We start from the raw sequence: 72,089 nt of genomic DNA, 5'->3' as shown, positions 1-72,089 counted from the left end.
TATCATTGTAATCAGTATAACGGCGCTGACCTGACAGTGTCTGTAGGTTACTGAGCACAATCCTGCTGACAGGTTCCCTTTAAGACATCTCAGCTCTGCACTATTATACACAGTTCTCTATAAATGTGTAATATTTCTTCTTGAAACTCATCTGACAGAAAATATTGGACCTGACGATAGTTTAGATTGTGACGTCACCGAGCCCCATACTCTAATTACCCCAGAGAGGTTTCACCACTAGCTGCTCATTTATTACTGATGGAGACTGTGGAGTTTGATCATTTCAGTAGATGTTATTGTCTATAGTCACAGTGTTTGATTACAGTAGTGTCCAAAATCCTCTGATTTAACCTCTTCCCGCAGCCAGTTTTTTTTAATATCTGACGTGTGTCACTTTATGTGGTGATAAATTCTTCACAAAGGATAATAGGAAACAAATGGATCTTACAAATTATTCTCCAGCTTCGCACTATACCCTACATATGATTGTACACTACTGTCTGGGCACATGGCAGTGTTCAGAAGGGAAGGAGCGCCATTTAGCTATTTGAATGCAGATCTAGCTGGAATATTTTGCAGACACAATGTATTGGGAGCACTGTTCATGGTCACCTGGCAGCTCAAAAGATGTCCACCATGAACATGCTTGGCTCTATCTTCTCTGCTTTCCATATCCCAAGGATTGCCTTGCTCATCGCCCTTTAACACCCTCACATGGAATCTGGACTTACACAGGGACCCCTAGGCTTGGACCATGGTGTTACCTGCTATTCTGTGGTGTTAGATGGCAAGAAGAATAGTCAGGTAGCTGGGTTAGAACCAGAAGGACAGAATACAGAATCAGAAGACACAAGAGTAGTCAGTAAACGGGCCATGGTCACGGCAGGAAACAAATACACAAGCCGCAAGCTGAGCTCAGAGGACTGAACCAGAGGAGAACAGCGCTGTATCTGGCAGATTCCGGCCATGTGCTTTGCGCTTTAGTAGGGTGTGGTACTCTCCAATTGGCTTAAGTAGGGAGAAGATTACTCCAGCTGGACAGCAGGAACAGATCCCAGATGAGATTGGACACACCATATGCAGAAGCCCTAATATAACTAAATGACACAAAACCAAAATAGTCGAAATCCCCATAAAGTGATTCCATTTTATAAATTATTTCACTGAGGGTTATAATCTATACACACGTGGTCAAAATTGTTGTTACCCCTTCTACAGATTTTTTTTTTTTTTTAAATAAAACTCATGAAATAGGCCTGGACAGAAATGATGGAACCCCTGAAAATAATGTGATAAAAGGGACATGTGAAATCACGGTGTGTCCACTAATTAGCATCACAGGTGTCTACAATCTTGGAATCAGTGAGTGGCCTGTATAGAGGCTACAGATACTCACTGTGCTGTTGGTGACATGGTGTGTATCACACTCAACATGGACCAGAGGAAGCGAAGGAAAGAGTTGTCTCAGGAGATGAGAAAGAAAATTATAGACACCTGTTAAAGGTAAAAGTTATAAGACCATCTCCAAGCAGCTCGATGTTCTTGTCAGTACAGTTGCACATATTATTCAGGAATGTAAGCTCCATGGGACTGTAGCCAACCTCCCTGGACGTGGCCGCAGGAGGAAAACTGATGACAAATCCAAGAGACGGATAATACGAATGGTAACAAAAGAGCCCAGAAAACTTCTAAACAGATTATAGGTGAACTTCAAGCTCCAGAAAGATCAGTGTCAGATCGCACCATCCGTCGTTGTATGAGCCAAAGTAAACTTTATGGGAGACGACCAAGGAGGACACCATTATTGAAAATAATCATAAAAAACCAGACTGGAATTTGACAAACTATATGTTGACAAGCCACAAAGCTTCTGGGAGAATGTCCTATGGACAGATGAGACAAAAATGGAACTTTCTGGCAAGGCACATCAGCTCTATGTTCTCAGATGGAAAAATGAAGTATATCACGAAAAGAACACTGTCCCTAATGTGAAACATGGAGGAGGTTCTGTTATGTTCCGTGAATACTTTGCTGCATCTGGCACAGGGTGTCTAGAATGTGTGCAGGGAACAATGAAATCTCAAGACTATCAAGGGATTCTAGAGAGAAATGTGCTGGCCAGTATCAGAAAGCTTGGTCTCAGTCGCAGGTCATGGGTCTTGCAACAGGATAACAACACAAAATACACAGCTAAAAACACGCAAGAATGGCCAAGAGGAAATCATTGGACTATTCTGAAGTGGTCTTCTGTGAGCCCAGACCTAAATCCTATTGAGCATCTTTGGAAAGAGATGAAACATGCCGTCTGGAAAATGCAACCTTCAAACACGAGACAACTGGAGCAGTTGCTCTTGAAGAGTGGTCCAAAATACCTGTCGAGAGGTGCAGAAGTCTCCTTGACAGTTGCAGAAATCATTTGATTGCAGTGATTGCCTCAAAAGGTTGTACAGCAAAATATTTCAGTTAAGGAACCATCATTTCTGTCCAGGCCTATTTCATGAGTTTTATTTTTTTTAAATTCTGTGGAAGCATGGCTGAAAATGTCTGACTTTCATTTGTTAATTTTCATAGATTTTTTATTTATTACTTTTGACAGATTCAAGCTATTTCTGTGACCATTGTAGGTTTTTTGTCATCAAACGACAAGTACCAACAACTTTGACCACATGTGTAGGAGGAGTGAATATTTTGACTCCACAGCCACTTACCGGAAATTAACACGCAGTGGATGTTGGAAAGTGAAAATTACTCATTTGCCATTTTATTACCCAGCACATAGTGCCCAGATTGTGCTCCAGGAGACACACACCACAAATTAAGTGGGTTCTTCTCACTATAATATTGCTAAATACAGGGATCCTAAATGTTGTTTGAGCAAACTGCAAGACTCCGAAGTGAGAGCGGATTTTGCTGGATTGGTTTATAGAAACCTTGTTGCTTTTCAACAGCCTTTGAGCCACTAATAGTGTGGGAACCTCTGTTTTTCCATTGATAGATGATGGACCTGAGTGGGGACTTGGTTTTTTGTAAGATGAGAATTGGTATTATTTTCGCCTACATAACACTGATTGTTCATTCTGCCTCCCAAATATTGAATAAAAAGAAACCAAACAGTTGAACACCACACACTACTGGTTCATCCAACAAGGTTTTCTATTAGACGGTGAACTGTCATTGTCTTGATAAATAAAGTTTTTTACATAGCTTGCCATTTTTATGGACAGTTTAAGTAGAAATGTTCAAAAATATAAAATTTGGATATTTTATTAAAAATAATTGTTTTTTATCTTAGCAGATGACAGTACCAGGAGATCAGAGGGACAGCTGACATCTTCAATTTTTAAATCAGATGATCTTGAGATCCTACATGATACAACTGAAGTGAATGCCATTACTCCAGATATATCATCATCCATTCACAGCAAAGATCTGTCATCTGATCCTATGAAACAGGTCCCATCTTCTGATTCATTACCGACTACTAAGGAAAATCAAAGTCACAAAAGAGGCAATAAAAAACAAACTGCTCCTAAAGGAAAGAAGCCATTTTCATGTTCAGAATGTGGGAAATATTTTACATGGAAATCACATTTTGTTACTCACCAGAGAACTCACACAGGGGAGAAGCCTTTTTCCTGTTCAGAATGTGGGAAATGTTTTGCACGTAAATCACATTTTGTTACTCACCATAAAACTCACACAGGGGAGAAGCCTTTTTCCTGTTCAGAATGTGGGAAATATTTTGCACGTAAATCAAATTTTGTTACTCACCAGAGAACTCACACAGGTGAGAAGCCTTTTTCATGTTCAGAATGTGGGAAATGTTTTAACCAGAGATCACATTTTGTTACTCATCAGAGAACTCACACAGGGGAGAAGCCTTTTTCCTGTTCAGAATGTGGGAAATGTTTTGCACGTAAATCAAATTTTGTTACTCACCAGAGAACTCACACAGGGGAGAAGCCTTTTTCATGTTCAGAATGTGGGAAATGTTTTAATCAGAAATCAGAACTTGTTACTCACCAGAGAACTCACACAGGGGAGAAGCCTTTTTCTTGTTCAGAATGTGGAAAATGTTTTGCACAGAAAACAAGTTTTGTTTCCCACCGGAGAACTCATACAGGGGAGAAGCCTTTTTCCTGTTCAGAATGTGGGAAATGTTTTGCACATAAATCACATTGTGTTAAGCACCAGAGAATTCACACAGGAGTGAAACTTTTTTCCTGCTCAGAATGTGGGAAACGTTTTGCAAGTAAATCACATTTTGTTACTCACCATAGAACTCACACAGGGGAGAAGCCTTTTTCCTGATCATAATGTGGGAAATGTTTTAACCAGAAATGGAATCTTAATAATAATAATAATAATAAGCTTTCTTTCTATATAGTGATAACATATTCCGCAGCCGTTTACAGTTTGCACACATTATCATCGCTGTTCCCAATGAGGCTCACAATGTTAATTCCCTGTCAGTATGTCTTTGCAATGTGGGAGGAAACCCACGTAAACACGAGGAGAACATACAAACTCCTTGCAGATGTTTTCCTTGGTGGGAATTAAACTCAGAACTACAGTGCTGCAAGGCTGCAGTGCTAACCATTGAGCCACCTCACCAGAGAACTCACACAAGAGAGAAGCCTTTTTCCTGTTCAAAATGTGGGAAATATTTTAACCAGAAAGTGCTTCTTGTTAGACATCAGAGCAGTCACACAGGGGAGAAGCCTTTTTCATTTTTTTTATGTGGGAAATGTTTTACTTGGAAATCAACTGTTAATAAACATCATAGATGTCACATAGGGGAGAAGCCCTTTTTTTGTTCATAATGTTGGCATAGTTTTAACCAAAATTGAATCTTCTTAAATGGGTTGTCTCTTGTCATTCCTCATGTTTGCTGACAAAAGGATAAAACTAAACTTTATCAATTCCAAATATACACTATACCCATAATTCACCCCCTGAAGGTTAGTCAGAAGGTGACTAATAGAAAAAACATGTACCCCACATCTCAGTATATAGGGTGAGGTGACATATACACACTCACTCTCCAAGCTTCTCATTTCTACGGGTTTCTTTGTCCTCACCAAAGGTGACTTATCAGGAGACATTTAATATTGATCTATATTCAAGCGAGACTAGACAAAAAAACTTAAATCATGTATCATGTTATCCAAATCAGAAAACTAGCTACATATAGGCAGATCCCAGACATCAAACTATATACTTCGTATAGTTTTTACATTATGAGGGACACAGATCTATCATTCTACAGGAAACAACCTAGGGGTTTTCAGCCTTGGAAGAATAGAGATCTGCTCCATTCACCATCGCTGAACCATGGATATGTTTGGAGATGCCAGGTTGTGATCTTCGGATCAACTGGCCTTTTACCTTGTATGGATTGTCATCTTCCTACACTTGTCGTTACCTCCTCTCTGTGCGTGCCACAGGTAGGGTAGCGACAATGGGAGTGAATCATCGGAAGGATGAGACTCTGTAATGTGCACTCTGTTGGGTATTTTGCTGTGACTGTTCTATGTGTTATCTGCCTATCATGTGCGAGAAAAGATGTAGGCTCAGCGTCGGGGCCCACATCAAAAGGAGGGTGTCCGACATCAGTGTACATTTACACCCGATGTCAGAAAGGGGTTAAAGGGGATTGTTTTTACAGAGACAGAAGTGGTAATCAATCATGTATACGTACAAATAATTACAAAAATACACAGCTTCTAATGTTAAATAGTAAAGAGTTAAGACAAGAAAATATAATTTGTGTAAATCATGTGTAGATATAAAAATTCAGTCAAATGTTCAAAAACACAGCAAAGAGGCAGAGATGCTTACCTGCCCAGGCCTCCAAACAAATGCACTATCGGGGAGAGTGGGCCCATATAGTTAAGATGGCGGCAACACAGGTGCAAGAATACCGATGAGACAACTGCTCACAACCTACCAATGTGTGGAGGGGGCGGTAGCTTGGTATATTAATGCACAATGAAGACTTGTATGCGGCGCTGCTCATACAATGGGAATGCACAGCATCCAGGCTAACAGCCTATTAGTTACGCCCATACTATTAGATCAGGCGGGCTGCCTAGCGCCATCCAAATGCATCCAATGTGAACAGACACCACAGTTTATAAGACTGAATGGGCCCAACTGCACCCTGAAAAATAAAGTGCAAGAAACACATAAAAAATATGAGAGGTATAGTTAATATTTTGGGTAAAATACGTAAGCAAGTAACCCACGTCATGCGTTGGCCTAAAAAAGTGTCAAAGGACTCACAGAAATTGCTTCTTCTACTTCCACCGCTGCTGCTGCTAATGTTTTGGCGTTGAAGAATTGACGGTCCGGAGGTTGGAAGTCTACAGCTGCGATGTGAATAGTGTGATTCACTGCTGTCTTGGGGAAAAGCTCTCCTAAGGTTGTGTAAAAGCGTGTTTCGATACTCCAGCATTCACTGTTCCCTTTCTAGGGCAGGAATCATCTGGCAAAATTTGTTTTTGTAATGTGAATCTAATAAAGTGGCAACCCAGCAGTCAGCACTATTCCTAATCATAACTATACGGGGATCATGTTGCAGATAGTGCAGCAAGAAGGCACTCATGTCGGGCTCTACCATGAGGTCCAATCCCATGCTGTGTTGGTGGCTGGGTAACAATGAGGCTCGTTTCCTCCATCCCATCCCGCCAACCACGAATAACAGAGAGGGGAGGATTATCCTCTTCATCTGACAGTTGCTCGCCCATCACCTCTTTCTCCTCCATTTGTTCCTTGGATCTTGCCCCTTCAATAACAGCTTGTCTGTTATCACCAGCCTTCGTCGATCACAGTACTCCACCCTCCCTTGGCACCCACCTGTGTGGCGACAGTCTTGAACTTAAAGACAATATTATCCCTTCTGCATCCTCCACTGCTTCCTCCTCTTCTTCTGGGACCACCATCTCTTCCCACAGGCTATTCAAAGTCTTCTCCAGCATATAGATGACCAGAATAGTGATGCTGATGATGGTGGCATCAGTGATAACCATCTCAGTAGCCATTTCAAAACTGTGCGGAAGGGTGCAGAGGTCCTTAATCTGTGTGCACCCTGTAAATGTGACATGCGCCATGTCCATACTGTGTTGGCCCAGGCTATACGACATGACATACTGCATCAGGGCTTGTTGCTGCTGCCACAGTCGCCGCAACATGTGCAGGGTGGAATTCCACCGTGTATCAATGCAAGTCGATGAGGAGAGGGGTGCGAATGGCGGAAATGAGCACACAACTTGCGTGCTTTCTGGAGCAGCTCACCCAGGCCAGGATAGTGGCTGAGAAAACACTGTACCACCAGGTTGAGGACATGAGCCATGCAAGGCACATGTGTGGACTTGCCTTGCCGTAGGGCCGCCACCAGGTTTGCACCGTTATCACCTTCCCAGCATGCAGGGTCAGCGGAGACAGCAATTGATCAAACAGCCTGGAGAACTGTCCACAGCTCTTCAGCTGTATGACTGCAAACTCCAAGACATCAATTTTAAGACTGCCTGATTGCAGAGAGCCCTGACTGAGCTGTACAGAGGTGGTGGGGGTTTTCTCCACATTTGGAATGCATGTCTCGTTAAGGCAGAGGTTGAGGGCACAGGTGGAGGCCCTAGAGGAGATAGAGGAGGCAGAAGCAGTGGAGGAAGTGTTAAATGTAGAGGTTTGTCCTGCAAGCCTTGGGGATTCCAAGACTTGTGGAGCAGCACCTGTCCCCACAGCCACCAGAGTCACCCAGTGCCCAGTCAGCGAGATGTAACCCCCTTGGCCATGCTTACTCGTCCAAGTGTCTGTGGTGAAATGCATTCTGGCAGGCAGCGATTTTGTCATGGAATGGGTGATGTCTGACAAATGCTGGTGTAGCACAGGCACAGCTTTCTTAGAAAAGTAATAGCAACTGGGTAATTGGTACTGGGGGACTGCAACGGCTATCAGCTTTCAGAAAATGTCTATCAATCAGGCAGAAAGGTAGCATTTCCGTGGCCAACAAATTGGAGATAGTGGAGTTCATCCTCTTTGTTTCCTCCTATGCATGACAAAGCTATCTTTTACGTGACCACAACTGCGGAACCATGGGCTGGCTGCAGTGCTGAGAGAGGGTGAAGTACGTTGAACCGGACAAACTGCTGGACCGTGAGAGAGTTGCAGGTGGAGATGTTACTGTGGATTGAGAAACTTGTGGTGTGATCGTTCTCTCTGATCAGTCAAAAAAAGCAGGCTTGTCCGGTTCCTTTACAGCTGAAGACAGCATCTCGGTCACCTTGACTGGAGCAGGCAAAGTATACAAAGAAAGGTTGCACTCTATCATGCTAAAGCATGTCAATGTGGAATATGTCAATTTTCACATATTCCACATTGACATGTTATAGCATGCTAGAGTGCAACCTTTCTTTGTATATTGTATATGAGGGTAGCTCCTCTTGGTGTGCACCTATTCACATTGGTCTGGATGTGCCAGTCAGTTTTTTTGTCTTTTGTATGTTGGCTTACTGACCGAGCACTCCGCCCTCCACCAGGTGGTGTTTTTAATTACAGCAGGTCACTACTTACCCATAAATGCAGGCATTTCTGACAGAGGTGTCCACAATCACCCAGGAATTCAGACATCAGCCTTAGAGAGGTATTCACACAGGTCAGGGATAGGGATTAGTGAGTAGCTCCTAATACTCAGGTACTCGTAGCGAGTCCAATGTAAGTCTGATGGGCAGAGAATGTGTGTGATGGAGGTGGTCTGTGGGGCTGTATCTGTGTGCAGTGGTCTGTGGGGCTGTATCTGTGTGCAGTGGTCTGTGGGGCTGTATCTGTGTGTGGCGGTCTGTGGGGCTGTATCTGTGTGCAGTGGTCTGTGGGGATGTATCTGTGTGCAGTGGTCTGTGGGGCTGTATCTGTGTGCAGTGGTCTGTGGGGCTGTATCTGTGTGCAGTGGTCTGTGGGGCTGTATCTGTGTGCAGTGGTCTGTGGGGCTGTATCTGTGTGCAGTGGTCTGTGGGGCTGTATCTGTGTGCAGTGGTCTGTGGGGCTGTATCTGTGTGCAGTGGTCTGTGGGGATGTATCTGTGTGCAGTGGTCTGTGGGGCTGTATCTGTGTGCAGTGGTCTGTGGGGCTGTATCTGTGTGCAGTGGTCTGTGGGGCTGTATCTGTGTGCAGTGGTCTGTGGGGCTGTGTGTATGTGTGCAGTGGTCTGTGGGGCTGTATCTGTGTGCGGCGGTCTGTGGGGCTGTATCTGTGTGCAGTGGTCTGTGGGGCTGTATCTGTGTGCGGTGGTCTGTGGGGCTGTATCTGTGTGCGGTGGTCTGTGGGGCTGTATCTGTGTGCGGTGGTCTGTGGGGCTGTATCTGTGTGTGGCGGTCTGTGGGGCTGTATCTGTGTGCAGTGGTCTGTGGGACTGTGTGTATGTGTGCGGGGCTGTCAAACTTTGCAATTAAAAATCTTTTTTTATATGTGCCGTAGGTTTTTTATCACCACAGCACTGAATGACAAGGTGGGATACCGCAGGCTGTTTAATATTTTGTCACTAGCTACATGTGAATTAGAATACAATACTCGTGCATGGAGCACAATAGAAGCCGTGAACGGCTGGTTTTGTCTGTGGACCTCAGTAATGTCCAAAAAAGAAATGCGGGAAGGTAAATGTAACAGCCGCACTGGACAGTAGCTACCTGCAGTATCTGACTGATATACAACCACCTCGCTACCTAGCTACAATGTGGATACAGCAGGCTTTGTCACATTTAGCTACTGATATAATCTTATTTAGAATGCTATAGTTGTGCATGGAGCACTATAGAAGCAGCGCACAACACACTTGTAGGACATGTGCCTGCTGGCTTTGTCTGTGGACCTTAGTAATGGCCCCCAAAATATAAAATATTCCGTAGTGTAAATTTTACAGCCGCACTGGACACTAGCTACACGATCTGTCTGATATATAACGGCCTAACTAAATAGCTGAAATCTTGCTGTAAACAGTGGCAGCGTCAGGAGCAGCCTCTCTGCGCTGTTACAATGCACAAATGGCGCTAAAACAAGATGTCTGCTATTTATATGGAGAGCGACATGTGATTTCAGCAGCCAATGACACAAGCCGTAGTGTCAGGACGTTGTGTTTCCTGCACCCTGATTGGCTGACTGTTGTGCTTACAAGAACGCCGCGCCTCTGAGCTCTGCACACCCCTCCCCTCATCAAACATGTGCCAAACGCTCATGATACACAACCATTATCGTTACTAAAGTGCTCAAAATATTTTTTTGGCAACGCAAATATTTTCCTGCACTTTGTACCGAATGTTACCGATTTTTCTTGATTTTTTTTTTTAATTTTTCTTGGGTTTCCGATCACAAATCCGAATGCACCATATTTGTGCCGAATTTCTGTTTGGCAATCATTTTTCAAACAAATTTACTCATCACTAGTTGTTACCCACAGATTTTTAGACCGGCTTCACATCTATGTTGCATAGAGTAAACCAACTTCTGGCCCCTGTCAGCTGTTATTCCAGCCCAGGATGCTCGGACTACATCCCACACAATTTTTTGGCATTTGCTGGCTTTGCCTCAGAAACAGCATTTTTGATGTCGCCCCACAAGTGTTCTATCGGACTGAGGTCCGGGGATCGGACTGGCCTCTCCATAACCTCAATTTTGTTGGACGTGATCCGAGATTTTGCTTGTTTACTGGTGTGTTTAGGGTCGTTGTCTTGGTGAAACACTCATTTCAAGGACATATCCTCTTCAGCGTTAGGCAACGTGACCTCTTCAAGTATTGTAATATATACAAACTGGTCCATGATCCCTGGTGTGCGGTAAATAGGTCCGGCACCATAGTAAGAGACACATGCCCATATCATGATGCCGGCACCACCTTGCGTCACTGTCTTCAGAGTGTACCGAGGCTAGAATGCAGAGTTTGGAGATGTCTGATGAACTGTCTGCGGCCCTTGGATCCAAAAAGAACAATTCCACTTTCATCAGCCCATGAAATGTTTCTCCATTTCTCTTTAGGCCAGTTGATGTTTTCTTTCGCAAATTGTGTCCGCTTCCGTACATGTGTTTTATTAACAGTGGAATTTTGAGGGGACTTCTTGGTAAGAGATTAGCTTCACACAGGCGTCTTCTGTCACAGTCCTCAAAGGTAGCGTGAGACTGTCTGTGATCATCCTGGAGCTGATCATTGGCTGAGCCTTTGCCATTCTGGCTATTCTTCCATCCATTTGAATGGTCATCTTCTGTTTTCTTCCATGTCGCTCTATTTTGGCTTTCCATGGTAAAGCATTGGAGATCATTTTAGCTGAACAGCCGATCATTGTCTGCACTTCTTCATAAGTTTTACCATCTCCAATCAACTTTTTAATCAAAGTACTCTGTTCTTCTGAACAATGTCTCGAGCGACCCATATTTCTCAGGCTTTCAAGGAGAAATGCATGTACAACATGTCCTGGCCTCACCCTTAGATAAGGGCCACCGGATTCCCACCTGTCTCTTCACAGAATGATTGCCCTCACTGAGTGACCTCCACACAGCTATTATTGTGATCACCGCCTTTCAATTATTCTAATACACAGACTCAAAAACCTGCAGATCATGAATGCGGAGTCTGGTGGTTTTCTTAGAATCTACTGCACCAACTGGTAAATTGTGTGACATGTGATAATATAGTTTATGCCAAAAAGAGGGATTAATCGGGTTAGTCATACTGGACTGCTGTTATACTGAACCCTACTGTAGCTAGTGTAACACAAGAGAAGGTCGCCAGCGTCTGAGCAAACTGAACATTGGCAAATCCCCCGGCCCAGATGGCATTCACCCATGGATATTGAGGGAATTGAGCTCAGTAACTGACAGATCTACTGTATCTCATCTTCATACACTCACTTGTACTTTTCACTTTTTACTTTATTCTTATTTTTTATTCATTTTCGTTTTTTCACATATTTTATTTTTTTCTGCTCATTATTTCTCCCTTTGTCCTGACACCCTTTCACACAGTGTCAGTATTCGTTCATTTACATATTATTTGCTAATATTTCCACAAGTCCTTACCATAATGTATGTGCACATTAATAACTTTTATTCACTGACTCTGGCACTCAGCACTTTGTACAATTTTATTTGCATATAATCCTTTTGATTGGCGCCTGGTAACAGCTTTCATTCTGTTCCCTCCCCATTCCTTCAAGTCTGTTTTTTTCTTACGATGTGATTCCATGCCTTTTATGCCAGAACAATGTCCTTATACATGGCTGTTTCCAGCTGAATTCTTAAATATGGCCGCCTATGTGCGCATGCACGCTGTGCTCCTATGCCTTTCTGCACTGTCAGGTCATCTGTTATGTGATTCATGCGTGTCTATGGTGTCACTGGGTTTGATTTACCCGACATGCATGCCGCTATGATGTTGGTGGGTAGAAGCAAATCATAATGACGTGGGCAACAGTAACCATGCTCCACTGTAATTGGCAGATGAGATTAAATAGCTAATGGGACAGGACTCCAATGGCAATTCCTCTTGAGAAAGCTGATATGCTAAACGTGCGTCGGGGGAGCGTGGTAGGTTCATCTTATCCTCCCTTACTATGGGTAAGCATTGCAACAGTATTGAACTGGACATGTCCACATTGGTTATGACTAGTGATGGGCGAGCACTAAAATGCTCGGGTGGTCATTGCTCGGGTCGAGCAAATTGGAATACTCGGGTACTCGGACAGAACAATGAGCCCAATGTAAGTCTATAGGAGACCCGAGCATTTTTACCGCGATCCCCCGGGGGTCCTTTTAAGGTCTAAAAACATCTGAAAATGATTGAAACACTGCTCAAATGACACGGGAATATCATGGGGAAGAACCCTGGAAGCATTCCTGACTCCTAGGTCACAGTTGTAAACAATGTTGTCAGAGTTTCTTGCCATTTTTACCGGTGCAACAAAAAACATACAAAAACGAATTCAAAGTGGATTTTGCTGGGAAATGTTAAGGTGCATCCTTTCCAGGTTAATGACTTTTATATAAGGCAAAATAATTAACCCCAGACCAAAATCTTCCTCCGCCACTTGGGCTATGTTCAGACGCAGCGTTTTTGATGCGTTTTTCAACTTTAACATTGCTTTCAACCAATACAAATGCATTCACTGGGAAATGTCATTGGAACATTTACCAACCCTAGCTGGCCATGGGGGGTAGTACCGGATGTATTATTAGGAATGTTACTGGCCCGGCCCATCTCCCTACAATGGCATACAGTAGATTCCAACGCCATGGAGACGTCACAGTGGGATGATGTATGAAACCTGCTCTATATGTTATTTCTCACTCTAGGAGGACTGTTGTTTCTGTTGTAGAGTGTTCTCTTTGGTGGTGGCACGGCTCTCCTGGTATATTCCCGGCGAGCTCCCACCACCGATTTGTAAAGTTAACTATGTTTATTTTTTTATTGTTCTCTGTTACCTCCTTTAATACCTGTTCATGCCTGCGGCTTCCTGGGACCGAAAGGGATGGACACACCGTACTACTACACACCGTGCTGACCTCACCCTAGGACCCAGGATAAGTATACCCCACACATCAGATTCTGACACCATTTACACCTCACCGCACTTATGATTCTTGCCGTGGAACGTTGCAGGCCTTAACACCACCCTTAAATGCAGTTCTAATACATATAAAATGATTCCGACCAGATGTGATTTTTCTTCAGGAGACGCACTATTGCCACAATCTTATCGCCAACTCTCACTCCTCAACCACGACTATAAACTCTTGGTGAGGATCCTGGTGAACTGACTGCAGATGCTGCTACCTGGCCTCCTATGTGAGGCTCAAACAGGATTTAGCCAGGGACAGAGCAGTGTGGCAAATATTCGCATGGCGGTCGCAGCCACGGTCCTGGCTCAAGATGAATTGAGGCCACCTGCAATGCTGATGAGTCTCGATGCCAAAAAGGCCTTTGACAAAGTGTCATGGCCTCTTCTATACAGAGTCCTGGATAGGGAAAATCTCAGCCCGATGTTCTTACAATATAATCTTTAATAAATAATCTTTATTTTTATATAGCGCTAACATATTCCGCAGCACTTTACAGTATGCACACATTTTCATCACTGTCCCCGATGAGGCTCACAATCTAAATTCCCTATCAGTATGTCTTTAGAGTGTGGGAGGAAACCGGAGTACCCGGAGGAAACCCACGCAAACACGGGGAGAACATACAAACTCCTTGCAGATGTTGTCCTTGGTGGGATTCGAACCCAGGACCCCAGCTAACCACTGAGCCACCGTGCTGCCCTATGCCACAATATGTTCACTACCTCCATGCAAACCTTATACTCAGGTGTCAGTCAATGGATACGATGCGCCATCAATTGATCTTTTTTGGGGAGTTAAATAAGGATAAAATTTTGGAAAATTGATGTCATATCTTGGAATATTTTGAAGTATTCGCTCGTTAGATCGTCGGGGCCGGGGGACTTATTATTTTTCATTCCTCTAATTGTTTGCTGCATTTCTGTTTGGGATATTGGTTGATTCAACATGTGTAATAAGTCTTCCGGTATTTAATAAGTTTTACGCTCTTTAAGAACTCATTTATTAGTTGGGGGGTGGGTTGTGGTATTGCGGTATTTTCCTGCAGATTACAGAGGGAGGAATAGTATTCTGAGAAGATTTTAGCAATTTAGGGTTATATATTATATTTTTTTGGTCGCCCTGTACGTGGGACAATCTTTGGTCATTTTGGCTGTGATTTTGTTGGCTAAAATTTTGCCCGTTTGTTTCCCTGCCAGTAATATTTGGCTTTACTTTTCCATAGATTGTGCTCGTATTTGTGTTGGAGCAGTTGGTATAGTTCATACCTTAGTTTCTGTAATGTTTGGAGGATTGTGTTTGTGGGGCTACGTTTGTGTGCCTCTTCTAGCGCGCTATGTTTTGATTAATTTCCTCTATTTGGCGTAGTGTCGCTTTTTTATTCTGGGATGCTATTTTACCCCGGATGTTGGCCTTGTGGGCGCACCATACTGTAGATACGGACACATCAGGTGTGTTATTAATTGTGAAATATTCTGATAATGCTTCCTGAAATTGGGGCCTAATTTTATGGGATGTGATTAGGTAGTTATTTACTCTCCATGGGGAATATGTCGGATAGTTGTGTCCCTCTGTAATTTGACCGGAGACATGGTCCGACCAGGTTATGTTCCCTATCGTGGCCTTTTGGACGTCCTGTAATAACCATTTATCTGTCACCATTAGGTCAATTCTGGAGTCGCCTCTATGGGAGTGTGAGTAGATGGTGTAATCCTGCTCGGAGGCGTGTAGAACCCACCAGACATCATAGAGTTCTTCCGCTAGGAGGGTCTGAGAGAGTGATTGGGTATTTTCTTTCTTTTGAGGGGGTAGCGATTTATCAATGTTAGGACATCGGGTGATGGTAAAGTCCCTGCAGACTAACAGGGCGCCTTTTTTAACCTTTGCTACTACCGCCAGGGTGTCTTTAAGAAATGAAATCTGCTTGGCGTTAGGGGCGTAAATAGAGACAATTGTGTAGGTCTTGTTATTTATGGTGCAGACTAGGATGACGTATTTGCCCTCGTCGTCCACTACGCTGGTGATTAGCAGGAAGGTGACGGTGTTCTTTATCGCGATTACTACTCCTCTTTTTAGTCAATTGCATGGGAATGAAAGACATTTGGAAAATTTCTATTCTGCAGTCTGGGGGCGTCAGTGCTATATAGGTGGGTGTCCTGAACGCACAATACATCTGCTTTTAGGGATTTGGCCTCTTTCCATAGAAGGGATCTTCTCAATGGACTATTCAGTCCCTCTACATTAATGCTAGAAATGTGAAGAACCATGTACAGATTACAGATACAATCTATGTGTCACCACTAGACAATTAGGAAAAAATGGGGGAATAACAAACATATTTTTTTAATTTTGTGAAAAAACTGTAACAGTTTCAAAAATAGAGTTTGGTTCTAAGTGAATCTCCTGGATATGCTCCTCTATCCAGTATATAGTGGGGGTATTGGGGGCTGATATGCTCCTCTATCCAGTATATAGTGGGGGCATTGGGGGCTGATATGCTCCTCTATCCAGTATATAGTGGGGGTATTGGGGGCTGATATGCTCCTCTATCCAGTATATAGTGGGGGCATTGGGGGCTGATATGCTCCTCTATCCAGTATATAGTGGGGGTATTGGGGGCTGATATGCTCCTCTATCCAGTATATAGTGGGGGCTTTGGGGGCTGATATGCTCCTCTATCCAGTATATAGTGGGGGCATTGGGGGCTGATATTCTCCTCTATCCAGTATATAGTGGGGGCTTTGGGGGCTGATATGCTCCTCTATCCAGTATATAGTGGGGGTATTGGGGGCTGATATGCTCCTCTATCCAGTATATAGTGGGGGCTTTGGGGGCTGATATGCTCCTCTATCCAGTATATAGTGGGGGCATTGGGGGCTGATATTCTCCTCTATCCAGTATATAGTGGGGGTATTGGGGGCTGATATGCTCCTCTATCCAGTATATAGTGGGGGGTATTGGGGGCTGATATGCTCCTCTATCCAGTATATAGTGGGGGTATTGGGGGCTGATATTCTCCTCTATCCAGTATATAGTGGGGGCTTTGGGGGCTGATATGCTCCTCTATCCAGTATATAGTGGGGGCATTGGGGGCTGATATTCTCCTCTATCCAGTATATAGTGGGGGTATTGGGGGCTGATATGCTCCGCTATCCAGTATATAGTGGGGGCATTGGGGGCTGATATGCTCCTCTGTCCAGTATATAGTGGGGGCATTGGGGGCTGATATGCTCCTCTATCCAGTATATAGTGGGGGCATTGGGGGCTGATATGTTCCTCTATCCGGTATATAGTGGGGGGTATTGGGGGCTGATATGCTCCTCTATCCAGTATATAGTGGGGGCATTGGGGGCTGATATGCTCCTCTATCCAGTATATAGTGGGGGGGTATTGGGGGCTGATATGTTCCTCTATCCGGTATATAGTGGGGGGTATTGGGGGCTGATATGCTCCTCTATCCAGTATATAGTGGGGGCATTGGGGGCTGATATGCTCCTCTATCCAGTATATAGAGGGGGTATTGGGGGCTGATATGCTCCTCTATCCAGTATATAGTGGAGGTATTGGGGGCTGATATGCTCCTCTATCCAGTATATAGTGGGGGGCATTGGGGACTGATATGCTCCTCTATCCAGTATATAGTGGGGGCATTGGGGGCTGATATGTTCCTCTATCCGGTATATAGTGGGGGGTATTGGGGGCTGATATGCTCCTCTATCCAGTATATAGTGGGGGCATTGGGGCTGATATGCTCCTCTATCCAGTATATAGAGGGGGCATTGGGGCTGATATGCTCCTCTATCCAGTATATAGTGGGGGGTATTGGGGGCTGATATGCTCCTCTATCCAGTATATAGTGGGGGCATTGGGGGCTGATATGCTCCTCTATCCAGTATATAGTGGGGGGTATTGGGGGCTGATATGCTCCTCTATCCAGTATATAGTGGGGGGTATTGGGGGCTGATATGCTCCTCTATCCAGTATATAGTGGGGGGTATTGGGGGCTGATATGCTCCTCTATCCAGTATATAGTGGGGGGTATTGGGGCTGATATGCTCCTCTATCCAGTATATAGTGGGGGGTATTGGGGGCTGATATGCTCCTCTATCCAGTATATAGTGGGGGGTATTGGGGGCTGATATGCTCCTCTATCCAGTATATAGTGGGGGGTATTGGGGGCTGATATGCTCCTCTATCCAGTATATAGTGGGGGCATTGGGGGCTGATATGCTCCTCTATCCAGTATATAGAGGGGGTATTGGGGGCTGATATGCTCCGCTATCCAGTATATAGTGGGGGCATTGGGGGCTGATATGCTCCTCTATCCAGTATATAGAGGGGGTATTGGGGGCTGATATGCTCCGCTATCCAGTATATAGTGGGGGCATTGGGGGCTGATATGCTCCGCTATCCAGTATATAGTGGGGGGCATTGGGGGCTGATATGCTCCGCTATCCAGTATATAGTGGAGGTATTGGGGGCTGATATGCTCCTCTATCCAGTATATAGTGGAGGTATTGGGGGCTGATATGCTCCTCTATCCAGTATATAGTGGGGGGTATTGGGGGCTGATATGCTCCTCTATCCAGTATATAGTGGGGGCATTGGGGGCTGATATGCTCCTCTATCCAGTATATAGTGTGGGCATTGGGGGCTGATATGCTCCTCTGTCCAGTATATAGAGGGGGTATTGGGGGCTGATATGCTCCTCTATCCAGTATATAGTGGGGGCATTGGGGGCTGATATGCTCCTCTATCCAGTATATAGTGGGGGTATTGGGGGCTGATATTCTCCTCTATCCAGTATATAGTGGGGGGTATTGGGGGCTGATATGCTCCGCTATCCAGTATATAGTGGGGGGTATTGGGGCTGATATTCTCCTCTATCCAGTATATAGAGGGGGCATTGGGGGCTGATATACTCCTCTATCCAGTATATAGTGGAGGTATTGGGGGCTGATATGCTCCGCTATCCAGTATATAGTGGGGGGTATTGGGGGCTGATATTCTCCTCTATCCAGTATATAGTGGGGGGTATTGGGGGCTGATATGCTCCGCTATCCAGTATTTAGTGGGGGGCATTGGGGGCTGATATGCTCCGCTATCCAGTATATAGTGGAGGTATTGGGGGCTGATATGCTCCTCTATCCAGTATATAGTGGGGGGTATTGGGGGCTGATATCTCTATCCAGTATATAGTGGGGGGCATTGGGGACTGATATGCTCCTCTATCCAGTATATAGTGGGGGCATTGGGGGCTGATATGTTCCTCTATCCGGTATATAGTGGGGGGTATTGGGGGCTGATATGCTCCGCTATCCAGTATATAGTGGGGGGTATTGGGGCTGATATTCTCCTCTATCCAGTATATAGAGGGGGTATTGGGGGCTGATATGCTCTGCTATCCAGTATATAGTGGGGGGTATTGGGGGCTGATATTCTCCTCTATCCAGTATATAGTGGGGGGTATTGGGGCTGATATGCTCCTCTATCTAGTATATAGTGGGGGCATTGGGGGCTGATATGCTCCTCTGTCCAGTATATAGTGGGGGGTATTGGCGGCCGATATGCTCTGCTATCCAGTATATAGTGGGGGCATTGGGGGCTGATATGCTCCTCTGTCCAGTATATAGTGGGGGGGGGGGTGAAGAGAAACAAAAAAACCTCTCCTCTCGTGCCTCCACAGACCATGGTGAAAAATAGTCTTGTATTCTCTTCTCTTGTTCATGTCCACTCCTTCATCAGGGTGGGCGGCATCTTCTTCAGCGGGGAGCTGGTATCCTCGTCCACTGTCGCCAGCGACCACTTCTGCAGCAGAGACATGGCCTCTCAGGGGGAAGTCAGGACCTGTGTGACCCCATTCTTGGTGACGATCACCGGGTAGCCCCACTTGTACGTGATCCTGTTGTCCCGTAGGATCTTGGTGGCTGTGGAGAACACCCGCCTTCTGTTCAGGATGACGGCGGATAGGTCGGTGAACACCATGATGCTCTTGAACCTCTGGGAGCTCCGGTCCGCCCGCTGCAGCTTTTATAATGGTTTCTTTAAAATGATAAAAATGAAGCCTGGCAATTACATCCCTGAGCACAGAACGGGGGCATTTTTGGGTTTGGGGAACCTGTACGCTCTGTCTATTATGAGGTCTCGCTCTTCCGCCTCGGAGACTAGTGCGGTAAAGAAATATTAGGAACTTCTTCAACGCGTCTGCAGTAACGCTTTCTGGTATCCACCTGAAGCGCAGATTGTTGCGCATGGAGCGGTCCTCCAAATCCGCCAGCTTTAGTTTTAGGGCGGTGATCTCCTCATCTGCCTCATAATGAGAGTCCAATAAGTGGTTGTGGGCTGTGGTGACTCCTCCAGCTTCTCCTCAGGCTGTTCTGTCCCCTATGTGCCCAATGTCTTTCTGTAGTGCAGTGAAGGCTGAGGTAATGTCACTATGTATAGCCTGCTTTAGATCTCCCAGCAGGGACTTCAGTGTGGCCTCAGTGACGGGGTGGAGGGGTGCCCTGTGTCAGGTGCATATGCTTGTGTTTTGTGCTTCTCCGGCTCCTGGGTGAAGATCTGCCCGATCTCTCCTGTGCCTGCTCCGCTGCACTCATGCCCCTCTCCTGTGAGGTCTGACCCGGTGTCAGGAGATCAGACCCCCCCAGAGCGCTACACACCGCTGCTGGCCGCATGGTGAGTGCTGCGGCGGCCATCTTGGATTTTCCCAGGCTCCGGCAAAATGACCGGTATCCTGCCCAGCGCTGCTCCAATGCTCCTCGTGACGCGCCCCATCAGTGCCCGGACCCCGTCTGAGGTCGTGGTGAGTGGAATTGCGGGTTTCCCCCACCGTTAGTTGCTGCTGGGGCCCGGAGCTAGCGTTCTCTGCGCCCACTCAGCTCCTCATCCAGACATGCCCCCCGTGTCCTCTCTTTATATAAGCTATTCATCTATAAGTGCACAGGATCTATTCCCCTTATACACCGATATCCAGTGATAGATCTACAATCCGGTTACATATATCTATGTATGGATTTATCTTACACTCAATAAATACGGTGCACTTATCTCATGTCCCCCTTGATAGTGACGCTCTCTTAGGATACATGTTACTCTATGATGGCACTTTTGCACATGGCCACTAGATGGCGCTACAACATTTGACATTTAGAACACATGACACATGCACAAAAACTGAACGGGTCATAAGACCCTGTTCACACCACCCAAGAACTAAGACACAACAACAGAACACAGTTTGACAAACGTGCATAAATACTCTGCTGTAAAACATATGTAACTGTAAGTAGCAAGTGCTAGTAAAAGATGTTAACAAAACCAGGGTATTTTGTTGATACGTTTTTTTGCAAAAAAATGTACGCTAAGCCACTCCGCCGCGTCAAGGCATACCCTTCTCGGAGCAGTCCTATCTAATATATTTAAAAACCTGAACATGTGAATAATACCTTCATGAGCAGGGTTCAGAAAGGTGCTGCCCGGTATGGGCTCGCTGGGCAAAATGGCTTTTTATGCATGTCCCAAAGGAGAGAGGCGGGGATCTCCCAAAGCTTGCATAAGCAAGAAATCAATGGATTCAGAACACATGACACATGCACAAAAACTGAACGGGTCATAAGACCCTGTTCACACCACCCAAGAACTAAGACACAACAACAGAACACAGTTTGACAAACGTGCATAAATACTCTGCTGTAAAACATATGTAACTGTAAGTAGCAAGTGCTAGTAAAAGATGTTAACAAAACCAGGGTATTTTGTTGATACGTTTTTTTGCAAAAAAATGTACGCTAAGCCACTCCGCCGCGTCAAGGCATACCCTTCTCGGAGCAGTCCTATCTAATATATTTAAAAACCTGAACATGTGAATAATACCTTCATGAGCAGGGTTCAGAAAGGTGCTGCCCGGTATGGGCTCGCTGGGCAAAATGGCTTTTTATGCATGTCCCAAAGGAGAGAGGCGGGGATCTCCCAAAGCTTGCATAAGCAAGAAATCAATGGATTCAGAACACATGACACATGCACAAAAACTGAACGGGTCATAAGACCCTGTTCACACCACCCAAGAACTAAGACACAACAACAGAACACAGTTTGACAAACGTGCATAAATACTCTGCTGTAAAACATATGTAACTGTAAGTAGCAAGTGCTAGTAAAAGATGTTAACAAAACCAGGGTATTTTGTTGATACGTTTTTTTGCAAAAAAATGTACGCTAAGCCACTCCGCCGCGTCAAGGCATACCCTTCTCGAAGCAGTCCTATCTAATATATTTAAAAACCTGAACATGTGAATAATACCTTCATGAGCAGGGTTCAGAAAGGTGCTGCCCGGTATGGGCTCGCTGGGCAAAATGGCTTTTTATGCATGTCCCAAAGGAGAGAGGCGGGGATCTCCCAAAGCTAGCATAAGCAAGAAATCAATGGATTCAGAACACATGACACATGCACAAAAACTGAACGGGTCATAAGACCCTGTTCACACCACCCAAGAACTAAGACACAACAACAGAACACAGTTTGACAAACGTGCATAAATACTCTGCTGTAAAACATATGTAACTGTAAGTAGCAAGTGCTAGTAAAAGATGTTAACAAAACCAGGGTATTTTGTTGATACGTTTTTTTGCAAAAAAATGTACGCTAAGCCACTCCGCCGCGTCAAGGCATACCCTTCTCGGATCAGTCCTATCTAATATATTTAAAAACCTGAACATGTGAATAATACCTTCATGAGCAGGGTTCAGAAAGGTGCTGCCCGGTATGGGCTCGCTGGGCAAAATGGCTTTTTATGCATGTCCCAAAGGAGAGAGGCGGGGATCTCCCAAAGCTTGCATAAGCAAGAAATCAATGGATTCAGAACACATGACACATGCACAAAAACTGAACGGGTCATAAGACCCTGTTCACACCACCCAAGAACTAAGACACAACAACAGAACACAGTTTGACAAACGTGCATAAATACTCTGCTGTAAAACATATGTAACTGTAAGTAGCAAGTGCTAGTAAAAGATGTTAACAAAACCAGGGTATTTTGTTGATACGTTTTTTTGCAAAAAAATGTACGCTAAGCCACTCCGCCGCGTCAAGGCATACCCTTCTCGGAGCAGTCCTATCTAATATATTTAAAAACCTGAACATGTGAATAATACCTTCATGAGCAGGGTTCAGAAAGGTGCTGCCCGGTATGGGCTCGCTGGGCAAAATGGCTTTTTATGCATGTCCCAAAGGAGAGAGGCGGGGATCTCCCAAAGCTTGCATAAGCAAGAAATCAATGGATTCAGAACACATGACACATGCACAAAAACTGAACGGGTCATAAGACCCTGTTCACACCACCCAAGAACTAAGACACAACAACAGAACACAGTTGGACAAACGTGCATAAATACTCTGCTGTAAAACATATGTAACTGTAAGTAGCAAGTGCTAGTAAAAGATGTTAACAAAACCAGGGTATTTTGTTGATACGTTTTTTTGCAAAAAAATGTACGCTAAGCCACTCCGCCGCGTCAAGGCATACCCTTCTCGGAGCAGTCCTATCTAATATATTTAAAAACCTGAACATGTGAATAATACCTTCATGAGCAGGGTTCAGAAAGGTGCTGCCCGGTATGGGCTCGCTGGGCAAAATGGCTTTTTATGCATGTCCCAAAGGAGAGAGGCGGGGATCTCCCAAAGCTTGCATAAGCAAGAAATCAATGGATTCAGAACACATGACATATGCACAAAAACTGAACGGGTCATAAGACCCTGTTCACACCACCCAAGAACTAAGACGCGGCGGAGTGGCTTAGCGTACATTTTTTTGCAAAAAAACGTATCAACAAAATACCCTGGTTTTGTTAACATCTTTTACTAGCACTTGCTACTTACAGTTACATATGTTTTACAGCAGAGTATTTATGCACGTTTGTCAAACTGTGTTCTGTTGTTGTGTCTTAGTTCTTGGGTGGTGTGAACAGGGTCTTATGACCCGTTCAGTTTTTGTGCATGTGTCATGTGTTCTGAATCCATTGATTTCTTGCTTATGCAAGCTTTGGGAGATCCCCGCCTCTCTCCTTTGGGACATGCATAAAAAGCCATTTTGCCCAGCGAGCCCATACCGGGCAGCACCTTTCTGAACCCTGCTCATGAAGGTATGTAAAATAATGCATATCCTGTAAAATACTCAGGACTAGTTACCAGATAAAAATATAGTGGTTTATTTGGTTTCTTCCATCAAAGAAAGGTTATTACAGAAAAACAGGTGAATAAAAATAGGTGAAAGAGAAATTGTCCATTAGATCATGCTCTGAGATCCCAAATGGCAAAAGCAACATGTATTCTTCTTCTCTCCGAGATCCTGAATAGCAAATGGCTGCTGTGTCTCAGTTCGGCTTCTCACATCGCCGTCAAGTAATATACCAGCTGTTATGTCATGTCATCTTGCGTCTGTCTCTCATGATGGTGAGGGAAGAAGAGGAGCGACCTCTACAGTTAGCCATGAATTATATACGTCTCCTAAAGCACGTGGTCTCTACATATATGGAGCTGTCTTTCTACCATGAGCCAAGCTTAAAAATAGCCTATGTCATGTAAGCTAAAGCAATGTACAGAACTGGGTCTTATAAGAAATTAACGGATTATTAATATTTAACAATTCCCCCTTTTGAGGGAGACAGACATTAATTGGAACCCTCAAATATAACAAGATCTTCTTTCTTCTTTTCTTCTTCTTTGACAAAATAATTTAATATCAATAATAATAATAATAATAATAATATCAGATTACCGTTATAAGTACTCAATGACATAATTGATGTGAATTCATGTTATGGTAAGTCGTGAACAATATTCATATAAAATATGTATAATTATACTTCCCTAAGTCTAAATTGAAGCATCTCAGGTCCAGTCATCATCATCTGATGTCATCTGGTCTTCATTTTGATGTCTTCTGTCTTCTTCTTGGTTCTTTTAAAAATACAGTTTTCTTATAGCATATAGATGTGTTGTGTATCAAATCAAAGTCCATAATTTCAAATGTTAATACGAAAACAAAGTCTATGCATGAAATGCAGCTTTAATATCTGTGCAGTGTCATCTTTAAAAACCTGGGCTTACATTGGCTCGCCTTGGACATTCTGGAATCCTCCATCGGTACTGGTCTTTGAACAGGTGTGACGTCTTTGGTCAGCAAAGCAAGGGTTAAAATGACTCTTCCTTGCTAAACATAGCACCATAACCAGTCCTTGTCCTAATGCACAGGACATATGTCAGGGTTGTAGCTTCCTGATAATTACCTTCATTGTTCACCAGCTTTCATTGAAGCTTTTCAGGTGATTGAAAACCTCTGGAACTTGATAAGAACGTGATAACACCGTTCATCTCAGCATCATAGGATCATCGTCCTCTGGTTGTCAGGTTAGACACTTTAATTGTGACTGTCGGTGGTGGATACTGCACTTGTGACTGTCAGTGGTGGATACTGCATTTGTAATTAACACAGTCTATTACTCAGTAATCATAGCTTTGTTACCTTCTGGGATTTCTGGATCGCGGCATTCTTCTTCTTGCAACTGATAAAAATCAATGAAGTTTAGAAATGTGAAAAGTCTTTATTAACATAATTTCAGTATCTTGCTTGAAGTCTTCATTCCCTATTCTATACCAAATCTGGTAATTTCCCTATCCCATAATATCACAGCGTACCATAGCAATCAGTAATATCCATATAATTATTATCAGAATTTGTACTGTATATGGATTTCAATATTTGAAATAATAAACCAATAATAAATGATAATACATTATTATCCATTTTTTTTTATGTGATAGAACATTTTTTTTATGTCATAGGTGTAATTACCTTTTTCAACCCATAGGTGTCACTGTGTTTTATGTAACCAGTGTTTTCATCTTTATTAATAAGGAATATATTTATTATACTAATAATATGTAGGAATGTATAGCCATGAACCAAAATAAGAATATATGAGTGAGCGAATGAATGAATAAAAGAATTGTTGCATATAACTCAGAAGTGAAACATTTTCTTAGTAATAGAACCATATAATTGCTATATTTAATGAAGCAATATTCTCAGTAGATATTACTTTACTAAATATTGGTGAAAGAATTAAAAATAATGAAAAATAAGAATGAAAAATAAGAATAAGAATAAGGCCTTTATGTTGATGCAGAGTAGTTATGTCTTCAGTAACATATACCCTTAATATTTCCATGATCTGGATTATTTCATAATTGTCATAAACTTGTGTTACCAAAATATTCAAATTATGCAACTTTGCATGTAATTCCTCTTAGTGTAAAGAAATGACTCTTTATAATACTTGTTATTATACCCAATACTTATACCATTGTACCTTATTAATATTTTTTTTTCCTATTAAAATGTGTGAAGAAGAGGTATTAATCAAATGTGATTATGTAGTCAGGATAAAAAACATATTTCCCCCTTAATACCAAAAAATATTGTTTCATGAAATAATTCATTTATCAAAACCAAAATTAAAAATAATTAATGTATAAATTATGTGAATTTATACTTGCTTATACCATTATTTGTCTGAAGATGTGTAACCATCAAAATTAATTTGAATATCATAAAATTATCCTTTGGAAAAATTAATTTAAATGTAGTTTAAGATTAACACACTTGGACAGAGAAGGAAGGTCCACTATTCCCAGATGCAGCTGGTGAATACCAGGCTCTGTGCTGGTGCCTGTTTAAAAGAGCTAAAGCTGATAAGGAAAGAATAGATTTTCTTCCTAAACTATTTCCTATTTTGTTGTGCGATTGCACTTATCCACAATTAACTAAATCAAGAAATAATAATTACTATAGAAATATAGAAATATATGTTTGTATAGATAATATTTCATTATGTATCTTAATATTCTAATAATTTCCTAAAGATAAAAGCTTTGGGGGGTTTTTTTTTTTTTCTTTCTCTCATGCATTCAGGATCCTGAGGTCTCACAAACGTATCACATTACTCGCTCAGCAGCTGCTCATACACTCAGTCACTGTCACTCAGACTGTGTCACATATTAAGTTTAAACCAAATACCTCACATATGAAGGTGTGATGAATACACGTATTTTAACCCAAATTATCCTAATTATCAATGCATTGTAAACTATTTCAATTTAGTCTCTTAATATTTCTTTGAATATTCCCCAAATACACATGACATAAATATATGTATAGCTATACTTGACATTTAGGCGTGGAAAAAAAATTCCATTGCTTTGCAAAAGTTGAGACCCCCTTTAAAATTCTTTTCCTAAGGAACAGGGACATAGTATACTGGTATACTTGTATTATTAGAACAAGGTTCAAATTCCCCTGCTGTGGTAGTCATTCAAACCATGCAGTAAAAAAGCACACACCCAGAACATTTTAAAAAGCAATTGGTTATTTCCTTTTAAGGGTTAGATATATAAAATCATGCAATTATTGCAACATCCTGTGTAAATAAAGGCATAAATTCTTGGAAGAGAATTTTTCTCGATTAAGTCCTGCTTTGAAATGAAAATTCTAAGGAAACATAAAAAAATAAGGTTAATATCATATTCATATTCTAAATATTATTACTGATGTAGATTTTAATTTTCATTAAAAAATACAGTTCTACTATTTCTACTTCTACAAACACTCTATATATACTGTATGACTATGTATATATCCACAAACCATAAAACTACAGGATTATACTCTATAAAATAATTACATATAACTCACTAATTGTATAACACTGTTACACAATATATATATATATAATTACTTTTTCTAGCCAATTCCTACACCCATACTTATTTCTCTGCAAAAAATATCCTGAAAGGTTCTTGCCATTTTAAAGCTGATAGATTCTTGGAGCAGAGTATTCAGTTTACAGGCCATGATGTCACTCACCACCTGTTTCTGTCTGTTAAATTCGGCCATCTTTGTTACAGAAAGAAAATCAGAACTCATCATTTTTCTTAATTCAATTTGTGTCTTTTCGGTGTTCTTTTGCATCATTCCATATGGTTTATAACAAACATGTGATTTTCTTTTTCTTTCTTCGTAGATTTGATTTTGGGGAAAACTCATTTTAGAAGGTTTTGCTAATACCGGCTTCTGATAAGATTTTACTCTGCCTGTCTTTACAAAATTAGCACAATTTACTTTCCTCTCACGATTCTCGTGTTTTCTGGCAAACTCAAGGAATTGCGCACATTCAAACAAAGAATCTTTTTGTGACGCAATAACACGAGATGCAGGATTTAGAAACCAAAATTTGCTTACAAAACTCCTTATGAGGGACGGTGTTTTGACATTCTCACTCAGCATTCTATACAAACGTTCATATATGGACATGAACGTAAAAATACATTCCTTCCGACCAATCCTTAATTTTTGAAGAATATCAATATCTGGATGATTTTCATTTGATGAACAAAAAATGAGAATTTTTAATCTGTCCTTATCAGTTAAATTCTCATGTGTCTCACCAGATAACTTTAAAGACAATCTCCTTGCAAAATTTACAGGGATCCACATTTTGAACAACTGATTCTTCTCCTCGTTAGATAAATCAAAGTTATCAGCACAACTTTCATAAATCTCAGAGTTTCTACAAACATCTATTTTGTTGTCATAAGCAGGAATTATTTGGCATATCTTTATCAAATCCTTCCTCACGCTACTTCGGATTTGGGCCTGTGAGTCTTCTATTTTTAGTGGTACGTCTTTCCCTTGTACGTCCTCTACGTCAGTTCTGAAGTCTCCTCCTACTTCTCCATCTTGTTCCACGTCTGCAAGGTCACCTTCAATGGCTGCTACAGACACTTGATTACAGTCAATCTCCCTAACTTTACAGCCAATCTCGAGAACATCACAACAATCATTTTTGGATTTCTCTGACACAGATCTATGAAATATATCTACCATCTGTAGAATATTTTTTAATCTCTCTCTTTCTCTATTGAAAAACTTAGAATCTAACCTCTGATTCTCGAGTTCACACTCGGCATATAAACTTAACCATAAAACTTCTGAATTAGAATTGTCTACAGACTTAAATTTCAATTTACTCTGCTTAGCAAGACAATTAATGACATCCATTTCTCTTACCTTGAAATGTCTCAGCTTGTTCCCTTTGATGGACAACGCTGGGTTCCTGTCTTCACACGTCTGGCTTAGGTCTGGTACTTTTGGCACTTGTAGTACTTCTCAATCTATCTGGTACTTCTTACTTCTAGGTTCTATGTGATTCTTGTAAGTAGTGGAATTCCCGATAACTTGCACATATGATTTGACGTTAGCAAAGTCCAATCCCCCGTGTGTGCAAGTTGAGGGAAATCCGCAAAAAAGTACAAAAATTCAGATCTGGCTGGCTCTCCAATGTAAAATAATGCATATCCTGTAAAATACTCAGGACTAGTTACCAGATAAAAATATAGTGGTTTATTTGGTTTCTTCCATCAAAGAAAGGTTATTACAGAAAAACAGGTGAATAAAAATAGGTGAAAGAGAAATTGTCCATTAGATCATGCTCTGAGATCCCAAATGGCAAAAGCAACATGTATTCTTCTTCTCTCCGAGATCCTGAATAGCAAATGGCTGCTGTGTCTCAGTTCGGCTTCTCACATCGCCGTCAAGTAATATACCAGCTGTTATGTCATGTCATCTTGCGTCTGTCTCTCATGATGGTGAGGGAAGAAGACAGCGACCTCTACAGTTAGCCATGAATTATATACGTCTCCTAAAGCACGTGGTCTCTACATATATGGAGCTGTCTTTCTACCATGAGCCAAGCTTAAAAATAGCCTATGTCATGTAAGCTAAAGCATTCTACAGAACTGGGTCTTATAAGAAATTAACGGATTATTAATATTTAACAAGGTATTATTCACATGTTCAGGTTTTTAAATATATTAGATAGGACTGCTCCGAGAAGGGTATGCCTTGACGCGGCGGAGTGGCTTAGCGTACATTTTTTTGCAAAAAAACGTATCAACAAAATACCCTGGTTTTGTTATCATCTTTTACTAGCACTTGCTACTTACAGTTACATATGTTTTACAGCAGAGTATTTATGCACGTTTGTCAAACTGTGTTCTGTTGTTGTGTCTTAGTTCTTGGGTGGTGTGAACAGGGTCTTATGACCCGTTCAGTTTTTGTGCATGTGTCATGTGTTCTGAATCCATTGATTTCTTGCTTATGCAAGCTTTGGGAGATCCCCGCCTCTCTCCTTTGGGACATGCATAAAAAGCCATTTTGCCCAGCGAGCCCATACCGGGCAGCACCTTTCTGAACCCTGCTCATGAAGGTATTATTCACATGTTCAGGTTTTTAAATATATTAGATAGGACTGCTCCGAGAAGGGTATGCCTTGACGCGGCGGAGTGGCTTAGCGTACATTTTTTTGCAAAAAAAGTATCAACAAAATACCCTGGTTTTGTTAACATCTTTTACTAGCACTTGCTACTTACAGTTACATATGTTTTACAGCAGAGTATTTATGCACGTTTGTCAAACTGTGTTCTGTTGTTGTGTCTTAGTTCTTGGGTGGTGTGAACAGGGTCTTATGACCCGTTCAGTTTTTGTGCATGTGTCATGTGTTCTGAATCCATTGATTTCTTGCTTATGCAAGCTTTGGGAGATCCCCGCCTCTCTCCTTTGGGACATGCATAAAAAGCCATTTTGCCCAGCGAGCCCATACCGGGCAGCACCTTTCTGAACCCTGCTCATGAAGGTATTATTCACATGTTCAGGTTTTTAAATATATTAGATAGGACTGCTCCGAGAAGGGTATGCCTTGACGCGGCGGAGTGGCTTAGCGTACATTTTTTTGCAAAAAAACGTATCAACAAAATACCCTGGTTTTGTTAACATCTTTTACTAGCACTTGCTACTTACAGTTACATATGTTTTACAGCAGAGTATTTATGCACGTTTGTCAAACTGTGTTCTGTTGTTGTGTCTTAGTTCTTGGGTGGTGTGAACAGGGTCTTATGACCCGTTCAGTTTTTGTGCATGTGTCATGTGTTCTGAATCCATTGATTTCTTGCTTATGCAAGCTTTGGGAGATCCCCGCCTCTCTCCTTTGGGACATGCATAAAAAGCCATTTTGCCCAGCGAGCCCATACCGGGCAGCACCTTTCTGAACCCTGCTCATGAAGGTATTATTCACATGTTCAGGTTTTTAAATATATTAGATAGGACTGCTCCGAGAAGGGTATGCCTTGACGCGGCGGAGTGGCTTAGCGTACATTTTTTTGCAAAAAAACGTATCAACAAAATACCCTGGTTTTGTTAACATCTTTTACTAGCACTTGCTACTTACAGTTACATATGTTTTACAGCAGAGTATTTATGCACGTTTGTCAAACTGTGTTCTGTTGTTGTGTCTTAGTTCTTGGGTGGTGTGAACAGGGTCTTATGACCCGTTCAGTTTTTGTGCATGTGTCATGTGTTCTGAATCCATTGATTTCTTGCTTATGCAAGCTTTGGGAGATCCCCGCCTCTCTCCTTTGGGACATGCATAAAAAGCCATTTTGCCCAGCGAGCCCATACCGGGCAGCACCTTTCTGAACCCTGCTCATGAAGGTATTATTCACATGTTCAGGTTTTTAAATATATTAGATAGGACTGCTCCGAGAAGGGTATGCCTTGACGCGGCGGAGTGGCTTAGCGTACATTTTTTTGCAAAAAAACGTATCAACAAAATACCCTGGTTTTGTTAACATCTTTTACTAGCACTTGCTACTTACAGTTACATATGTTTTACAGCAGAGTATTTATGCACGTTTGTCAAACTGTGTTCTGTTGTTGTGTCTTAGTTCTTGGGTGGTGTGAACAGGGTCTTATGACCCGTTCAGTTTTTGTGCATGTGTCATGTGTTCTGAATCCATTGATTTCTTGCTTATGCAAGCTTTGGGAGATCCCCGCCTCTCTCCTTTGGGACATGCATAAAAAGCCATTTTGCCCAGCGAGCCCATACCGGGCAGCACCTTTCTGAACCCTGCTCATGAAGGTATTATTCACATGTTCAGGTTTTTAAATATATTAGATAGGACTGCTCTGAGAAGGGTATGCCTTGACGCGGCGGAGTGGCTTAGCGTACATTTTTTTGCAAAAAAACGTATCAACAAAATACCCTGGTTTTGTTAACATCTTTTACTAGCACTTGCTACTTACAGTTACATATGTTTTACAGCAGAGTATTTATGCACGTTTGTCAAACTGTGTTCTGTTGTTGTGTCTTAGTTCTTGAGTGGTGTGAACAGGGTCTTATGACCCGTTCAGTTTTTGTGCATGTGTCATGTGTTCTGAATCCATTGATTTCTTGCTTATGCAAGCTTTGGGAGATCCCCGCCTCTCTCCTTTGGGACATGCATAAAAAGCCATTTTGCCCAGCGAGCCCATACCGGGCAGCACCTTTCTGAACCCTGCTCATGAAGGTATTATTCACATGTTCAGTTTTTTAAATATATTAGATAGGACTGCTCCGAGAAGGGTATGCCTTGACGCGGTGGAGTGGCTTAGCGTACATTTTTTTGCAAAAAAACGTATCAACAAAATACCCTGGTTTTGTTAACATCTTTTACTAGCACTTGCTACTTACAGTTACATATGTTTTACAGCAGAGTATTTATGCACGTTTGTCAAACTGTGTTCTGTTGTTGTGTCTTAGTTCTTGGGTGGTGTGAACAGGGTCTTATGACCCGTTCAGTTTTTGTGCATGTGTCATGTGTTCTGAATCCATTGATTTCTTGCTTATGCAAGCTTTGGGAGATCCCCGCCTCTCTCCTTTGGGACATGCATAAAAAGCCATTTTGCCCAGCGAGCCCATACCGGGCAGCACCTTTCTGAACCCTGCTCATGAAGGTATTATTCACATGTTCAGGTTTTTAAATATATTAGATAGGACTGCTCCGAGAAGGGTATGCCTTGACGCGGCGGAGTGGCTTAGCGTACATTTTTTTGCAAAAAAACGTATCAACAAAATACCCTGGTTTTGTTAACATCTTTTACTAGCACTTGCTACTTACAGTTACATATGTTTTACAGCAGAGTATTTATGCACGTTTGTCAAACTGTGTTCTGTTGTTGTGTCTTAACATTTGACATTTGCCTGAATTTTTATATCTACACATGGTTTACACAAATTATATTTTCTTGTGGTAACTCTATACTATTTACCATTAGAAGCTGTGTATTTTTGTAATTATCTGTATGTATACATGATTGATTACCACTTCTGTCTCTGTAAAAACAATCTCCTTTAACCCCTTTCTGACATTGGGTGTAAATGTACTTCCTCTCTTTGATGTGGGCTCCGGCGGTGAGCCCACATCTTTTCCAGCACATGTCAGCTGTTTTGAACAGCTGCCATTGGCCCCTAACAGCCTCTGACAGTGGCATTTAATGCACACTTCCAGCAAGCACTGGAAATCCCACCCATTGGTGACCTCATCATGTGATCATGGGTGACCGATGGGTTGACATGACAACCAGAGGTCTCCAGCAGACCTCTATGCTTGTCACTGCCGGAATTGATCCACCGGGATAATAGCTGCTGTGACTTCAGATCTTTCAGGTTCGCTACTCCACCTGTGGCACGCACACAGAGAGGAGGTAACAAGTGTAGGAAGATGACAGTTCATGGAGTCCGTACAAGGTACAAGGCCAGTTGGTCCAAAGATCACAATCTGGCTCCTCCGAATGTATCCATGGTTCAGTGATGGTCAATGGAGCAGATTTGTATTCTTCCAACCAAGGCTGAAAACCCCTAGGTTGTTTCCTATAGAATGATAGATCCGTGTGATGATGTTGTGTCTTCTGTCCTGTCTCTGGTCCTTTTGGGATGTATGGATGTCTTGGCAGAATCTCTCTGGCTGTTTCTCTCTCAGTCTCTTTATACAGAGGCATGTAACCTATTTTTAGACTTAACAACTGTCCCTCACTGAGTATTTACATAAAGGGTAAGAATGGAGATGAGATTATTATAGCATTACTTGATTATTTAAACTATTTGCATAGTTTTTCCCTCTCTGCTTTAGAAGTCAACAAACTGGCTCCATAATACAATATATAATTAGCATATCAGCAATCATCACTAGTGATCAAGGATAAGCGCACAATAAAAGTCAATATTACCGGCTTACACAAACAAAAGTCTGTTTTCCTGACCAACTAGAAATCAACACTTAAATTTAAAGCCAACATACAGATAACCAGGGCTGTGGAGTCGGAGTCGTGGAGTCGGAGTCGGTGCTCATTTTGGTGGAGTCGGAGTTGGAGTCGGTATAAAATGGAGCGACTCCGACTCCTAAAATATATAATAAATTGGGTACAGTAATTCAATGCAGGATGTGCTGAATATTTTTTCATAGGAGTTTGGGAAAGTTATGAAATGTCCTATAAATGGCTGTTATATTCCTGATCTAAGGCTACATTCACACACAGCGTTTTTCCTGTGTTTTTTGAGGATACGTTTTTCAGCTGCAAAAGCTGATCATCTTTTTAAAAAACTGCATCACCTGAAAGGTTTTTGAGCTCATAGATGTTTTCAATAGCAAAAGCAGATTAGAAATCTGCTCTATCTATCCATTTATCCATATCTGTCTATCCATATCGTATCTGTACCAAAAAGAATGAAAACCGGGTAGTACACCAATATATATTCTGTTCTATATAAATATCTTGATTATTGGATCATAAAAATGATTAAATGTCTGAGGTTCACATTGTACTACAATAAATTTTTCACTTAAATATAAGCAATATGTGTGGGAGTCGGAGTCGGAGTCGTGGAGTCGGAGTTGGAGTCGGAGTCAGTGTAAGGGAAATTGAGGAGTCGGAGTCGCAGGTTTGGCTTACCGACTCCACAGCCCTGCAGATAACATTCTATTATTCTTCGTCTAAAAAATAGTTGTCTTGTTAATTAAGATACAATGCTGTATGTCTTCACAATGCCAAAAGTAAAAAAAAAAAGTTTTTAAAAATATTTTAAAAAATATAAAAGTTCAAATCACCCTTTCAAAATAAAACAATAAAAAATCAAACATACACATATTTGTTGTAGCCGCATTCAGAATCGCCCGATCTATCACTATAAAAAAGAATTAACCCGATCGGTAAATGGCGTAATGAGGAAAATGTCAAAACGCCAGAATTACTTTTTTTTTGGTCGCCGCAGCGTTGTATTAAAATGCAAAAAAGGAAAGATCAAAAGATCGTATCTGCACCAAAATGATCTCCATTAATAACGTCATCTCGGCACACAAAAAATAAGCCCTCACCCAACCCGAGATCATGAAAAATGGAGACGCGACGGGTATCGAAAAATGGCGCAATTCTTTTATACTTTACCTAATAAAGAGGAGTTATTTTTACTGATACAGTGGGTATGGAAAGTATTCAGACCCCTTTAAATGTTTAAATTGTTTTATTGCAGCCATTTGGTAAATTTAAATTCATACTATATATTCCTGACACTGGAGTGGCTTATAAACTTCCGAAGTATATTTTTTAAGTTTGGGATCTGCTAATATGTGGCTAGATTTCTGACTGTTTAGAATAACATGATTCATGATTTTAGTTTTTTTTTATCGTTTAGTCTCGCTTGAGTATATGCCAATATTAAATAGTCTCTTAATGAGTCGTCTTTGGTGAGGACGATGAAACTCATAGTAATAAGAGGCTTGGAGAGTGAGTGTGTATACGTCACCTCACCCTATATACTGAACTGTGGGGTATATGTTTTTTCTATTAGTCACTTTCCGACTAACCTTCAGGGGGTGAATTATGGGTATAGATTTACATTTGGAAGTAATAAGGTTTAGTTTTATCCTTCTGTCAGCAAACATGAGGAATGACAAGAGACAACCCATTTAAAAAGATTTAATTTTGGTTAAAACTATTCCAACATTATGAACATAAAAAAGGCTTCTCACCTATGTGACATCTCTGATGTTTATTAACAGTTGATTTCCAAGTAAAATTTGTCCCACATTAAGAAAATGAAAATGGCTTCTCCTCTGTGTGACTGCTCTGATGGCGATCAAGAAGCACTTTCTGGTTAAAATATTTCCCACATTCTGAACATAAAAAAGGCTTCTCCCCTGTGTGAGTTCTCTGGTGCTTAACACAATCTGATTTATGCCTAAAACATTTCCCACATTCTGAACATGAAAAAGGCTTCTCCCCTGTGTGAGTTCTCTGATGGGTAACAAAATTTGATTTCTGCGTAAAACATTTCCCACATTCTAAACATGAAAAAGGCTTCTCTCCTGTGTGGATTCTCTGGTGCTTAACACAATCTGATTTATTGTTAAAACATTTCCCACATTCTGAACAGTAAAAAGGCTTCTCCCCTGTGTGAGTTCTCTGGTGCTTAACCAAATCTGATTTTTGGCTAAAACATTTCCCACATTCTGAACATGAAAAAGGCTTTTCCCCTGTGTGCGTTCTATGGTGAGTAACAAAATTTGATTTACGTACAAAACATTTCCCACATTCTGAACATGAAAAAGGTTTCTCCCCTGTGTGAACTCTATGGTGTTCATCAAGACTCACTTTCTGGTTAAAACATTTCCCACATTTTGAACATGAAAAAGGCTTCTCCCCTGTGTGAGATCTCTGGTGCTTAACACAATCTGATTTATGCCTAAAACAATTCCCACATTCTGAACATGAAAAAGGCTTCTCCCCTGTGTGAGTTCTCTGATGGGTAACAAAATTTGATTTCTGTGTAAAACATTTCCCACATTCTAAACATGAAAAAGGCTTCTCCCCTGTGTGGATTCTCTGGTGCTTAACACAATCTGATTTATTGTTAAAACATTTCCCACATTCTGAACAGTAAAAAGGCTTCTCCCCTGTGTGAGTTCTCTGGTGCTTAACCAAATCTGATTTTTGGCTAAAACATTTCCCACATTCTGAACATGAAAAAGGCTTCTCCCCTTTGTGAGTTCTATGGTGAGTAACAAGCTGTGTTTTACGTGCAAAACATTTCCCACATTTGGAACAGGAAAAAGGCTTCTCTCCTGTGTGAACTCTATGGTGTTCATCAAGACTCACTTTCTGGTTAAAACAATTCCCACATTTTGAACATGAAAAAGGCTTCTCCCCTGTGTGAGTTCTATGGTGAGTAACAAGCAGTGATTTATGTGCAAAACATTTCCCACATTCTGAACATGAAAATGGCTTCTTTGCTAAATGAGCAGTTTGTTTGTTAATGCCTCTTTTGTGACTTTGATTTTCCTTAGTAGTCTGTGATGAATCAGAAGATGGGACCTGTTTCATAGGATCAGATGACAGATTTTTGCTGTGAATGGATGATGATATATCAGGAGTAACAGCAATCACTTCAGTTGTATCTTGTAGGACCTCAAGATCATCAGATTTAAAAGTTGAAGATGTCAGCTGTCCCTCTGATCTCCTGGTACAGTCATCTGCTAAGATAAAAATAATTTTTATTAATAAAATATCCTTGAGTTTTATATTTTTGAACACTTCTACTTAAACTGTCCATAAAAATGGAAAGCTATGTAAAAAACTTTAATTATTTCCCAAGACAATGACAGTTCACAGTCTAATAAAAAACCTTGTTGGATGAACCAGTAGTGTGTGGTGTTCAACTGTTGGTTCATTCTGCCTCCCAAATATTGAATATAAAGAAACCAATCAATGTTATGTAGTCGAAAATAATACCAATTCTCATCTCACAAAAGACAAGTCCCCACTCAGGTCCATCATCTGTCAATGGAAAAACAGATAAGTCAGGTTAGAGTTAATGCTATAGTTAGGGTTTATTCTAAAATTAGGGAAGAATTAGGCTTTTCTCAATTGTCTCCCCAATAATTTGGTCACATCAGAGTTTTCTATTTCCAGGGAAAAAAAATAAAAACGAATAAAATGGCCGGTCAGTATTATGGTGCAGAGGAGGCTTATGCACTTTTATGGTCTGACAGTGAAGAAAGTGCAGTGTCAGATGATGATGTGGATTTCGAGGGCTTTAGTAGCAGCTACAGTGATAGCTCAGAAATGAGCAGTGATTCTGGTCCATCCTCACACACAAGGACCAGTACAACAAGAAGGACAAATAGCGCTTCTGGAGAAATGTCTCCAACTCAGGGAACAATGCCCAGTACTAGTGCTGTCCCTAGTGCTTGTGAATTGGCGCACACCAGTGTCCAAGGGGCTTTGCCTCTTGATGTAGCATTTCCCAGATGGGAGGCTTCGGATTCGGCTACTCCATTCATCCATAATTTTAATGCCATTCCTGGTGTAAACGTGGAGGTGGAAAAATTTGGACCAATTAATTTTTTTAATTTGTTTCTGACAGATAGCTTTCTAGAGCATATTGTCCTACAAATTTATATGCGTCCCAATTCATCAGCCAGAATCCACGATCCTATTATGCTAGGTCAAATTTATGGACACCAACTAATGTCCTAAAAATGAAAAAAATTTTAGGACTTACATTCAATATGGAACTTGTTAAAAAAAAATGACCATTCTGTCCTATTGGTCCAACTGCCCTGATCAAGCCACCCCTATGTTTTCTGCCGTTCTTCCTAGGACCCGTTATGAAAGGCTCATGAGATTTTGGCATTTTAATGACAATAGTCAATGCCTGCCCAGAAATGCCCCAGAACATGACAGACTATTCAAAATCAGACACATCATCAAAGACTTGACAGAAAAGTTCTGAAAGCTCTACACCCCAACAGAAAACATTTCCATTGATGAGTCCCTTGTAAAATTCTAAGGAAGACTGCACCTCAAGCAATTTATTCCTTCTAAGAGGGCAAGGTTCGGAATAAAGGTCTATAAAATGTGCGAGAGATAAACCGGATACACATCGGCTTTTCACGTTTATGAGGGGAAAGACAGCGAACTAAACCCACCAGGAGGCCCTACTTATCTGGGGACACCTGGAAAAATGGTTTTGAGCCTTTTTTTTACAAAAAGGCTACAATCTGTATGTTGACAACAACTACACCAGCATACCTCTATTTAAAAGTCTGGTTGAACATAACATAGGGGCTTGTGGGACTATTCGCAAAAACCATCAGGGGTTTCCACAATCATTGGTCAAAGAAAATTTCCGAAAGGGGCAGTCAGGGGCTTTACACAATGGAGAGCTGCTTGCCCTTAAGTATAAGGATAAAAAAGATATTTTTATCCTGAGCTCGATCCACACAGATGCCACAAGGGCCACTGCAGACCAACAGGGATCCACTACTCCAAAACCTGTGTCTGTCATTGACTACAACAAATATATGGGGTGTGGACCTTGCAGATCAGGTTCTACAGCCATACCAGGTATCAAGAAAATCATATATCTGGTATAAAAAGTTAGTCATGTATTTGTTTCAGGTGGCCACATATAATTCTTTTGTGTTATACAAAAAAGCCGGAAATGCAGATACTTTCCTTGATTATCAGGAAAAGGTCACTGAAAATCTTGTTTTTGAAAATGTTGTCCCCGCCAATCCTTTAGAATGTGAAGATGTGAGAAGACTCACTGAGCGACATTTTATTGCACTCATTCCAGTAACTGAAACAAGAAAGAACCCCCAGAGAAGATGTCGTGTATGCTCCTAGAGAGGAATGAGGCATGATCCCCGCTATTATTACCCACAATGCCCATCATTGCCAGCCTTATGCCTCCATGACGGCTTTACAATCTTACACACAGAACCACGTTTTTGAACTGTTTTGACATTCAAGCATTTGGATTATTTAGTGACAGACACATTTGAGTAGAGCTGACTTAACAATTTCCGGGGGTAGGTGGGGGGAGGTCTCCAGAGACACAAGCTGGGCACAATATATTGGGCACTACAATGACATTTTTGCAATTTTTGCTCTAAAACTTCCACTACGAGTTTCTGGAAATCATCCATGTAGTGAAAATGGTCACTATATCCATAGATGAATTCCCAGAGGGGTGTCATTTCCAAAATGGGGTCACTTCAGGGGGGATTCTGTTGTTCTGGCACTTAGCGGCTCTCCAAAGTGCCATAAAAGCAGAATCCCCCCGAAGTGACCCCATTTTAGAAATGACACCCCTCTGGGAATTAGAAATGACCCCCCTCTGTGAATTCATCTCTGGGTGTAGTGACCATTTACCTATCTACCTAATTTCCAATGTAAAATCTGGGGTTAAAACAACATTTAGGGATAAAAATGTACCATATTTTTAGGACTATAAGACGCACTTTTTGCCAAAAAATTTAGTGGGGAAATGGGGATGTGTCTTATAGTAGGAATTTACTTACAAATGCTGTGGCGGCTGCGCTCTGTGCTGCGTGTCGGGCTCCACTGGAATTTTGTCAAAGTCCAGAGACCCCTGCAGTTTCATTGCTACGATGCGGTGGTCTCCAGAAAAATGGCCGCTGTGAACGGCGCATGCTCAGATTCAGATCTCGCCCCGAGATCTCGTTGCCGAGATCTAAATCTGAGCATGCACCGCCCCCAGCTGCCATTCTCCCGGAGGCCATCACAGCAATGGAGCTGCAGGGGCCTAAGGCTTTGACAAAATGGCGGCAAAGCCCCCCACGCAGCACAGAGTGCCGCTGCCCCAGCACAGAGTGCTGCCGCCGCCACAGGTGGAGCGCTGCCGACCCAGCGCAGAGCACTTCCACCCAAGCACAGAACGCTGCCACTGCCACTGCCCCAGCACAGAGCACCGCTGCCACACCAGCCTGGAATGGGAGTTTCCGGAGGCCACCGCACCAGCCTGGACCACCGAACAACGTCTGTGACCACTCTTGCACCTGTGCTGATTCCACCCCCCCCCGGTAAGCTGAATTCGGATGTAAGATGGACCCCCATTTTGCACATTTTTCTCCCCTATTTTCCTTTGAAAATTTGGGGTGCGTCTTATAGTCCGAAAAATACAGCAATTATTTTTTCTTCACTGCCCAATGGTATAATTTTCTATGGAACAGCAGTGGTGTCAGTATACTCACTGCACCACGAGAAGAATTCATTCAGGGAGGTATTTGGTAAAATGCGGTCACTTTTGGGGGCTTATGCTATTTTGGCACCTCAGGGGCTCTGACAATGTGACATATCACCCACAAACACTTCCAGCAAAATCTGCTCTCCAATACGGCGCTCCTTCCCTTCCAAGCTCTGCCATGCGCCCAAACAGTAGTATTTTCCCACATATGGGGTATCGGCGTGCTCAGGAGAAATTGCTCAACAAATTTTATGGAGCAATTTCTCCTGTTACCCTTATGAAAATGCAAAATATGGAGCTAAAAAGATTTATTTGTGAAAAATCGTATTTTTTTTTATTTGCATGGCGCCATGTTATAAACTTCTGTGAAGCACCTGTGGGTTCAAGGTGCTCAATACACATCTGGATAAGTTCCCTAAGGGGTCTAGTTTCCAAAATGGTGTCACTTGTTGGGGGTTTCCACTGTTTAGGCACATCAGGGGCTCTCGAAACGCGACATGGCAACCACTAATTATTCCAGCATATTTTACATTCAAAAAATCAAATGGCGCTCCTTCCCTTCCGAGCCCTGCCGTGCGCCCAAACAGTAGATTTCCCCCACATATGGGGTATCGGCATGCTCAGGAGAAATTGCACAACAAAACGTATAGCCCATTTTGACCTGTTACCCTGGCGAAAGTAAAAAAAAAAATAGGGCTAAAGGAAAATTTTTGTGAAAGAAAATTAAAGTAAATGTTTATTTTTTCCTTCCACATTCCATTCATTCCAGTGAAGCACCGGAAGGGTTAAGTAACTTCTTGAATGTAGTTTTGAGCACCTTGAGGGGTGCAGTTTTCAGAATGGTGTCACTTAGGGGTATTTTCTGTCATATTGACCCCCCAAACTCACTTCAAATGTGAGGTGGTCCCTAAAAAAATGGTTTTGTAAATTTTGTTGTAAAAATGATAAATCGCTGTTTAACTTTTAACTCTTATAACTTCCTAACAAAAAAATTTGATATAGTTGATATAGATGTTACTGCGCAGGCGCCGCCATCACCGGTGACATTGTGCTGGATGTAATTTCTTTCTAAGCCTCACAATAGCCACAATATTATAGGCATTATCACCAATAATATCAATGCTATTATATGCATTATGTAATAATGGGGGCAGGTCAGTGAGGGATCAGCGACCTGTCATAAGCCAATATAGATGAATATGTAATCAGAGCACCACATAAAGCCCCACCCACAGCCCCACCCCAGAGCACGAGAATCTCATTAACTGAAAACTACAAATACAGATTACACAACAGTAAACCAGAGTTGCCCTCATTTATGGTGGACCATTGGAGCTACTATGAATCCTGAGCAGAAGATTAGAGGAAATAATATTGCTCCCCATTTCAGGAGAGATTGTGCAGGAATCTGAATTCAAAAACAATGTAATGTATGACGAGGATTGAATCCATGACACCAGGGCTGGAGCCAACACATCTCCTGCAGGCGGGAATAAATGTATATTACAGGTAGGTTGATCCTCCAGGTTGTAAGTTCTATAGAAAAGGGCTTTCAATGCCCAAAGTCATTGGAACAGTTTTGGGTGGAGGAGAATGTTGTGGTCTAGAGGCAAAATGGTGATCATGGTAATACGACTACACCACCGATAAAGCAGCCACAGCCGGTGACTGAGAGGAATCTGTGACTTCTCTGCATTCAGTGGTTACTACTCACCTGGGTAGTCATATGTGGGAATCTCCTCTTTACACCACTCATCACCCCTCACATATGTCTCTGTAGTATTAATATGGGTCAGATCTTCACCCTGAAACAAATATTGTAAAAGTCACCGACAGATGGAGAAGTCCCATCTATGATCAGCTCTAATCCTGCCATCTCCACCGTTCTCATTACACAAGTATAAAACATATAATACTGGTGGATAAAACAAGACTGAGCACAAGACCTTCACAGCCGTCTACACATCATAGGGGAGATCTCCTGACACCTTCTCTCCATCTACCTGATGATCCTGAGAAACATTGGGATCTTCTTGGTTACAGTCCTGTGGAAGAATAGGACGGGGACATCTCTCTGGTGTTGTCCTCTTACTGGATAGATCTGGAGGAAACACATACAGGGACTGAATTCATTCTCTACATACAGATAATTATAGGCCGTGTGTATTTAGTCCTGTCTATTACCTGGAGATGTGAGGGGCCGGGGAACCTCCATTATGACGTTCTTGTACAGATCTCTGTGTCCTTCTAAATACTCCCACTCCTCCATGGAGAAATAGACAGCGACATCCTGACACCTTATAGGAACCTGACACATACAATGATACCGTCATCCCCCCGATCCCTTCATAGTGTTACTGTATAATGTCCCAGCATTCCCAGCAGTGTCACCTCTCCAGTCAGCAGCTCAATCATCTTGTAGATGAGTTCTAGAATCTTCTGGTCATTGATGTCCTCATGGATCAGGGGGTGAGGTGGAGGCCCCGTGATTGGGCTCAGGGGTCTTCCCCATCCCTCAGACACAGGGTCCTGACAGCGATCACTAGAGGTCTTCTTCACCACTGTGTAATCCTGGTTATGGAGAGACACATTAATAAATCTCACTCCAGACATTTCCAGAGTCCTCACCTCTCCAGTTCTGTCCATCTGTTATTCCCATAGATAAGAATGATGTAATGTGACGTCATCAGAATCTCTCACCTCTCCAGTGAGACGGAAGAGGATCTCTAGGGTGAGGTGTAACATCCTCTCCGCCATCTTGTCTCTGTCCATATCCATCCTTGATGGGTAAATCAGGAAAATTCTCTTCTGTAGAAGATCTTCACTGAGAGGATCCGATATTGTAGAGACCTGAATGAGAAGAAGATGATCTGATGTAACATCATAAGAATCCTGTGTAATAATACAATTACTGGAGATAATAAGGGAAACATATGAGGAGATTTATTATCTTACAGTGTTTAGTTTTCTTCCCTGACATCTACTAATAAAACCTATATATTTAGGCCACAGACAACAAGCAGTTTCCTCCTCGGAGTCGGCAGCTGAACACGTTCCTCATAGACTCATCTTCCATAACGCTAATTCTCGTCTCATTACCGACACTGGAATCGGCATTAGCAATACTGCAGGAGAGATTCATTACACGCGACATGGGAAATAACTCCTTCATGATGAGGACGACATCTTCATCTTCTACTGCGGCTCTAGAGACAGATTTGGCCAGAGTCGGTCACTGCCTCCATCCCCACCGGCCGTCTATATGAAGGTTTCCCGTCTTCCCCGCACTGGAATCTTCTATCTATATGTAATATATGGGTACTACTTTCCATACAGACCTACGCATTGGAAGCGCCCTGTCTCCCCCTTTTCTTTTTACAACCCCAAGAACACAGTCCCAACCGTGAAGCCTAGTGGGGGAAACATCACACTTTGGCGGGGCTTTTCTGTAAAGGGGACAGGACAACTGCAACGTATTGAAGGAAGGATGGATGGGGTCATGTATCGGGAGATTTTGGCCAACAACCTCCTTCTCTCAGTAACAGCATTGAAGATGGGTGGAGGCTGGGTCTTCGAACAGAACAACGACCCGAAACACAGAGACAGGGAAACTAAGGAAAGAATAACAGGGACCGAAAGGGTTAATACGACTCACAGGAGGAACCGGCCCAGAAAGCAGAAGGTCCAGGAGCGTCTGCCACATATATGGCAGCTCTGTGCACACAGGACCTGTGATGAGGTCACAGGAGGGGAGGAGTCAGGGGTCACATGATCAGGGGCCTCAGTGTGTGCAGGACTCTGCTGTGCTGGTTGTCATGGTGCTGGATGAGGGGAAGTTTCTGTGTGGAGTCAGGAGGGGTTTACAGGGTGGATGTAGCAGAGCCGTGTGTGTACGAGGTGTACGGAGCGGAGCCGTGTGTACGAGGTGTACGGAGCGGAGCCGTGTGTGTACGCGGTGTACGGAGCGGAGCCGCGTGTGTACGAGGTGTACGGAGCGGAGCCGAGTGTGTACGAGGTGTACGGAGCGGAGCCATGTGTGTACGAGGTGTACGGAGCGAAGCCGCGTGTGCACAAGGTGTACGGAGTGGAGCTGCGTGTGCACAAGGTGTACGGAGTGGAGCCGCGTGTGTACAAGGTGTACGGAGTGGAGCCGCGTCTGTATGAGGTGTACAGAGCGGAGCCGTGTGTGTACGAGGTGTACGGAGCGAAGCCGCATGTGCACAAGGTGTACGGAGTGGAGCTCCGTGTGTACAAGGTGTACGGAGTGGAGCCGCGTCTGTATGAGGTGTACGGAGCGGAGCCGTGTGTGTACGAGGTGTACGGAGTGGAGCCGTGTGTGTACGAGATGTACCGAGCAGAGCTGTGTGTGTACGAGGTGTACGGAGCGGAGCCGCGTGTGTACGAGGTGTACGGAGCGGAGCCGCGTGTGTACGAGGTGTACGGAGCGGAGCCGCGTGTGTACGAGGTGTACGGAGCGGAGCCGTGTGTGTACGAGGTGTACGGAGCGGAGCCGTGTGTGTACGCGGTGTACGGAGCGGAGCCGCGTGTGTACGAGGTGTACGGAGCGGAGCCGAGTGTGTACGAGGTGTACGGAGCGGAGCCGTGTATGTACGAGGTGTACGGAGCGAAGCCGCGTGTGCACAAGGTGTACGGAGCGGAGCTGCGTGTGCACAAGGTGTACGGAGTGGAGCTGCGTGTGTACAAGGTGTACGGAGTGGAGCCGCGTCTGTATGAGGTGTACGGAGCGGAGCCGTATAAGTACGAGGTGTACGGAGTGGAGCCGTGTGTGTACGAGATGTACCGAGCAGAGCTGTGTGTGTACGAGGTGTACTCCCAGCTTCGGTCGCAGACGTCTCTGTGTATGCTGTATACACCCGTATACCCCAGCTTCGGTCTCAGACCCTTGTGTACACTGTATTAACCCATATACCCCCAGCTCCAGTCGGAGACGCCTCTGTGTATGCTGTATACACCCGTATACCCCAGCTTCGGTCTCAGACCCGTGTGTACACTGTATACACCCATATACCCCCAGCTTCGGTCACAGACCCCTCTGTGTATGCTGTATACACCCGTATAACCCAGCTTCGGTCGCAGACCACTCTGTGTATGCTGTATACCCACAGCTTCAGTCTCAGACCCCTATTTGTATGCTGTATACACCCGTATACCCCCAGCTTCGGTCACAGACCCCTCTGTGTACGCTGTATACCCCCAGCTTCAGTCGCAGACGTCTCAGTGTACGCTTTATACACCCGTATACCCCCAGCTTCAGTCTCAGACCTCTCAGTGTACGCTGTATACACCTGTATACCCCCAGCTTCAGTTGCAGACCCCTCTGTATGCTGTATACACCTGTATTCACCCAGCTTCGGTCGCAGACCCCTCAGTGTGCTCTTTATACACCCGTATACCCCCAGCTTCGGTCGCAGACGCCTCTGTGTACACTGTATACACCCATATACCCCCAGCTTCCGTCACAGACCCCGCGTCTCTCACACTGTGTACACCCGTATACCCCCAGCTTCAGTCTCAGACCCCTGTGTGTATGCTGTATACAACTGTATACCCCCAGCTTCTGTCACAGACCCCTCTGCGAACTCTGTATACACCCGTATACCACCAACTTTGGTCGCAGACCACTCTGTACGCTGTATACACCTGTATACCCCCAGCTTCGGTCACAGACCCCTGTGTTCACTGTATACACCTGTAAATCCCCAGCTTGGGTCGCAGACTCCTGTATACACTGTATACACCCGTATACCCCCAGGTTCGGTCGCATACCCCTGTATACGCTGTATACACCTGTATACCCCCAGCTTCGGTCACAGACCCGTGTTCACTGTATACACCTGTAAATCCCCAGCTTGGGTCGCAGACTCCTGTGTACACTGTATACACCCGTATACCCCCAGGTTCGATCGCATACCCCTGTGTACGCTGTATACACCTGTATACCCCCAGCTTTGGTCACAGACCCCCCTGTGTGTGCTGTATACACCCGTATACCCCCAGCTTCAGTCGCAGACCCCTCTGTGTACGCTGTATACACCCGTATACCCCCAGCTTCAGTCGCAGACCCCTCTGTGTACGCTGTATGCACCCGTATACCCCCAGCTTCGGTCATAGACCCCTCCGTGTATGCTGTATACACCCGTATATCCCCAGCTTCGGTCGCAGACACCTCTGTGTACGCTGTATGTACCTGTATACTCCTAGCTTCGGTTGCAGACTCGGTCACAGACCCCTGTGTACGCTGTATACACCTGTATACCCCCAGCTTTGGTCACAGACCCCCTGTGTATGCTGTATACACCCGTATACCCCCAACTTCGGTCGCAGACCCCTGTGTACGCTGTATACACTCGTATACCCCCAGCTTCGGTCGCAGACCCCTGTGTACTCTGTATACACCCGTATACCCCCAGCTTCGGTCGCAGTCCCCTGTGTATGCTGTATACATCCGTATACCCCCAGCTTTGGTCGCAGATCCCTGTGTACTCTGTATACACCCGTATACCCCCAGCTTCAGTCGCAAACCCCTGTGTATGCTGTATACACCCGTATAACCCCAGCTTCAGTCACAGACTCCTCTGTGTATGCTGTATACACCCGTATACCCCCAGCTTCGGTCACAGACCCCTGTGTACACTGTATACACATGTATAACCCCAGCTTTGGTCACAGACCCCTCTGTGTATGCTGTATACACCCGTATACCCCCAGCTTCGGTCACAGACCCCTCTGTGTATGCTGTATACACCCGTATACCCCCAGCTTCGGTCACAGACCCTGCATCTCTCACACTGTAGAACTGACGCCGGACACACACGGTAAAACTGCGGTCGTCGGTCTCTCATCTCTCGCACTTATACTGATAACATAAGATGGAGTCAGACGAACCCTCCTACAAAACGTGAGAACAAAGTCATTACTACAGGACTGTGTGAGAAAGGGATTTATTCTACAGGAAACGCTGGGGCCACAAATGAGAATAACATAATGTTGTTCATCTTCTCTTTCACCATAGATATTGGCAGTGAGGGCGACTTCCACTTTGCCACAATGTGGATTTTAGTGGCCATACATAAGTAGTTTACTAGCTTCTGAAAGCTTTCTGGAAGCCGGGAAGGCCTGGTTCCCAGTAAAAGGGTAGAAGGTTCCAGAACAACCGGTCCACCATACATCTGTGCTATCAGATGCTTCACCTTCTCCCAAAGCCCAGAAACCACAATACAAGACCACCAAATATGTCTCATGTCACCAGATATTCCACAGCCCCTAAAACAGTCTCCCGAGATATTAGGAAAAATGCTGTGAATTTTTTCCGGTACATAATAGACTCTGTGCAATAGTTTTAAGGAGGTCTCCACAAGGGAAGTCTGGTGATTACCTCTTGATAGGGTGTCACAGCTACGATACCATTCATCAATTGACTGTTCAAACCCCAGATCCTCCTCCCACTGTAACATATACTTCAATTTTTTATCATCTTGTGGAGAATTTATAGCATAGTAGATCAATGAGATCGTTCCCCTGCCCAAAGGGTCATTTAGACATTTATTTTCAAAACTCATTGCCCTGAGAGTAGTACCGCTCTGGAGGATCTGCTTTGCAAAGTAGAAAGATCTGGTTCAGTCGAATTACCTCCCTAACTGGAGGGTCAAATTTTTGAACAAATTCCTGTCTATCAAGTAAGATATTAAATGGGGAACACAAATGTTTAAGTATATGAATACCTTTCAGCTTCCACCAAGAAAAAATTTGTGGCTCAAGGCCTGGCGGGAACATGGGGTTTTGTAATATAGCTGACAGGGGAGAAGGGCTTGATTGTAAGTTATATTTAAACTGGACTTTCCTCCAAAGAAGAAACGAGTGGACTGTAAAAGGAGCCACATTCATTAACCCCCCGTGGAAGTCGGTCTGTGGTCCACATTAGGCCTGATAAAGAGAATGGTCTGGAGAGAAATGATTCCAGAATAACCCATCTCGGACTATTGGGATATGAACACGCACTTATTAATGGAGCAATCTGTGCCGACTTGTAATAAAGTGTAAAATTAGGGAGGGATAAACCCCCTTCTTTTCTATGACGGAACATAAGTTTTTGCACAATTCTGAGTTGTTTTCCAAGCCAAAGAAACTTAGACATCATAGAGTGTGAATGAGTGAACGTTCTGGCTGGTACCATAATTGGGAGGGACCTAAATAGATGTAAGAAGCGAGGCAGTGACACCATTTTTAATGCCTGTGTTCTGCCGGGCCAGGATAACTTTGAGGAAGCCCATCTATCCAGGTCCCTCTGGAAGTTATGGATCAGTGGAGTGTAATTCCTCCTAAACAGAGGTGACCTGTTGGCTGTTAAGTTGATACCCAGATATGTTAGATAATGTTCTTTGTGTATAAACCCAAAATGGGAGGCTATATTAGTTTGCTCTGTCTTAGGAAAATTTACAAATAATGCTTCGGATTTATCAATGTTAATCTTTAACCCTGAGATCTTCTCAATTTCGTGAAGGAGGGAAAACAAGTGAGGGAGTGTAGTGTGGGGACTTATTAATGTTAGCAGGAGATCATCCGCAAAGAGGCTGACTTTATATTGGTCTCCCATATTCTCAGGGCCCAGGATATTCTGATCTCTCCTTATTGCTTCCGCAATGGGTTCCATTGTAAGTGCAGAAAGATCCGGAGATAGAGGACCGCCCTGCCTGGTACCCTCTGAATATTAATTGGAGGGTGATGTGGTGACGGGAGTTTTACATAAGCGATAGGGCTATCATATAACAATTGGAGGAACTTTATAAGTTTAGGGGAGAATCCGACTTCCGATAGAACCGTAAAGAGATATGTCCAGGGCGCCGAATCGAAAGCCCTCTCAGTATCTAATGCAAGCAGGAGAAGTCGCTTTCGCTGTAGGTTGTATGAATAATATTTAACGCTCTCCTAATATTATCTGGGGCCTGTCGCGCTGGTATAAAACCAACCTGACCCCGATGGATGAGGTGAGGGAGGATTTTATTGATCCTGTCACAATGGATGTAAAGATTTTGAAGTCAATGTATAAAAGGGATATAGGTCTATAATTTGTTGTGAGATGATCTTTCTTAGGATTAGGGATTACGGTTACATGCGCCACGTAGAACTCAGGGGGCAGCTGTGAGCCATTTAGTAGTGAATTACAGAGGCTTTTATATGTGGTGTCAGCACATCGCTACATTTTTTATAATATATTGCTGTAAGACCATCCGGCCCCGGGGCCTTTCCTTTTTTAGTTTTTTGATTGTTGAAACTATTTCCTCCTCAGAGATGTGTAAATGGAGTTGTTGTGCCGCGGACTCAGTCAGGTTAGGTAGATGTAGTGTGTGAAGGAATGACTCCAGTAGTGAGGGGGGGGTGATTGTGGGGGCGAATACAAACTCTGGGGGTATTCATTATAAGTGCTATACATGACATCGGGGTGGGCTGAGATCTGACCCTTAGGGTCTTTTATAGAGGAGATTATATGCAGTGACTCTCTCATTCTGAGCTTACGAGCGGCATCTTATTAGGCTTATTGGCATGGTGATAAAACGCGGCTTTACTCCAAGTTAGCGCCTCTCCGTTCTGGTGGTGAGAATGGCGTCTAATTGTCATTTCATATCTTGTATTTGTGTAGATAAGTATAGGGGTGAAGAGCGCTGATTGGCCAATTCTAACTCCTGCAGTTTCTCCTCCAGTCTGGGCTGTAATTCAGACCTTTCTTCTTCCTGTCGGCCGATAACTTATCACAGAACCGGGAATAGATTTTCTGTGCGCGAGTCACATTGCTCCAAGTGAGGCCTCCTCCGCTGTGTGAGTTTAGGGGAAATTTGTTATATCTTCTCTTATAGCGGTTACATTAGAGATTTGGGCATTTTAGCTCCTGGTGTGGAGTCGATAGCACAATCATATGCCGCCATATAGTAGACGGCCGGTAACTGGTGAGAATTCCCTCCTGTGTGGGGTCTATTTCCCTCCAGAGAAATCACACGTTACATTCCACACACAACACTGTGTAGAGAAGGCGGCGCGGGGTAATTGTGCCAGTAGTGAGGAGCGAAAAATGGCGGGAATGTCACTGACTGAGGAGAAGGCTCCATGGAGCGTCTTCACTCCGGAGATCATGTGACCCCTGACTCCTCCCCTCCTGTGACCTCATCACAGGTCCTGTGCACAGAGCAGCCATATATGTGGAGTGCAGCTCTGCAGGTTAGTGATGGGCAGTCCGGCTCTTCTGGCTCCTTTCCCCACTTTTCTCCCTCCTGTCCCTTCACTATAAAGCCTGGGCCTCATTATACAGCTGTACAGGGGTCTAGTGAAGGCTTTTTAGCCCTTTCCTCAGACTGTAGCTCCTGGGAACAGACCCTCACTCCTGTCCCTTCACTATAAAGCCTGAGTCTCATTATACAGCTGTACAGGGGTCTAGTGAAGGCTTTTTAGCCCTTTCCTCAGACTGTAGCTCCTGGGCACAGGCCCTCACTCCTGTCCCTTTACTATAAAGCCTGGGCCTCATTATACAGCTGTACAGGGGTCTAGTGAAGGCTTTTTAGCCCTTTCCTCAGACTGTAGCTCCAGGGAACAGGCCCTCACTCCTGTCCCTTCACTATAAAGCCTGAGTCTCATTATACAGCTGTACAGGGGACTAGTGAAGGCTTTTTAGCCCTTTCCTCAGACTGTAGCTCCAGGGCACAGGTCCTCACTTCTGTCCCTTCACTATAAAGCCTGGGCCTCATTATACAGCTGTACAGGGGTCTAGTGAAGGCTTTTTAGCCCTTTCCTCAGACTGTAGCTCCTGGGCACAGGTCCTCACTCCTGTCCCTTCACTATAAAGCCTGAGTCTCATTGTACAGCTGTACAGGGGTCTAGTGAAGGCTTTTTAGCCCTTTCCTCAGACTGTAGCTCCAGGGAACAGGCCCTCACTCCTGTCCCTTCACTATAAAGCCTGAGTCTCATTATACAGCTGTACAGGGGACTAGTGAAGGCTTTTTAGCCCTTTCCTCAGACTGTAGCTCCTGGGCACAGGTCCTCACTCCTGTCCCTTCAATATAAAGCCTGAGTCTCATTATACAGCTGTACAGGGGTCTAGTGAAGGCTTTTTAGCCCTTTCCTCAGACTGTAGTCACTTAGTCACTTAGCCCTATTCCTCCCATTCCTCACTCCTGTCCCTTCACTATAAAGCCTGAGTCTCATTATACAGCTGTACAGGGGTCTAGTGAAGGCTTTTTAGCCCTTTCCTCAGACTGTAGCTCCTGGGAACAGGCCCTCACTCCTGTCCCTTCACTATAAAGCCTGGGCCTCATTATACAGCTATACAGGGGTCTAGTGAAGGCTTTTTAGCCCTTTCCTCAGACTGTATCTCCTGGGAACAGGCCCTCACTCCTGTCCCTTCACTATAAAGCCTGAGTCTCATTATACAGCTGTACAGGGGACTAGTGAAGGCTTTTTAGCCCTTTCCTCAGACTGTAGCTCCTGGGCACAGGTCCTCACTCCTGTCCCTTCACTATAAAGCCTGGGCCTCATTATACAGCTGTACAGGGATCAAGTGAAGGCTTTTTAGCCCTTTCCTCAGACTGTAGCTCCTGGGCACATGTCCTCACTCCTGTCCCTTCATTATAAAGCCTGGGCCTCATTATACAGCTGTACAGGGGTGTAGTGAAGGCTTTTTAGCCCTTTCCTCAGACTGTATCTCCTGGGAACAGGCCCTCACTCCTGTCCCTTCACTATAAAGCCTGGCCTCATTATACAGCTGTACAGGGGTCTAGTGAAGGCTTTTTAGTCCTTTCCTCAGACTGTAGTTCCGGGGAACAGGCCCTCACTCCTGTCTCTTCACTATAAAGCCTTGGCCTCGTTATACAGCTGTACAGGGGTCTAGTGAAGGCTTTTTAGCCCTTTCCTCAGACTGTCGCTCCTGGGAACAGGCCCTCACTCCTGTCCCTTCACTATAAAGCCTGGGCCTCATTATACAGCTGTACAGGGGTCTAGTGAAGGCTTTTTAGCCCTTTCCTCAGACTGAAGCTCCTGGGATCAGGCCCTCACTCCTGTCCCTTCACTATAAAGCCTGAGCCTCATTATACAGCTGTACAGGGGACTAGTGAAGGCTTTTTAGCCCTTTCCTCAGACTGTAGCTCCTGGGAACAGGCCCTCCTGTCCCTTCACTACAAAGCCTGGGCCTCATTATACAGCTGTACAGGGGTCTAGTGAAGGCTTTTTATCCCTTTTCTCAGACTGTAGCTCCTGGGATCAGGCCCTCACTCCTGTCCCTTCACTATAAAGCCTGGGCCTCATTATACAGCTGTACAGGGGTCTAGTGAAGGCTTTTTAGCCCTTTCCTCAGACTGTAGCTCCTGGGAACAGGCCCTCACTCCTGTCCCTTCACCAAAAGCCTGAGTCTAATTATACAGCTGTACAGGGGACTAGTGAAGGCTTTTTAGCCCTTTCCTCAGACTGTAGCTCCTGGGCACAGGCCCTCTCTCCTGTCCCTTCACTATAAAGCCTGGGCCTCATTATACAGCTGTACAGGGGTCTAGTGAAGGCTTTTTAGCCCTTTCCTCAGACTGTAGCTCCTGGGCACAGGTCCTCACTCCTGTCCCTTCACTATAAAGCCTGGGCCTCATTATACAGCTGTACAGGGGTCTAGTGAAGGCTTTTTAGCCCTTTCCTCAGACTGTAGCTCCTGGGAACAGGCTCTCACACCTGACCCTTCACTATAAAGCCTGGGCCTCATTATACAGCTGTACAGGGGTCTAATGAAGGCTTTTTAGCCCTTTCCTCAGACTGTAGCTCCTGGGAACAGGCCCTCACTCCTGTCCCTTCACTATAAAGCCTGGCCTCATTATACAGCTGTACAGGGGTCTAGTAAAGGCTTTTTAGTACTTTCCTCAGACTGTAGTTCCGGGGAACAGGCCCTCACTCCTGTCTCTTCACTATAAAGCCTTGGCCTCGTTATACAGCTGTACAGGGGTCTAGTGAAGGCTTTTTAGCCCTTCCCTCAGACTGTAGCTCCTGGGAACAGGCCCTCACTCCTGTCCCTTCACTATAAAGCCTGGGCCTCATTACACAGCTGTACAGGGGTCTAGTGAAGGCTTTTTATCCCTTTCCTCAGTCTGTAGCTCCTGGGAACAGGCCCTCACTCCTGTCCCTTCATTATAAAGCCTGGGCCTCATTATACAGCTGTACAGGGGTGTAGTGAAGGCTTTTTAGCCCTTTCCTCAGACTGTATCTCCTGGGAACAGGCCCTCACTCCTGTCCCTTCACTATAAAGCCTGGCCTCATTATACAGCTGTACAGGGGTCTAGTGAAGGCTTTTTAGTCCTTTCCTCAGACTGTAGTTCCGGGGAACAGGCCCTCACTCCTGTCTCTTCACTATAAAGCCTTGGCCTCGTTATACAGCTGTACAGGGGTCTAGTGAAGGCTTTTTAGCCCTTTCCTCAGACTGTCGCTCCTGGGAACAGGCCCTCACTCCTGTCCCTTCACTATAAAGCCTGGGCCTCATTATACAGCTGTACAGGGGTCTAGTGAAGGCTTTTTAGCCCTTTCCTCAGACTGAAGCTCCTGGGATCAGGCCCTCACTCCTGTCCCTTCACTATAAAGCCTGAGCCTCATTATACAGCTGTACAGGGGACTAGTGAAGGCTTTTTAGCCCTTTCCTCAGACTGTAGCTCCTGGGAACAGGCCCTCCTGTCCCTTCACTACAAAGCCTGGGCCTCATTATACAGCTGTACAGGGGTCTAGTGAAGGCTTTTTATCCCTTTCCTCAGACTGTAGCTCCTGGGATCAGGCCCTCACTCCTGTCCCTTCACTATAAAGCCTGGGCCTCATTATACAGCTGTACAGGGGTCTAGTGAAGGCTTTTTAGCCCTTTCCTCAGACTGTAGCTCCTGGGAACAGGCCCTCACTCCTGTCCCTTCACCAAAAGCCTGAGTCTAATTATACAGCTGTACAGGGGACTAGTGAAGGCTTTTTAGCCCTTTCCTCAGACTGTAGCTCCTGGGCACAGGCCCTCTCTCCTGTCCCTTCACTATAAAGCCTGGGCCTCATTATACAGCTGTACAGGGGTCTAGTGAAGGCTTTTTAGCCCTTTCCTCAGACTGTAGCTCCTGGGCACAGGTCCTCACTCCTGTCCCTTCACTATAAAGCCTGGGCCTCATTATACAGCTGTACAGGGGTCTAGTGAAGGCTTTTTAGCCCTTTCCTCAGACTGTAGCTCCTGGGAACAGGCTCTCACACCTGACCCTTCACTATAAAGCCTGGGCCTCATTATACAGCTGTACAGGGGTCTAATGAAGGCTTTTTAGCCCTTTCCTCAGACTGTAGCTCCTGGGAACAGGCCCTCACTCCTGTCCCTTCACTATAAAGCCTGGCCTCATTATACAGCTGTACAGGGGTCTAGTAAAGGCTTTTTAGTACTTTCCTCAGACTGTAGTTCCGGGGAACAGGCCCTCACTTTTGTCTCTTCACTATAAAGCCTTGGCCTCGTTATACAGCTGTACAGGGGTCTAATGAAGGCTTTTTAGCCCTTCCCTCAGACTGTAGCTCCTGGGAACAGGCCCTCACTCCTGTCCCTTCACTATAAAGCCTGGGCCTCATTACACAGCTGTACAGGGGTCTAGTGAAGGCTTTTTATCCCTTTCCTCAGTCTGTAGCTCCTGGGAACAGGCCCTCACTCCTGTCACTTCACTTTAAAGCCTGTGCCTCATTATACAGCTGTACAGTGGTCTAGTGAAGGCTTTTTAGCACTTTCCTCAGACTGTAGCTCCTGGGAACAGGCCCTCACTCCTGTCCCTTCACTATAAAGCCTGGGCCTCATTATACAGCTGTACAGGGGTCTAGTGAAGGCTTTTTAGCCCTTTCCTCAGACTGAAGCTCCTGGGATCAGGCCCTCACTCCTGTCCCTTCACTATAAAGCCTGAGCCTCATTATACAGCTGTACAGGGGACTAGTGAAGGCATTTTAGCCCTTTCCTCAGATTGTAGCTCCTGGGAACAGGCCCTCACTCCTGTCCCTTCACTATAAAGCCTGGGCCTCATTATACAGCTGTACAGGGGTCTAGTGAAGGCTCTTTACTCCTTTCCTCAGACTGTAGCTCCTGGGATCAGGCCCTCACTCCTGTCCCTTCACTAAAAAGCCTGGGCCTCATTATACAGCTGTACAGGGGTCTAGTGAGGGCTTTTTAGCCCTTTCCTCAGACTGAAGCTCCTGGGATCAGGCCCTCACTCCTGTCCCTTCACTATAAAGCCTGGGCCTCATTATACAGCTGTACAGGGCTCTAGTGAAGGCTTTTTAGCCCTTTCCTCAGACTGTAGCTCCTGGGATCAGGCCCTCACTCCTGTCCCTTCACTATAAAGCCTGGGCCTCATTATACAGCTGTACAGGGGTCTAGTGAAGGCTTTTTAGCCCTTTCCTCAGACTGTAGCTCCTGGGCACAGGCCCTCACTCCTGACCCTTCACTATAAAGCCTGGGCCTCATTATACAGCTGTACAGGGGTCTAGTGAAGGCTTTTTAGCCCTTTCCTCAGACTGTAGCTCCTGGGCACAGGCCCTCACTCCTGTCCCTTCTCTATAAAGCCTGGGCCTCATTATACAGCTGTACAGGGGTCTAGTGAAGGCTTTTTAGCCCTTTCCTCAGACTGTAGCTCCTGGGAACAGGCCCTCACTCCTGTCCCTTCACTATAAAGCCTGAGTCTAATTATACAGCTGTACAGGGGACTAGTGAAGGCTTTTTAGCCCTTTCCTCAGACTGTAGCTCCTGGGCACAGGCCCTCACTCCTGTCCCTTCACTATAAAGCCTGGGCCTCATTATACAGCTGTACAGGGGTCTAGTGAAGGCTTTTTAGCCCTTTCCTCAGACTGTAGCTCCTGGGAACAGGCTCTCACTCCTGACCCTTCACTATAAAGCCTGGGCCTCATTATACAGCTGTACAGGGGTCTAATGAAGGCTTTTTAGCCCTTTCCTCAGACTGTAGCTCCTGGGAACAGGCCCTCACTCCTGTCCCTTCACTATAAAGCCTGGCCTCATTATACAGCTGTACAGGGGTCTAGTGAAGGCTTTTTAGTACTTTCCTCAGACTGTAGTTCCGGGGAACAGGCCCTCACTCCTGTCTCTTCACTATAAAGCCTTGGCCTCGTTATACAGCTGTACAGGGGTCTAGTGAAGGCTTTTTAGCCCTTCCCTCAGACTGTAGCTCCTGGGCACAGGCCCTCACTCCTGTCCCTTCACTATAAAGCCTGGGCCTCATTACACAGCTGTACAGGGGTCTAGTGAAGGCTTTTTAGCCCTTTCCTCAGTCTGTAACTCCTGGGAACAGGCCCTCACTCCTGTCACTTCACTTTAAAGAATGTGCCTCATTATACAGCTGTACAGTGGTCTAGTGAAGGCTTTTTAGCACTTTCCTCAGACTGTAGCTCCTGGGAACAGGCCCTCACTCCTGTCCCTTCACTATAAAGCCTGGGCCTCATTATACAGCTGTACAGGGGTCTAGTGAAGGCTTTTTAGCCCTTTCCTCAGACTGAAGCTCCTGGGATCAGGCCCTCACTCCTGACCCTTCACTATAAAGCCTGGGCCTCATTATACAGCTGTACAGGGGTCTAGTGAAGGCTCTTTACTCCTTTCCTCAGACTGTAGCTCCTGGGATCAGTCCCTCACTCCTGTCCCTTCACTATAAAGCCTGGGCCTCATTATACAGCTGTACAGGGGTCTAGTGAAGGCTTTTTAGCCCTTTCCTCAGACTGTAGCTCCTGGGAACAGGCCCTCACTCATGTCCCTTCACTATAAAGCCTGGGCCTCATTATACAGCTGTACAGGGGTCTAGTGAAGGCTTTTTAGCCCTTTCCTCAGACTGAAGCTCCTGGGATCAGGCCCTCACTCCTGTCCCTTCACTATAAAGCCTGAGCCTCATTATTCAGCTGTACAGGGGACTAGTGAAGGCTTTTTAGCCCTTTCCTCAGATTGTAGCTCCTGGGAACAGGCCCTCACTCCTGTCCCTTCACTATAAAGCCTGGGCCTCATTATACAGCTGTACAGGGGTCTAGTGAAGGCTCTTTACTCCTTTCCTCAGACTGTAGCTCCTGGGATCAGGCCCTCACTCCTGTCCCTTCACTAAAAAGCCTGGGCCTCATTATACAGCTGTACAGGGGTCTAGTGAGGGCTTTTTAGCCCTTTCCTCAGACTGAAGCTCCTGGGATCAGGCCCTCACTCCTGTCCCTTCACTATAAAGCCCGAGCCTCATTATACAGCTGTACAGGGCTCTAGTGAAGGCTTTTTAGCCCTTTCCTCAGACTGTAGCTCCTGGGATCAGGCCCTCACTCCTGTCCCTTCACTATAAAGCCTGGGCCTCATTATACAGCTGTACAGGGGTCTAGTGAAGGCTTTTTAGCCCTTTCCTCAGACTGTAGCTCCTGGGCAGAGGCCCTCACTCCTGACCCTTCACTATAAAGCCTGGGCCTCATTATACAGCTGTACAGGGGTCTAGTGAAGGCTTTTTAGCCCTTTCCTCAGACTGTAGCTCCTGGGAACAGGCCCTCATTCCTGTCCCTTCACTATAAAGCCTGGCCTCATTATACAGCTGTACAGGGGTCTAGTGAAGGCTTTTTAGTCCTTTCCTCAGACTGTAGCTCCTGGGAACAGGCCCTCACTCCTGTCCCTTCACTATAAAGCCTGGCCTCATTATACAGAAGTACAAGGGTCTAGTGAAGGCTTTTTAGTCCTTTCCTCAGACTGTAGCTCCTGGGAACAGGCCCTCACTCCTGTCCCTTCACTATAAAGCCTGGGCCTCATTATACAGCTGTACAGGGGTCTAGTGAAGGCTTTTTAGCCCTTTCCTCAGACTGTAGCTCCTGGGAACAGGCCCTCACTCCTGTTCCTTCACTATAAAGCCTGGGCCTCATTATACAGCTGTACAGGGGTCTAGTGAGGGCTTTATAGCCCTTTCCTCAGACTGAAGCTCCTGGGATCAGGCCCTCACTCCTGTCCCTTCACTATAAAGCCTGAGCCTCATTATACAGCTGTACAGGGCTCTAGTGAAGGCTTTTTAGCCCTTTCCTCAGACTGTAGCTCCTGGGATCAGGCCCTCACTCCTGTCCCTTCACTATAAAGCCTGGGCCTCATTATACAGCTGTACAGGGGTCAAGTGAAGGCTTTTTAGCCCTTTCCTCAGACTGTAGCTCCTGGGAACAGGCCCTCACTCCTGACCCTTCACTATAAAGCCTGGGCCTCATTATACAGCTGTACAGGGGTCTAGTGAAGGCTTTTTAGCCCTTTCCTCAGACTGTAGCTCCTGGGAACAGGCCCTCACTCCCGTCCCTTCACTATAAAGCCTGGCCTCATTATACAGCTGTACAGGGGTCTAGTGAAGGCTTTTTAGTCCTTTCTTCAGACTGTAGCTCCTGGGAACAGGCCCTCACTCCTGTCCCTTCACTATAAAGCCTGGGCCTCATTATACAGCTGTACAGGGGTCTAGTGAAGGCTTTTTAGTCCTTTCCTCAGACTGTAGCTCCTGGGAACAGGCCCTCACTCCTGTCCCTTCACTATAAAGCCTGGGCCTCATTATACAGCTGTACAGGGGTGTAGTGAAGGCTTTTTAGCCCTTTCCTCAGACTGTAGCTCCTGGTCACCATGTGATCTCACCATAACCCTAACAAGCTAATTAAGGTGTGAAACTTTGATCAAAATTATCTCAGTACACAAATCTCCAAGGGTGCCCAAAGTTTTGCTTCGCCCCTTTTTCCTTTTTGCAATTATGAAATTTTAAAAAGTCCATATATATATATATATATTTTTTTTTTTATTATTATTTTTGCCTAAAATACAAAGGCCATGTGTCATCTTAGAGGTTCGGCCTTTTAGAGATCATTTCATCTTCGTCTTACTGCTGCTCACAATAACGGTCATTTTGACCCGGGGCGCCCACACTTTTACATGCCGCTGTCAATGCTTCGTCCCGCTGGTGCTCAATATTTAATAGGGTCTTACTATTAAACGTAATGAAAAGTTTGGTGAATGTCTTTGAGCTGTTATTACTAGAGATGAGCGAATATCGTCGGAGAAGTTGTTATTGGCTAATATCACTTACCGAATAGCTGCATCGGGACCCCGGATCCCTGGAGCGCTCCCGATAATCAGCTGCATGTGTCGCCCTCCATGCAGGTGCTGTGACTATCACACAGCGCGACACATGCAGCTGATTATCGGGAGCGCTCCAGCACACTGAGTCCTGGACACACTGAGGGCCCTGATCATGTGACCCCTGACTCCTCCCCTCCTGTGACCTCATCACAGGTCCTGTGCACAGAGCAGCCATATATGTGGCAGACACTCCTGGATCTTCTGCTTTCTCAGCCGCTTCCTCCTGTGAGTCCTATTAACCCTTTCGCTCCCTGTATTCTCCTTTCTGACAGGATAATATCTGAATTCGGATAGTGTGACAGGAATTTAAGCAATGTGGAAGGAAAAAATGACAATTTTACTTTTTTCCTCATGAAAATGTGACTTTTGCCCCAAAATTGTCTGCGTAACAAATCCTTATTTCCCCACTGTAGTCTGTAGACTCCATATACAGATCCCTTAAGTGTGAAAAGAGCTGAATTCCCCACTTAAGTTATTGCATTTTGGAAATTGCCCCCCACTGGGAATTTATCTCCAGGTAAAGGCACAATTGTGTCTCCATGGGGGTTGTGCTCACAGCCCAACATCGTGTGGCCTCCAAAGAAATGCCACCCCACACCATTACTGACCACTGCCAAACCGGTCATGCTGAAGGATGTTGCAGGCAGCAGATCGCTCTCCACGGCGTCTCCAGACTCTGTCACGGCTGTCACATGTGCTCAGTGTGAACCTGCTTCCATCTGTGAAGAGCACAGGGCGCCAGTGATGAATTTGCCAATCCTGGTGTTCTGTGGCAAATGCCAAGTGTCCTGTACGGTGTTGGGCTGTGAGCACAACCCCCATCTGTGAACGTCGGGCCCTCAGACCATCCTCATGGAGTCAGTTTCTAACCGTTTGTGCAGACATGCACATTTGTGGCCTGCTGAAGATCATTTTGCAGGGCTCTGGCAGTGCTCCTCCTGTTCCTCCTTGAACAAAGGTGGAGGTAGCGGTCCTGCTGCTGGGTTGTTGCCCTCATACGGCCCCCTCCACATCTCCTGGTGTACTGGCCTGTATCCTGGTAGCACCTCCAGCCTCTGGACACTACGCTGACAGACACAGTAAACCTTCTTGCCACAGCTCACATTGATGTGCCATCCTGGATGAGCTGCACTACCTGAGCCACTTGTGTGGGTTGTAGAGTCCGTCTCATGCTACCACAACTGTGAAAGCACAACCAACATTCAAAAGTGACCAAAACATCAGCCAGAAGCATTGGTACTGAGATGTGGTCTGTGGTCCCCACCTGCTGAACCACTCCTTTATTGAGGGTGTCTTGATAATTGCCAATAATTTCCATCTGTTGTCTATTCCATTTCCACAACAGCATGTGAAATTGATTGTCAATCAGTGTTGCTTCCTAAGTGGACAGTTTGATTTCACAGAAGTTTGATTTACTTGGAGTTATATTCTGTTGTTTAAGTGTTCCCTTTATTTTTTTGAGCAGTGTATATACACTCACTGGCCACTTTATTAGGTACACCATGCTAGTAAGGGGTTGGACCCCCTTTTGCCTTCAGAACTGCCTCAATTCTTCGTGGCAGAGATTCAACAAGGTGCTGGAAGCATTCCTCAGAGATTTTGGACCATATTGACATGATGGCATCACACAGTTGGCGCAGATTTGTCGGCTGCACATCCCTGATGCGAATCTCCCGTTCCACCACATCCCAAAGATGCTCTATTGGATTGAGATCTGGTGACTGAGGAGGCCATTTGAGTACAGTAAACTCATTGTCATGTTCAAGAAACCAATCTGAGATGATTCGAGCTTTATGACATGGCGCATTATCCTGCTGAAAGTAGCCATCAGATGTTGGGTACATTGTGGTCATAAAGGGATGGACATGGTCAGCAACAATACTCAGGTAGGCTGTGGCGTTGCAACGATGCTCAATTGGTACCAAGGGGCCCAAAGAGTGCCCAGAAAAAATTCCCCACACCATGACACCACCACCACCAGCCTGAACCGTTGATACAAGGCAGGATGGATCCATGCTTTCATGTTGTTTACGCCAAATTCTGACCCTACCATCCGAATGTCGCAGCAGAAATCGAGACTCATCAGACCAGGCAACGTTTTTCCAATCTTCTACTGTCCAATTTCGATGAGCTTGTGCAAATTGTAGCCTCAGTTTCCTGTTCTTAGCTGAGAGGAGTGGTACCCAGTGTGGTCTTCTGCTGCTGTAGCCCATCTGCCTCAAAGTTCGACGCACTGTGCGTTCAGAGATGCTCTTCTGCCTACCTTGGTTGTAACGGGTGGCAATTTGAGTCACTGTTGCCTTTCTATCAGCTCGAACCAGTCTGCCCATTCTCCTCTGACCTCTGGCATCAACATGGCATTTCCGGCCACAGAACTGCCGCTCACTGGATTTTTTTTCTTTTTCGGACCATTCTCTGTAAACCCTAGAGATGGTTGTGCGTGAAAATCCCAGTAGATCAGCAGTTTCTGAAATTCTCAGACCAGCCCTTCTGGCACCAACAATCATGCCACGTTCAAAGGCACTCAAATCACCTTTCTTCCCCATACTGATGCTCGGTTTGAACTGCAGGAGATTGTCTTGACCATGTCTACATGCCTAAATGCACTGAGTTGCCGCCATGTGATTGGCTGATTAGAAATTAAGTCTTAACACACAGTTGGACAGGTGTACCTAATAAAGTGGCCAGTGAGTGTAGATAGAGAGATTTTTTTTCTTTGCGTTGGAGGGTCCAATTCCAGCTATTGCTGTGGGATCTGTGATTTCTATCTACTCCACAGTGTACAGGATAATAGAGTATAATAAAGTAGTTATGGACGTGACGTAACTAACATTGTGCAGTGACTCTGCTTTCCATATAGTGATGGATATTTCTAGTTGCTGAAACTGTGATTTTTTTCCACTTTAAACCTTTTTTAAACCCCTCTGATCAGTGCGATCATACAACATACAAGCCTCTGATGGCTCCGGTGATGCCCTGTACTACTGTAGTGCCGTGTATCATCACTGCCTGTCAGTGTAATACTAACGGCCCCATACACATGAGATCAGAGTTGGCTGAACGGTCATTTGGCAGACGGCGATCTCTCCCGACTCCCCCATACACACAAATATTCCAGCTTTCCTGTGGTCTGTATGAGAGAGTCGCCTCCAGACTCCTCTAGAGGAGGATTATCTACAGGAAGAACAAACGGATTATCCTCTGAAATTCAGGATGTCAGATCCTTCTCTGCCCTGACATCATCTGTCGGGAGGCCCCCAAATACATTATATGGTCGGCCAAACCCCCCGAAATCAGTGCTTTCATGGAACTTTAGCCTAATGTGTATGGGGGCGTTATAAGGTAACTTATTGGACGCTGCCTCTGGCCCGGCCTAATAGACCTTCATACATTGCAGCCCAGACCCCATTATTAGGCATGTAAGTATCGGAGTAACTAGGCCGCCCCATACTATCGAGTACTTGGAGGCGGGGGTCATTCAGCCAAACTCAGTCACACCTTCTTAGATGCCATGTTTGCTTTTCAGGGTTTTTGTTGAAGCCTCATCTGTGCCGTCCCTGCGGTGTACATCTATGTTCTGGGGCCCAAAAAGATTCATTTCTTTTTAATAAATGTTTAACATGTTAACAATTATAAAATGTGTCTTCTGCTTTTTGCTTATTTTTTTCTTCTTACAAGAATTGTTGGAGACAATTTTTCTTTAGAAACTTTTTAACCCCTTAACCCCCAAGGGTGGTTTGCACATTCATGACCGGGCTAATTTTTACAATTCTGACCACTGTCCCTTTATGAGGTAATAACTCTGGAACGCTTCCATGGATCCCGGTGATTCTGACACTGTTTTCTCGTGACATATTGTACTTCATGTTTGTGGTAAAATTTCATTCATATAACTTGTGTTTATTTGTGAAAAAAATGGAAATTTGGCGAAAATTTTGAAAATTTCGCAATTTTCCAACTTTGAATTTTTATGCCCTTAAATCACAGAAATACGGCACACAAAATACTTAATGAGTAACATTTCCCACATGTTTACTTTACATCAGCACTATTTGGGAATCAAAATTTTTTTTTGTTAGGAAGTTATAAGGGTTAAAAGCTGACCAGCCATTTCTCATTTTTACAACACCATTTTATTTTTACGGGCCACATCACATTTGAAGTCACTTTGATGGGTCTATATGATAGAAAATACCCAAAAGTGACACCATTCTAAAAACTGCACCCCTCAAGGTGCTCAAAACCACATTCAAGATGTTTATTAACCCTTCAGATGCTTCACAGGAATTTATTGAATATTTAAAAAAAATGAACATTTAACTTTTTTTCACAAAAAAACTACTTCAGGTCCAATTTTTTTATTTTACCAATGGTAACAGGAGAAATTGGACTGCAAAAGTCATTGTGCAATTTGTCCTGAGCACACTGATACCTGATATGTGGGGAGGAACCACTGTTTCGGCGCATGGCAGACCTCAGAAAGGAAGGACCGCCGTTTGACTTTTTCAATGCAAAATTGGCTGGAATTCAGATCGGACGCCATGTCACGTTTGGAGAGCCCCTGATGTACCTAAACAGTGGAAACCTCCCACAAGTGACCCCATTTTGGAAACTAGACCCCCCAAGGAACTTATCTAGATATGTGGTGAGCACTTTGAACCCCCAAGGGCTTCACAGATGTTTATAAAGTACAGCCGTACAATTAAAAAATCATTTTTCTCGTTCGCCTTATTGGGGGACACAGAGACCATGGGTGTATGCTGCTGCCACTAGGAGGCTGACACTATGCAAAAAAAGGTTAGCTCCTCCTCCGCAGTGTACACCCCACCGACCGGCAGGAATTTCCTCAGTTTAGCTTAGTGTCAGTAGGAGGTGGACACGGGTCCTTCATTGGACCCATATCTACCTCGATGTGCGTTGTTTCAGGTCTTAGGTGGAATACAGTGTAAACGGTCACAACTGTACTCCCACAAGAGACTATGAGTACGGCGTGTACTGTCACCCCGTATCCTCATAGTTCTCCGGGCGGACCACGGGCTCAGCACAGGACGTGCCAGCGAAGACGGATGGTCCTTGCCCCCTGCCTCCCACCCACTCGCCCACCAGAGCCTGTCGGTTGGACAAGGCGCAAAGACGGAATGGACAGACAGCGTGGGATATGGAAGGTACCTTTATTGGACCGGAAGAAGACACCACCACTCCCAGAGTCTCCACAAGGACGCCAAAGTAGCGCCGCAGGTTATCAGCGGCCGGCGCTTCCCAGTCGCCGCATCCCTTTTGGCCCCAGCTGCGGTGCCGGCTTTCTTCACCCCACCGCCGGTATTTTTGCGTAGGGTGGCGTCTGGGAGCAGGGCTAGGGCGGTATTCTTCTTAGGGGCGGGCGCGGCTGCGCCGCAGTTCTTCCGCGCCGCCCCGTGCTGACAGGCGGCCGCCGTCTCTAATTTAGCCTCCGGCTTCAATTTGGGCCTTCGCTCCCGTCGCTGCCACGCCCCCATCCGCTCTCCTAGGCCGTTGCCTTCCTAAGCCCTCCCACCACCTCTTCAGGCTTGTGCCTGGGAAGGGGGGGCGGGTTTTCCCTCTGGTGGAGGCGACTAGCTCCGCCCTTCTTCTTGCACAGAAACCGCGCTTTTACTTCCTCATGTCGGGCTGTCGCCATCTTTGCAGCCTGACAGCCGGAGACCAAAGCAGAGACCAGCGCTTCCTGTCGGTCCCTGGTCAGTTGCAGAAGCCTAATTCATCTCTTTCGGGGTCACCAGACCGTGAGTACTTCTGCATCTGCAGACTGACACCCTACTCTGCCTTTCTGTCCCCCAACCTTCTGGCAGTTCCGCAGGTTTTCATCTTCTCTTCCTTCACCATGTCTACTTCTAAGCCTGATCGTGGCCGTCCGCCAGTCCCCACGGGCACCCTAGTCCAGTTCTTCGCATGCTCCTCTTGCAATCGCAAACTTCCCTCAGGTCAGCCTACTCCCATCTGCCTGGACTGCAGCAATCCCGTTCAGCATGACCCCGTCCAGGAACCACCTATTGCGCCACGGGAAAGCGAACCACCCATTCCTGGCTGGGCCTCATCTCTTTCACAATCTGTGGCCGACCTCACCAGGGTCTCAGTCCCTAGTGGCCGTTCTTGACAAGTTGCCCCTGGACACTTTTGCAGGGTCCAGCAGGTCACAAGACGCTTCATCTGAGCCAGCTAGCAGAAGCCGCAAAAGGCCCAGGCAGGATCTCCGGCCGGAATCCTCTCCTGGCCCATCATCTGCACCTAGTCCTTCACAGCAGTCGCCCTCCCGTGCCTCCTCACCCGAGTCAGGTGAAGCGTTCTCGGATATGTCTTCTGAAGGGATTGTAGAGCTGGAATCTGGCTAGGACGCGGACATGAAAGTTACAGTACAGAACCTCATCGCGGCAATTAACCACACCTTCAAAATCTCTGACTCCCCTGCGAAATCTTCAGATCAGGAGGTTTCGTTCAGACGGGAGGAAACACCCTCCAGGGTATTTCCTTTTCATTCCGAGTTTGGAAAGATTTTTACAAGAGAAAGGGAAGATCCGACCAGACGCTTTCAAAGAGGAAAGCGTCTCGGCGTACTGTACCCGTTTGCTAAAGAGCTCATGGATAACTGGTCTGCCTCTCCCTCGGTGGACCCGCCCGTGTCCAGACTGTCTAATAGCACGGTTCTCCCGCTTTCAGGTGTGGCGTCTTTAAAGGATTCTAATGATAGAATTATAGAATCCCTGGCGAAGTCTGCCTTCGAAGCGGCTTCGACGGCGGTATGCCCAATCTTTGCTTCATCTTGGGCAGCAAAGGCCATAGCTACTTGGGCAGAGGATCTTCGTCAGGGCATCCTAGAGAAAGCACAACCAGATCGATTGGCCGATCCCGCCAATCAGATTTCCCATGCGGGGGATTATCTGCTTTCTGCTTCTTTGGATGCCGCATCCTGCACAGTTCAGGCGTCAAGCAACGTCGTGGCAATCCGACGTACAATTTGGCTCAAAGCTTGGCAGGCGGACTTGTCATCTAAAAAGTCTCTTACTAATCTGCCTTTTCAGGGAGTACGCCTCTTTGGATCCCAATTGGACCAGATTATTAAGGACGCCACCGGAGGCACGAGTTCCCTCCTCCCTCAGTCCAAGCCTCGCAGACCTCCACTAAGGCGTCAGTTTCGACCCTTTCGGGCTTTCCGCCGTTTCAATACGGCGGAGACATCCTCCAACCAACAAAGGCCGCAGGCACGCCAAGATAGGAAGAAAGTTTCATTCAGACCCACTCCCTGCTGGCGATCCCACTCTTCACAGGGCAGACCATCCAGATCCAGATCTGGACGGTCCACTTCAGCATGACTATCCTCTGACTCCCAAGGGTCCCTTCCAATTGGGAGGTCGACTCTTGTTCTTCAAGGACGTCTGGCTGGCCTCAGTAGAGGACACCTCGGTCAGGGAGGTCGTATCGTCAGGATACAAGATAGAGTTCGTCTCTCTTCCACGGGATCGTGTTTTCAAATCCCGTCCTCCAAAAGATCCAGCCTTGATCCCGGGGTTCTTTACGGCCATCGCCTCTCTCCTCAGTTCCGGGGTGATTGTGCCCATTCCCGAATCGGAGCGGTTCACAGGGTTTTATTCAAACCTATTCGTGGTGCCGAAAATAGACGGGACGGTTCGACCCATCTTGGATCTCAAGCGGCTCAACAAGAGAGTCCGTCTTCGCCGCTTCTGGATGGAGTCGGTTCGTTCGGTAATCGCTTCCATGGAGGAGCAGGAATTCATGTGTTCAATAGACATCCAAGATGCCTATCTACATGTTTCCATATTCTCCGGACATCAGAAGTTCCTGCGTTTTGCGGTTCGCCAGGAACATTACCAGTTCGTTGCGCTGCCCTTCGGTCTCGCCACCGCTCCCAGAGTCTTCACGAAGATCATGGCTGCATTGATGGCCTTGTTGAGGATCAGAGGTCTCGTTCTTTTTCCGTACCTCGACGATATTCTGATCAAAGCTCCCTCTTTTCACCAGGCGCGCCTAAGTTTGAAGATCGTCCAAGACACTCTTTCCAATTTCGGGTGGATCGTCAACAGGAAAAAGTCCTGTCTGGTTCCTTCTCAACGCCTTGTGTTTCTGGGCCTACTGTTCGACACTCGTCGGTCAAGGGTCTTTCTCCCACGAGAGAAGATTCTCTCCCTGCAGCAGGATGTACAATCGCTGCAGACCACACGATATCCGTCCCTCCGAACAACCATGAGGGTCCTGGGAAAGATGGTGGCGGCGATAGAGGCAGTTTCCTTTGCCCAATTTCATGCCAGACCTCTCCAACACGCCATTCTGTCAAGGAGGAACAGGTCTGCTCTGTCCCTGGATCACCCTGTTCGTCTTTCATGCCGGATCAAGCGGTCTCTCAACTGGTGGTTGACGTCATCTCTCATCCTCTTGGGGCGGTCTTTTCTTCCCATTCACTGGCAGATTGTAACAACGGATGCCAGCCTCCTCAGATGGGGGGCAGTGTTCCGCAATCACACTGTTCAGGGTCGTTGGTCGACTCAGGAATCAGCCCTGCCGATCAACGTCCCAGAGATACAAGCAATTTATCTGGCTCTCGTCCACTGGGAGAGGCTCCTCAGGGGCCTGCCTATCCGCATTCAGACAGACAATGCCACAGCGGTGGCATATGTCAACCGCCAAGGAGGAACACGGAGTGCCTCAGCCCTGGCAGAAGTGTCCAAGATCCTTCAGTGGGCAGAGATTTCGGTACCGACAATCTCCGCGGTACACATTCCCGGCGTGGACAACTGGGCCGCCGATTTTCTCAGCCGCGAGGGTCTCGCGGCAGGAGAGTGGTCCCTACATCCGGAGGTGTTTCTTCAGCTTTGCCGTCGTTGGGGGACCCCGGATGTAGATCTGCTAGCCTCTCACCTCAACAGGAAAGTCCCACAGTTTGTATCCAGGGCTCGAGATCCTCTCGCAGTGGGCGCCGACGCTCTGGCCATTCCTTGGTCGCAGTTCGAGCTCCCCTACCTGTTCCCTCCCCTGCCTCTATTTCCCAAGCTGTTGAAGAAGATCAAAGCAGAAGGAATTCCAGTCATTCTCATCGCCCCGAATTGGCCCAGAAGGTCTTGGTTCGCGGACATTGTCAACCTTCTCGCGGACGCCCCCTGGAAGCTTCCAGACAGGGCAGATCTGCTGTCTCAAGGCCCGTTTTGCCACCCCAATTCTCGGCCGCTCAATTTAACGGCGTGGCTGTTGAGACCGAGGTTTTGAAACGAGCAGGATTCTCCGGTCGAGTAATTCATACCATGATCCGAGCCAGGAAGCCATCGTCTTCCAAGATTTACTACCGTACTTGGGAGGCCTATTTCACTTGGTGTGAGGCCAATAACATCGCGCCCATGTGCTTTTCGCTCCCTTCCGTTCTGGCGTTTCTTCAGGCAGGGCTGGATGCGGGGCTTGCTCTCAGTTCCTTGAAGGGTCAAGTTTCGGCGCTGTCCATTTTATTTCAGAAGACGTTGGCCTCCCGCCCTCAGGTCAAAACCTTTCTTCAGGGCGTGGCTCACACGGCTCCTCCGTACCAAGCGCCCGTGGATCCATGGGATCTTAATTTGGTTCTTGAGGTTCTGCAAGGTTCTCCTTTTGAACCTCTCAGGGATGTTTCCCTTTCTCTCTTTTCTTGGAAGGTAGCTTTCCGGGTGGCCATCACTTCCATCCGGCGCGTGTCGGAATTAGCGGCTCTTTCTTGCCGCTCTCCTTTCTTGGTACTTCACCAGGACAAGGTAGTTCTACGGCCTCCGCCCTCTTTTCTTCCGAAGGTGGTGTCCTCCTTTCACCTCAATGAGGATATTGTTCTGCCGTCCTTCTGTCCAAGTCCTACTCACCCTCGGGAGCGGTCCCTGAACAAGCTGGATCTGGTCAGGGCGATGAGAATCTATCTGTCTAGGACGACTTCCTTGCGGAAGACAGACTCTCTTTTCATCATTCCAGATGGGGCGCAGAAAGGTCACCCGGCCTCCAAGGCTACTATTGCTCGCTGGATCAGATCGGCAATTTTGGAGGCCTACCGGGTTAAGCATCGAGTGGCCCCTCCGGGGATCAGAGCGCACTCTACCCGGGCAGTTGGTGCTTCCTGGGTGGTACGACACAGAGCCTCCACGCTGCAGCTTTGCAAAGCTGCAACCTGGTCATCGGTTCACACGTTTGTGAAATTCTACAAGGTCCACACCTACGCTTCGGTGGATGCCAGCCTAGGTAGGAGGATTCTGCAGGCAGCGGTGGTGAGTCCACTGGCCTGATGGAAGTTTGTTTCCCACCCCAGGGACTGCTTTGGGACGTCCCATGGTCTCTGTGTCCCCCAATAAGGCGAACGAGAAAACAGGATTTTTGGGTTGCTTACCGTAAAATCTGTTTCTCGGAGCCTTTATTGGGGGACACAGCACCCTCCCATGTTCTACAACTCCTGTTCTTACTTTGGTTGATTGGTTACAGTTGAGTTGTTTGTTCTGTTCTCAATCTGTTCTGTTACTTCTCCTACTGCTTTCTCACTAACTGAGGAAATTCCCTGCCGGTCGGTGGGGTTTACACTGCGGAGGAGGAGCTAACCTTTTTTTGCATAGTGTCAGCCTCCTAGTGGCAGCAGCATACACCCATGGTCTCTGTGTCCCCCAATGAAGGCTCCAAGAAACAGATTTTACGGTAAGCAACCCAAAAATCCTGTTTTTTTTCGACAAAAATGATCTTTTTACCCCCAATTGTTATTTTCCCAAGAGCAACAGGACCCCAATAGTTATTGTGCAATTCGTCTTGAGTACAATACGTGGGGGTAAACCACTATTTGGGCGCATGGCAGAGCTCGGAAGGGAAGCAGCGCCATTTGACCTTTTTGGCTGGAATTGAGATCGGACGCCATGTCGCGTTTGGAAAGCCCCTGATGTGCCAAAACAGTGGAAACCCCCCATTTCTAACTCTAACCCTAGCCCTAATGGGAAAATGGAAATATTTTTATTTTTTATTTTATTATTTTTCCCTAACTAAGGGGGTGATAACGGGGGGTTTGATTTACTATTTATGGCAGGTTTTTATGTTTGGCGACTGTCGCATGCTAAAAGATGCTTTTTATTGTAAAAATAGTTTTTGCATCACCACATATTGAGAGCTATAATTTTTCCATATTTTGACCCACAGAGTCATGTGAGATCTTATTTTTTGCGAGACGAGTTGACGTTTTTATTGGTACCATTTTCGGGCTTGTGACATTTTTTGATCGCTTTTTATTCCGATTTGTGGGACGCAGAATGAACAAAAACCAGCGTTTCATGAATTTCTTTTGGGGGGTGCGTTTACACTGTTCTGCGTGCGGTAAAATTGATAAAGCAGTTTTATTCTTCGTGTCAGTACGGTTACAGTGATACCTCATTTATGTCTTTTTTTATGTTTTGGCGCTTTTATGCACTGAAAACAATTTTATATAAAAAATAATTATTCTGTGAGCTATAACTTTTTTATTTTTTCGCTGATGATGCTGTATGGTGGCTCGTTTTTTGCGGGACAAGATGACGTTTTCAGCGGTACCATGGTTATTTATATCCGTCTTTTTGATCGCGCGTTATTTCACTTTTTGTTCGGCAGTATGATGATAAAGCATTATTTTTTGCTTCGTTTTTTATTTTTTAAGAGGTTCAATAAAGGGGTTAATTAGTGGGACAGTTTTATAGGGCGGATCGTTACGGATGCAGCGATACCAAATATGTGTACTTTTATTTATTTATTTTTTAAAAAAATGAATTTATTAGGGAATATATATATATATTTTTTAAATTTATTTAGCGATTTTTTTTTTTTTTTTTTTTTTATAAATTATTTTTACACTTTTTTTTTAAACTTTATTACATTGTCCCAGGGAGGACATAACTGTCATGTGACAGATCGCAGATCTATCACATCACAGATCGCTGTGAAAGATCAGCGATCTGTCACAGGCAGTGCTGCAGGCTTCCTCATGCTGGCGCTTTGCAGCCATGAGGAAGCCGCCTCCCTGCAGGCCCCCGAAGGTCCCCGCCACCAATTTGGATTCGGGGACCTGCAGGGAAGGAGACCCCCGCAGCAGTGCTGCACATCGCGCTGCTGTGGGGGTCTCAGGGAAGCACGGAGGGAGCCTCCTTGCCGATGCTTCCCTAAACCCCCGGTACACTGCGATCGTGTTTGATCGCAGTGTGCCAGGAGTTAACGTGTCGGGGGCGGTCCGTGACCGCCCCTGACACATAGTGTCGGGTGTCAGCTGTGATAATCAGCTGACACCCGGCCACAATCAGCTGCATTCCCCCCGTGAGCGCAGCTGATCGTGCTAGACGTACTATTCCGTCCTTGGGACTTAGGTCCCAGGTCACATGGA

General features: G+C 45.1%; 1 protein-coding gene across 1 annotated transcript; it reads right to left on the bottom strand.

The window, feature by feature from the left end:
* Positions 1 to 35,490: 35,490 nt before the first annotated feature.
* LOC141047095 (uncharacterized) lies at positions 35,491 to 44,296 on the bottom strand. The gene is made up of 7 exons (XM_073542059.1): positions 44,234 to 44,296; positions 43,279 to 43,428; positions 42,970 to 43,149; positions 42,763 to 42,886; positions 42,582 to 42,679; positions 42,293 to 42,383; positions 35,491 to 37,057 (listed from the first exon to the last, which is right to left on the bottom strand). The coding sequence occupies exons 1-7, from the start codon at positions 44,279 to 44,281 to the stop codon at positions 35,616 to 35,618; spliced, it is 2,133 nt and encodes a 710-aa protein (XP_073398160.1). The 5' UTR covers positions 44,282 to 44,296; the 3' UTR covers positions 35,491 to 35,615.
* Between the last annotated feature and the right edge of the window lie 27,793 nt (positions 44,297 to 72,089).

The sequence above is a fragment of the Dendrobates tinctorius genome, unplaced genomic scaffold, assembly GCF_039654945.1.
Source record: "Dendrobates tinctorius isolate UK_male_01 unplaced genomic scaffold, ASM3965494v1 ptg000126l, whole genome shotgun sequence".
Lineage (NCBI taxonomy): Eukaryota > Metazoa > Chordata > Amphibia > Anura > Dendrobatidae > Dendrobates > Dendrobates tinctorius.
The sequence above is the reverse complement of the archived record's forward strand: the minus strand, read 5'-3'. Positions and strand labels throughout refer to the sequence as shown.

What these genes read in the sequence shown, in the direction of transcription:
- LOC141047095 (XM_073542059.1), bottom strand. Translation starts at nt 44,281, where the DNA reads ATGTGGCAGACGCTCCTGGACCTTCTGCTTTCTGGGCCGGTTCCTCCT. An exon ending in TTGAGCTGCTGACTGGAGAG is followed by an intron (nt 42,887 to 42,969) that starts GTGACACTGCTG and finishes TGTATGTGTCAG; the next exon opens with GTTCCTATAAGGTGTCAGGA. An exon ending in CCGGCCCCTCACATCTCCAG is followed by an intron (nt 42,680 to 42,762) that starts GTAATAGACAGG and finishes TGTTTCCTCCAG; the next exon opens with ATCTATCCAGTAAGAGGACA.